General features: G+C 38.7%; 2 long non-coding RNA genes across 2 annotated transcripts; one reads left to right on the forward strand and one right to left on the reverse strand.

Annotated features, from left to right (window-relative positions):
• Positions 1-5977: 5977 nt before the first annotated feature.
• Positions 5978-22780, reverse strand: LOC137635317 (uncharacterized). Its single transcript, XR_011042642.1, has 3 exons — positions 22647-22780; positions 15699-15868; positions 5978-7917 (listed from the first exon to the last, which is right to left on the reverse strand). It is a non-coding gene; the product is annotated as an uncharacterized lncRNA (long non-coding RNA).
• A 12530-nt stretch (positions 22781-35310) lies between these two features.
• Positions 35311-54379, forward strand: LOC137635319 (uncharacterized). Its single transcript, XR_011042643.1, has 3 exons — positions 35311-35559; positions 48388-48743; positions 54097-54379. It is a non-coding gene; the product is annotated as an uncharacterized lncRNA (long non-coding RNA).
• Positions 54380-72089: the final 17710 nt, after the last annotated feature.

Consider the following 72089-nt stretch of genomic DNA (forward strand, 5'->3'; position numbering starts at 1 on the left):
ATGGATCTGAAAGAAAAAGGTCAGGAGTTGGGAAGGAAGGCTTCTGCTTCTAGCTCTAAGCAGAGGAAGACGCAGAAGGGGAGCGATCGCTCTTTAACTTTCCTTTTCCAACGGCTATTTGATTTCTCCCATTGAGAGGGTGGCCAATCCTGGCAAAATTCACAAGTAGAGATAAAGGAGCATTGCTTTCCCAAACACCCAGGAAGCAAAGGATGGGGATGTACCTCCATTCAACTCACAAAGGTGCCATAAGGACAGGTTCTCATTCACTTGAGAAAATCATAATCACAAATGTACTGAAAGTAAAGAAAAAGAACAAGACGAAGCATAGCATGGACAGAAGTCGAAGCAGCTTCAGATAGGAAAGGCGACCCTGATAGAGTTAGTGTCTAGCTCCAGCAATAAAAGCTGATGTTAAATATTTCAGTCGTTTACTAGATGTGCCCGGTGTTCGGCCCGCTACACCCAGTTTAATAGACAGCGAGTTAGTGCTTCCATATGCACACAAATCTTCCCCTGCCAAAGAGGGTATGTAGTCTTGATGAGCCACTAGACTTCAGAGAGAATTTTATGCATTTGAAAACTGCTTAATTAGGAGTATCATGATATCTCTATTTTGACTAGATGGTTCAGGTGGCACATATATTAGGATGCATGGGGATTGTTTGTGGAACTGCGGACACAGCATTACTCTAGCGCTATTGCTAATAAGTTAATAGGACATAACCTATTGACCTTTCTGTAAAAAATGATCTATTTTTTCCTGCAAGACAACACCTCTCTCCCCGTGGGGTAATAAGAAGGGTTGTGAATAAGTTTTTACTTCCTCAAAGACAATGTACTTGTAGGAAATATTTGTTACGCAGCCTTAAAATTGACTTTGTGTACTCTTTGGCATACACTGTTGTGTAGCACTTGGATATGCAAAACTTACTGGGTAGAGAAGTCTCCCTGATCTGCTATATCTAAAATAAAGAGCTGATTACACGAGCTTACACTCGGTATTTGCGTCTGATGATGCAGGATCAAATACATTTGGATCAGGGCTAGGAGAAAGGACATTACTTCCCTTTCTTTTTAAGCTTGAAAAGCTGCATAAAATAAAAAATATACATTATATTCATTAAATATAATACCTATATAAAGGCTGGGCTGGAACATGAATCCTTACAACCTCCTTCTACATTTATACATCCCTTTTACCCCCAAAGGACATACTGGTACATTTCACAAAACTCATCCCTTTACCCCCATGGACATACCGGTACGTCCTTGCAAAAAACTGCTATTCACATTTTTTTTTGCATATTTTTGATAATTTTTTGAGAAACTTCAGGCATTTTCCAAGAGAATGAGACCAACCAGACCTCTCTATGACGAAAATTAAGGCTGTTAGAGCAATTTAAAAAAAATATACTGCAAAATGTGCTTGGAAAAAATATAACCCCTGGGGGTTAAGGGTTGGAAAGTTCCAAATAGCCTGGGGGTAAAAGGGTTAACTTCCATACTGCGAACCTCAAATAGAATTCACATCACACCTTTTTCACCTGCCTATAAAAAGGATGGTGATCAAGCTCTGCACGGCTCACGAAGGTGCCGCACGGGCGACCTCAAGACCATCGCAAATTCCCACAAGCGCTTGTTTGACACATAAGAAAAAGTCACGATCTAAGAACAAAGCAAGCAGACATGCGATTGCTACGGCCACCAAAAGCGAAGTGACGCTAGCATCGCCTCGCCGATGCGTGGGCGGAAGCACGATGCAACCATACATTGTTGCCACGTCCACCAGTTCTCCTTTTATATGGTCGGAACAAAAGTGCGCCAAGAACTTACCCATTTAAACGACTAGTGTCTGTATTTGCGTAAGAACAAATAAGTTTTTAACATTATAAAACCTTATGATGGACATACGTCTGAAACAATGTTATACAGGTCTTCTACTTACAAATATCCAGATAAAAAAAAGAATTCAGCTGAAATTATGTAAATTAATTCAGTAAGCAAGACAATTTTGGCAATAGGAAACAGGACTATTTTCATACTTGTTAACCTTTCCAGCTGTAAATTATAGACGTGTGTTAGGTGAAACGTACCCTAAGCCAAAAATTTAACAAAATTAGACAAACAAATTCTTGGAACCAATTAAGTTTTTAACTTGAGGAGTTTCTATAGTTTGAAGATAATAAATACAAGAAAATGACTGGTTGAAATCAGTACAGATATAGTTCAGATTATATAAGGCATTTCTCAAACAGATTCAAAATCTTAAATCAACACTCAACCACACTAAAAACTTTCAAGTTTGTTACAAATTACATATTTAAGAACATAACAGCACAACCCAATTGAATTATAGAAAATGACTGGTTGAAATCAGTACAGATATAGTTCAGATTATATAAGGCATTTCTCAAACAGATTCAAAATCTTAAATCAACACTCAACCACACTAAAAACTTTCAAGTTTGTTACAAATTACATATTTAAGAACATAACAACATAACCCAATTAAATTAGAGTTAATCATCACATTTTGGCGAAACAAAGTCGATGGAAACTCATATTATAAAACAGTTACAAATAACATTTTTGTGAACATTTTGTGAGTGTCAAAACCGAAGTAACATCCTATTTTGAGATCTGAACACTTGCATCATTCTAACAAAAATGTTGCTCAAAAATAAATATTCAAATAAAAAAAATTTTGAATATCACAAAATCAAATTTAAAGCAACTAATAATATGCTTTGAAATAAGAGCCAAATTATAATAAAAAAGATTAAAGTTTTTATGATAAAAATGCAAATATTTTACATATTTTAAACGTGAAAAAAGTGACAATTTTACTTTCAAATGTGAAAAAACCAAGTTGAATTTTGGTTAGAAAAGACCACCTTTGTGATCATGACTGCTATACTTCAGTGGGTTGGTTTCCCCAAGACTGAATGTATGATAAAGAAATTGCTAATTCAAAACGCCAACTACTTTAGGTTTTAACCATAAAAGGGACTCTTAATTTTTTCTTCACCTAGTTAGGCATAAGTATCCACTAAAGGCTTCAAACACTACAGTATACAACCTATGTCTACATACATGCTCCTATTGTTTAATAATCATCAAAAGTGAAAAAATATAACAACCATCATTTTATAAAATAGCAGAAAAAATATCTGGGTGCAAGCATTCGGCTTCAAAACCTTTAGCAAAATATCTGGATGTTAACACAAAAGTCTCAAACATTAAGAGATAAGATAGCAGGCAAAAGATCTGGATGTTAACACAAAAGTCTCAAACTTTAAGAGATAAGATAGCAGGCAAAATATCTGGATGTTAACACAAAAGTCTCAAACTTTAAGAGATAAGATAGCAGGCAAAATATCTGGATGTTAACACAAAAGTCTCAAACTTTGAGAGATAAGATAGCAGGCAAAATATCTGGATGTTAACACAAAAGTCTCACACTTTAAGAGATAAGATAGCAGGCAAAATATCTGGATGTTAACACAAAAGTCTCACACTTTAAGAGATAAGATAGCAGGCAAAATATCTGGATGTTAACACAAAAGTCTCACACTTTAAGAGATAAGATAGCAGGCAAAATATCTGGATGTTAACACAAAAGTCTCAAACTTTGAGAGATAAGATAGCAGGCAAAATATCTGGATGTTAACACAAAAGTCTCAAACTTTGAGAGATAAGATAGCAGGCAAAATATCTGGTAATAAGAAGCCGAACTTCCAAATCCTTATACAAGTTAACCAATGGAAAAATTTTCAAAAATTTCTAATTGTTTAGGTATCTTCATTTCATTAATTTTAACACAAACATCACACACACATTCAGCAAAGGAACTTTTGAAATAGTATGACTATCTTTTCAGTTAACAATATTTAAAGATGAAAAAATATAACTATAAAGAAATTACTTTGGAAAAAGGAATTGAAAAAAAATGGATAAGAAAGTTTGAAGTAAAATGGAAGTGAAGTCATGTATGTAATGTTTTTAACAAGATTTTCATTTCACATAATTTAATTAATGATATAAAAAATGGTCATATGTTTAGTTATTTTCTTCCGAATAAGACTTTACAATAATTTTCTATGAAAACAAACCTCTATGATGCATAAAAATCTTATAGTCTAGAACTTAAGACAATCAACCAAATGTTTACTAATTTTGATCAAATGAGTTTCAACAGAAATATCCCAATATGTTTTAGTAATTTTTATTTTTCCTTAGTTAACAAACACCAGTCCTTTAATAAGTATAATTTAAGCAAATCTGAAAACTCGGCTGTGAAAAAATTATAACGAGGTGTCGGTAGATGCTAGCGGGTGAGAGAGAATCCCCGCCCACCACCTTTGACCTTCTCACCTAAGAATTGCAGGGCAGTTCAGGCAGGAATTATAACTTTAACAAATCAAGTTTGTGTACAGTACTTTCCAAAAGTATAAAAAAACCCTCATCCATTATTGGGAGACTTATCCTTAGGAGGGAGGAAGTTTCTATAACCAAACTTGTTGGTTTAAAATCCCTTGATGTCTTAACACTCACGCCTGTAGAGGTGCTAGTGTTGACTGCAATCCACCAGAGAAACCTTTCTTAGGTGATAAGCTAAGTTTCTGTTTATAGGGACAGTCAGGCATGAACTTATCCTTTTAGGACGCAACGTCTGAAATGCATAGCTTCAAAAGTATCGAGGATACATACTTCTATGCTGATCCCAAATCCAGATAAATGGCGAGAGTTGGCTGCAGGAGAGGCATCCGCCTGTAAAGCAACCGGATATACCCTGTTCATGTGAAGCCGGGGGCCTCGCCTGACCCAGCCGATAAATGGGCAAAGGTTACCACCTCAAGATAAGCGTGGTTGAAGGCGGAAGTCCAAAATTATAGAATTGAAACCATGACCAGAAGAAGTAGAGATGTGGCAGGTGTAATGGGGAGAATTAAAATTGTCATCTTGTGGGTGCTAGAGACAAGGTAGCAAAGAAACAAGGTAAGACAGATTGGTAGTAAAAGTAATATTATATATAGAGGAAGATGTGGAGTGGGTGTTATCCTTAGTAAGCAAACAGAAAAATTTGATTCAAGTGGAAAGAAAGAGTTGTCCATCCATATACCAAGGCACTTCCCCCAATTTTGGGGGGTAGCCGACACCAACAATGAAACAAAACAAAAAGGGGACCTCTACTCTCTATGTTCCTTGCCCCCTGTGGCCGCGGGGGCATATAAAAATTAAAATAGCGCCAACGTTATCCCTGCGTGTCGTAAGAGGCGACTAAAAGGGACGGGACGAGGGGGCTGGGAACCCCCTCTCCTGTATAAAATTCCTGCGAGACATCGACAAGAAAGAGTTGTAGAATAATGAAAGTAAAACTGTGCTCTAAGGAACATATCTAAACGTAGCCAGTGCATGAGGAGGAAATTAAGAATATATTTTGGAAGGAAATGACTGAAGTGGTAACATCAATAGACTTAGAAGAAAGACTGGTTATATGACGTAACCTGAATGGACACATTGGAAGTAGTCGGGGAAAATATTAGACTTCAGGGAGGTCATAGTATGGGGAATTTAAATGACCTAATAGTAGATTTTGCATTCTCTTTTATTATTATTATTACTAGCTAAGCTACAATCCTAGTTGGAAAAGCAAGATGCTATAAGCCCAAGGGCTCCAACAGGGAAAAATAGCCCACTGAGGAAAGGAAATAAGGAATTAAATAAACAATATAAGAAATAATGAACAATTAAAATAAAATACTTTAAAAACATTTGATATGGCAATAAACAACACCTTTTTTGCAAGTGCTGTCATGATTATAAAACATATAGTGATGGGAGACAGGAAACAGATTTTCTGCTGTGTAGAAGTAACCATTTGGCAGAAGTAAAGAACTGCAAAATCATAAAAGGTGAAAATTTCAGCCGTCAACCCATCAACATAGCTTAGTTATTTCAGATTATTGGATACAGAGAGAGAGAGAGAGAGAGAGAGAGAGAGAGAGAGAGAGAGAGAGAGAGAGAGAGAGAGAGAGAGAGAGAGATCTAAGGAAGCAGTCCTGCACGGCATAAGACTAGCAGACGATGTGAGCATCTGGTGGGTAGAAAATAGCACAATGTTATTGAGAACAGATGAAGAATTACTTGGGAAAACACCAGGTTGAGAATCACTCAATAAGATAGAATCAGTGGAGGAAGCCAGATATACGCAACGTAAAATATAAACAAAATGAGAAGCAAGGAGATATAACATTTATTTCTCTTCTTTTATTTCCATCTAAGCTGCCCTAATGGTGTTGCAAATTATTATAAAAAGCTCAATGCTTGGTAAACAATCAGTGCAGAGGATGAGGATCCACCTTAAGATCTGATTCTTCATCACAGGCATAAGTGCGCTCTGGGCACGATTACCAAGTTCAACCCTATATGAAAATTCTCTTGTTCGAAGGAATGATACACTCTTTTGTACATGATCGCACATATGAGGAAGTTATCAGAGGACTATTCTACTGAAGAGTGAGAATGCTTCGCAAAGCGTGTGAGTCTACAGTATTTTCTGTAGGTTTAACTCAATCTTTTTACGGAACGACTCCGGCGATCCAGCCTTGGAAGGATACATGTGTGCGTAATGCTGTCAACTAGTGACTGTTCTCATCGGGAACGGGTAGTGCCCTTTTCCCATATGTGTGAATGGCAGACCACTCGTTGGGCACAGGAGAAGCACTCTCTTTTCACCCTTGGGAGGTGGGTAGCCACCGGAGAGACTACTTCCGAAGGAAAGGTCGAAATGGCATTGGAAAGGGAAGGGGATGTAACCACTTCTTTTTCCGAGTTATCGTCATATCAAGGGGGTTACGGGACTACTGTAGGCGAGGACCTGTTGTCAAACTGCACCTAAGTAGTCTTGGCCAGGATAGAGGGGTCATATCAAGCAATGCTTCTGCTGCAACAGATGTAGCGGCAATGGGAGACTGGAACGTCCTAATGAGGCCTAAAGGCCACAGCATCTTCAGAGCCCAGGACATGGCCTCGACATTGTCAGGCTCGCTATGGGGTGAAGGACGGGGTTCACCTGATCCATGTAGGCATCAGGCAAAACCACCTCAAACACCACTAGGGGAAGATCTGGGTCATTCTGTATTGTAAATTAGGGTGAAAGAAGACCTAGCAAATTTATTTGGCCCAAAAGAAGACAGATGATAAAGAGACACGCTTTGCCTTCTTCCGACTCTTGCTGTATTCAACCAATTTGTAGTGAAGACCTGTCATTACACTCCTCTTAAGGGGAAGAGAGTGAGTAGAAATGCCCTGTAGGCAAGAACACAAGAATGGGGGTCAATTTAACTTCTGCTTGTGAAGGTGCTGCACTTTTGGCCCGCAACTCCAGGGCGAGACCATATGGCCACACATTGTTTCTTCATTTGGCAAACAGAAAAAAACAAGCTGTAAAGAGAAAAGATTAAAGCAGCCAACTTAGCATTGTTTCTTCATTTGGCAAACAGCAAAAACACGCTGTAAAGAGAAAAGATTAAAGCAGCCAACTTAGCAAGACAGTACTTCTATACTGCTCAGAGGCGAAAGTCAGAAGTGGCTTACTGTCTGTAACTAACGATACCTCGATACAATTTTTCAACAGCAGAGTTTCCAGCTTCACTGAAATAATACGCATATCAAAGGACGAGAGTTTGTATCCACTGAAGTGAAAACGTTAGGTGACTGAAAAAAATTATGGCAATGTCTACAGTACTTAAATTCTAAACACCAATACAAATGGAGTGTTGAAAGAACTTTGTAAAACAGAAGATTTTCTTGAAGACACACTTGAAGAACTCTTAGTACAGAATAGTAGCCTTCCTCAGCTATTCTATTCTTGATAGTTATTTCGTACCTGCAGCTTGTTTGAAGAGCTACCTGTAAAAAAAGAAAGGTTTTAAAAAGTGGCCGTATTTATTCATTCACAGTCAACTTCACTTATTATTAGCCAAACAGAACGATTCAAAATAAACAGGCTAACAAGTAATTCTTATAAAACAGAGTAAATGAGAGAGTAACCATAAAAAATTTATCAAAGACTAAGGAATCAATTAATTACTGAAACTTCATCCACTACAATCTACCCTGAAACTTATGGAATTACAAAACATGATAAACAGAGAAGCAACACTCATAAAAAGGTGTCCTACCCTGAGAAAGGATCACTCCAATACTAGTTGAATTACACTGGCTATTGAACCTAGAGAAATTTTTTAGATACTGTATGTGCAACAACCCATCAAGTTATCAGAGCCAGACAACCAAAAATCCAAAGGAATTTCTAAACATTGTACAGCCAATAAATTTTGTAGATACAAAAATAGTTACAAATGGTTTTAAATTATTGGATCCAAGATGTATATCTACTGTAGGTTCTAGAAATTTCAAACATAAAGCCCTAAAACTATACAACAAGCTCTCCACTAGACATTCGAAAGACAAGATACTAACCCTTTTACCCCCAATGGACGTACTGGTACGTCTCACAAAACTCATCCCTTTACCTCCCCATGGACGTACCGGTACGTCCTTGCAAAAAACTGCTATTTACATTTTTTTTCATATTTTTGTTAAGTTAATGAGAAACTTCAGGCATTTTCCAAAAGAATGAGACCAACCTGACCTCTCTATGACAAAAATTAAGGCTGTTAGAGCAATTTAAAAAAAATATATTGCAAAATGTGCTTGAAAAAAAAATGCCTAGGGGTTAAGGGTTGGAAAGTTCCAAATAGCTTGGGGGTAAAAGGGTTAAGGCTTTCAAGAAGAAACGGAAGACTTTCGTGCTTTCTAGGTGCTCTGATAACGTGGATTTGACAATTAAAATACAATACGCTGTGTGATACTCTAAATCCATAAGAATATATTCGACAAACAGATCTTGTAAGTCTTGTAGTGCGTAAGGTTCCCACGTATAAGCACCAGGAAAATAGAAATTAAATTAAAACAGAAGAAAAGTAAATGAATGAATGATCAGCAATTCAAAATTAAGACGTTTGAGATCACAATCCCATCATACTCAAAAAGATCAAGACAACCAAAAATGAAAATGAGAATTTTATTGCTGGACAATTCATGACTACAACACCTCAATAGGATTAAAATTGGATTAAAGAAACTTGGCCCATATGGAGTACAGAGGTAAGAGAGCAAGATGGGAGAAAGAAACGAGGAATATTTGTCCCTCAGAAGGTGAATTAACCCTTTTACCCCCAGGCTCTTTGGAAATTTCCAACCCTTAACCCCCAGGGGGTTATTTTTTCCCCAGCACATTTTGCAGTATATATTTTAAAAATTGCTCTAACAGTCTTAATTTTTGTCATAGAGAGGTCAGGTTGGTCTCATTCTCTTGCAAAATGCCTGAATTTTCTCAAAAAGTTATCAAAAATATGGAAAAAAAATTTTCATAGCATTTTTTTGCAAGGATGTACTGGTACGTCCATGGGGGTAAAGGGATGGCTTTTGTGAAACGTACCAGTACATCCTTTGGGGGTAAAAGGGTTAAGTGGGGCTAGAGACTAAACGCAACAGATCCCCCAAAATGGAATTAGTTAACAAGAGCCATCAAAAGCAAGTGAATTAACAGATTGGACGGCAGAAGATGATATTTACTCAGAGAACTAATTTCCCTCAGTCCACTATCACGATGTACTAGCTGCTGAAAGATGTACCATACCCACAACAAACAAGTATGTAAAATACTTTTAATAAACAACCAAATTGAATGGCTTGTTGATTGAGTTTAAGGTGCGATGCGATACATCTTAGCAATCCATGTTTAGCAACGGTAATATAAGCGGATGAGAAAACTTTGGGTGCGGAAGAAATGACCCCCTAATCTCGATGAAGTCACTGGCACCAGGGTGACAGATATGGTTTAAGGCAAGAAAACTGTCTCTTCGGCTACTACTCCTGATGCCTGGCGGATGATCTTACTGGAATTAGTATTGGACCGGCAGGGGTCACTTGTCTTAGGAAGATAGGCACTGCGCATCACGAGGAACCGGCTATCCTTTGATGAATCTAGCCAATGAATCCTCCGAGGCCCTTTGCGTCAATAGGCGTAGGAGGAGATGACGAGTTAAGTTATTATTTAGCCATGTATTGAGGATACAAGCAGATAATGCATGCTTGAAATACAGTAATTTAAAATAAAAGCATTATCAAAACTTGCAGTACTACAGTACTGACTGTTACTTGTGCATTGCAGTAAATACAGTACTATACAAAGTCTGTGTGTGCTTTAGCCAAACTTACATGTCCAAACCTAATGAAAAACTCTTATTTTCAAAAATTTCCATTACGTGTAGTTAACGGGCAGCATGGAAATGCAAAATGACAGAATGAGTAAGGAGCAAATGGTTTTGTGAAGGCGGAAATTTGAGAGAAAATTATGTAATAATGTAAAAAGTCATTATGACTGAATTAAAACATTTACACCTCCAAGAGCTGATCAGTTCAACTTCCCTTTCCTGCGAATGTCTTACTCAATTGGAGTAACTGTGTCACTACCTGTACCCACTGGGATATCTAAGGTACCATAACTCTGCAGACTGGCTTCCTGAAAACCAATGGTCTGACATGAACAATGCCCTCGTTTCAGGCTACAAATTTGTGTACGATTATATCAGTAGGTTTCCTGTAAATCCTACATTCAATGTAGAGTAGGTTTATTCAATCGTGGTCATATTGTAGTGAAAATTTTATTTACTATATTACTGTAATCTTTTCCATCCCTTTTACCAGAATTTTTTTCTGTAATGGCTTGCTTAAATAACCAATGGCAAACATGGATTGCTAAGATATACTGCCTAGTAGGAGATGAATGGAAAAGCATCGAACTAAAAGCTCAAGATAGAGACGACTGGCAAAACCTAACCTAGGCCCTTTGCGTCAATAGGCGTAGGAGGAGATGATGATGATGGTCAATGGCTTGCTACAAATTCATGGACTCCCCTGGTTACACATTGCTACTCACTACAGCAATTACGATGATTGACGCAACCATCATTTACAAATCACACAATTCTATAAATTCTCTCTAGTGCTTTTATTGCAATTTGCAATGCACCTATCAAGCACGAGTACAGTATCTGATAATGTAAGTCCTTGTACCAAAATACAATACCTTATAAATTATACTCTAAGTTTCCTATTTTACCACAAACAAACATTACAGTTGTCAAAGGGCATATGGTTGCATCAACTTAGGAATTATATTACATAACAGCATGTGAAAAATATGTACTGTACGGTTAACTTCGTGAATTTTGGTACACATCACGAGAGGTTATAGACACACCCAGTCAATTGGAAATGTAAAAACGTTATCTACAGAGGGAGGCTCCGATTCCTGAACTATAGGTCCCATGACATTTCTTATTCAACTATATCATACATCATCTTGGAATAAATATTCCAATACTATTACGTAAAAGATATTTCTGTCACGAATATTACTACCTATATGGTAGAGGTACCACTTACATCTCTAAGCTTGCCAGCATGTTTACCATAATTAAATTTAATAAAAATTAATGAAAATAGATTTTTAATTCAATAAAAATATCAATCACAATGCTATATACTGTAGTAAGTATAATTTTGGTAGTTATTTTCAGTTTCTATCTATTCCATACTGCCTTGCTATCAGAACTATAAGGGCTGTAGCAATCTGTTTTCCAAGAAGGGTTGCACCTTGAAATACCTTCAGCATTAATAATAAAAGACTATTATAGTCCTTAGTTTGCTGGTGTAGATTTGACAATACAAAGCCTCACTTTTCTTCCCTTGATTGCTACAGTGTTTTTTTTTCCAAGAAACCTTTCAAAGACAACATATTTAGCTGATAAATCTAGAGTGATTGAATATTTCCACAGTCCTGCATTTGGAGTATTCTTATTAAACGCATGGATGCGAGAATTGTTCCACACGCACCCAACGGTCATAGAAAGTACCGCTAACAGTGCCTTGAGTGAGCAACCTCCAAGATTGTTCTCTGTCCTCAGCATACCACACCATAGTGGGCCCAAAGTGAAACCAATATCTTTCATCTAAATCATTCCTATTCCTACCACTCGCTTTCTACTCTGGACTTTGTAACCATTACTTGAATATGTCTTCCCATATTACTATATATACTAGAGACCAGCCATCCCAAAACTCTGCCTCTACCTTAAACAGATAATGCATGGAAAAATCTGAGGCACTTTACTCAGTTACCTCAGATGCTTTATCAAAAGAAAAGTTCTTGAAATTTAATGTGGTCCCTCCACTTCAGGCAATGCAAGCTCTTGAGTGTTTATACCCTTGTGATGATAAAAGACCCGAGTAAGACTGCCAAGGCTCCTTTTTTTATATGAGGGTTGTAAAGAAAGTCCAACACCACAGAACGTACTTCCGTACGATCCCAAAAACTTCAATGCAATGTTCAGTTTCAAAAAGATCTTAGTTCTCCAGGATCATCCTGCATAATAATCTGTTAAGAAGGTATTTCTAGGTCCAGCACAGCCTATGAAATGAATTTGTTCTTGGCCATGAACTCGCAAAGAAAGGAGTAAACACCTTGAGTAGCAGAAAAGCCTTACCTAACCGTTGGACCAAGTAACTGACTTACTACCTTTGCAGATGCAAGGGCTACCAAGCATTGAATTCTGACCAGCAGATTGACAGTCTCCAACTCAAAGAAGCCTTCCTCGTAAATTTGTGGGCCACATACAAGTTCCACCAATCTTCTGAGGCCATTTGTTTCTCAATAATAAAGAGGTGTATGGTTCTCTATCCACTGAAACATTGCCCAGATTCAAGCCAACATGCTGTAGCGCTTACATTAACAATTCCCATTTGCCCTTGAAGCTTGGAACAGAAAAAATCTGGTCGTTTTGTCAAGATAAATGGAGTGCTAGACTTCCTCATATGCCCATTCTCTAAAATGTTCTTCACCTGTTTCAGGACTTGAGGCTTGTCTAAACTGCACTTGGAAGACTCAAGAACAATGTGCCAAGGTGGCAAATGTGTACTGGAGACTTACTGTAGTTGGTAGCCCTTTCGTCTGGCAAAACTCCAGGAACCTGTGGCTCCACAAGACTAGATATTCAAGAATGTACAATAATTACCAAGTACTGTAGAATAAGGTCTTGCTGAATAGCTGTCTCCCTGATCTGGGCTGAATAAATCTAGTTAACCTCTGATGAGTGAACTTCAAGTGGAGATGCCTAAGGAGCAGGGTGTCCAACAATCGTTCCACTTCTAAGAGAGAATAAGAAGGGAGAAGACACGAGGCCACGGTTCTAGTTAAGCCACAACCCTAGTTGGAAAAGCAAGATGCTATAAGCCCAAGGGCTCCAACAGGGAAAAATAGCCCAGTGAGGAAAGGAAATAAGTAAATAAATAAATGATAAGAACACATTAACAATAAATCATTCTAAAAATAGTAACGTCAAAACAGATATGTCATATATAAACTATAAAAAGACTTGTATCAGCCTGTTCAACATAAAAACATTAGCTGCAACTTTGAACTTTTGAAGTTCTACTGATTCAACCACCAGATTAGGAAGATCATTCCACAACTTGGTCACAGCTGGAATAAAACTTCTAGAATACAGTGTAGTATTGAGCCTCATGATGGAGAAGGCCTGGCTATTAGAATTAACAGCTTGCCTAGTATTACGAACAGGATGGAATTGTCCAGGAAGATCTGAATGTAAAGGATGGTTAGAGAAGAGGTAATTTGCTCTCTCCTTTCAGCATGCCATTCCCAAAGATTTAAGCCAGTTTCCAGCAATTCAGATACTCTTAAATAATTTGCTCTCTCCTTTCAGCATGCAATTCCCAAAGATTTAAGTCAGTTTCCAGCAATTCAGAAACTCTTAACAAGGTGTGAATCCCATTCTTATCATAATGTCGAGCTGCTCATTCTTCTGAAAGATTAGCTATCACAGTCGAGGGGTTAGGGCTGTCGACGGTATGACCCGCATTATATGGCCTAGGCGCGGAAGCAATATTCCCGATGGGTGGTGAGCATAGGCTGGGTCCAAGATTCGGTGGCAAGACTATTATGGACCACATAGCCTATCATTAACGTCAAATCTGAAGGGTCTTGCCCCTGAATCCCTTTGTCAGCCTTATCCCTGCTTTTCTTCCCAGCTCTCATAACTTTCTATCCAACTATGAAATGAATTTCCATAAAGTCCTGTACCTCAGAACTCAAAGTATGATTGTAAGTAGGTCAAGGGCAGTTGCTACTCAACATCTGGATCTCAACATAGATGTTACTTTAACCCTGTATGACTTAAAATCCTAGGTGTGATTCTCGACAACATATTTACTTTTGAAAAACACATTAGGTCCATCTCCTTCAATTGCAAAAAAAATTGGCTTATTGAGAAAGTCTTTCATGATTTTCGGTGATCAGTTTATTCTGAAGAAGTGTTTTAATTTTTTTAATTCTACCTTGTTTCGAGTATTGTTCTCCTGTTTGGTTTTCAGCTGCCGATTCTCATCTTAATTTGTTGGACAGGAACTTACAGTGTATTAAATTTCTTATTCCTGATCTAGATATCAATCCCTGGCACCAACCTTCAATTAGTTCGTTATGCATGTTGCATAAGATTTTTCATAATTCTGACTATCCTTTATATTCAGATCTTCTTGGACAGTACCACCATGTTCGTAATACTAAGTATGCAGTCAATTCTAATAGTTAGGCCTTCTCCATCATGAGGCTCAATACTACACAGTATTTTAGAAGTTTTATTCCACCTATGACCAAGCTATGGAATGATCTCCCTAATCGGGTAGTTGAATTGGAAGAACTTCAGAAGTTCAAACTTGAAGCAAATGTTTTTATATTGAACAGATTAACACAAGTCTCTTATTATAGTTTATATATGACAGATCTGTTTTAATGTTGTTACTCTTCTTAAAATATTTCATTTTAATTTTTTTTATATCTTTTCATAGTTTGTTCATTTCCTTATTTCCTTTCCTCACGAGGCTATTTTTCCTTGTTGGAGCCCTTGGGCTTAAAAGCACCCCGCTTTCCAACTAGGGTTGTAGCTTAGCTAATAATAATAATGATAACAGTAATAATAATAATAGCATGGCAGGTGAAAAATGAACAAGCCAGCACACTGTTTGGATAAGGAGAGCTTACATTTTTTTTTTTTTTTTTTTTTTTTTTTTTGAGTCAGGGCTGTCTTTTCCAGAGGACGATCAGCAACGAACTTAGGGAAGATTCACTGAAATACCAAATGCATATGAATCTAGAAACTCTGGTTCCATAGAAAAACACCACATGAATTTGCTTGATAATTTATCCGAGACTCAAGCACCAGCCCAAAACCGAAGTCCAGCAACTCGGTAACTTTGAGGCAGATATAGTTCAGTAGATAAACCTGGATAAAACTGAAGTAAGATACTAAAAGCACACATAAGGCCTCTTTAATTCTGGGAAGTAGAGACATACAAAACTGCCGCTATCATACAAACACCACAAACCGACCTAACCTAACCTAGTAGTTCCCAGGTCACAAACCCTAGCTGGGGGCAAGCCCCGGACCCCCTTCGTAGGTCTCTCTCCTACACAAAAAAAGTGATCTGAAGCATTTTAAATGATATCTTAACCACATTGTAATAATAAAAAAGTTACTCAGGATTACCTTAATATTCATAGTCACTGAAGTCTAAATCCTCGGGTTCTTGCGCCTTCAACCTCTTCCGGGGTGGAGGGTTAGGTGCAAGACTTAATTTGCGCGACTATAAAACAGTCCACCTGAACTAAGCTTTCGTTTCTGTGCGCTTATATCATCACGAATGTATCTGTGGATACCTGTGGGTAGAAAGATGAAATATACATTATAATGAGGAAAAATATTTATAAAAATAAAGTACAATAAAGATTTCTAATTCCATTTACTGTCCCAGAGTAAAACCAGAAGAATGTTCTACACACAATAATCTTGTATAATACAGTGCAGTGAATGTTCTGGGCCCAGTTCTGTATTAAGAAAACAACAACAAAAATATCTTTATACATATATGCATACAATAGATATATATTTCCATCTTATCATCTCCTACGCCTACTGATACAAAGGGCCTCATTAGATTTTACCAGTCGTCACTACCTTGAGTTTTAAAACCAATACTTCTCCATTCCCGATCTCCTGCCTCTCGTACCTGGTGGAGCCCAGTTAAACATTTGGCGGACTTATTCCCCAAACCATCTCCATCTACCCCTTATGTTTCCATCTAGCGTTTGAATATGAAACAGATTTATAAATTTGGGGCATTTGACGTTGAACTGGCGTCCGAAAGTTAATTCAGAATAGGTTTAACTGGGCGAATCTCCCGCTGGTTAGACTGAAGTATGACTAGGAGAGGTTGGATGGCAAGATTCAAAAGAACTAGATGGAACAAAAGTTAAGTAGAAGACTGAAAGGTTCCTCTAGCAATGCCTGCACTCCCACCTACGAGAGTACATGCCTGGTGATTGCCAGACTAGGGTTTGAGTCCCGCGCAAACTCGTTATTTCCTTTGGTCGCTGCAACCCCATCATCCTTGAGAGCTAAGGATGTGTGGTTTGCGGGAGCCTATAGGTCTACCTGCTGAGTCATCAGCAGCCATTCCCTGGCCATCCTTGGTTCTATCTTGGTGAAGAGGGGGCTTGGGCATTGATCATATGTAGTACGTATGCTCAGTCTCTAGGGCATTGTCCTGCTTGATAGGGCAATGTCACTGTCCCTTGCCTCTGCCATTCATGAGCAGCCTTTAAACCTTTACATGTAGATAACACTAATAAATAAAGGACAGTGATGGCCGTTCTATAGCCTAGTAGCTGCTTTGATCAAAGCTGTCAAGTTTTGAACCTAAGAAAATGTAGAAATTCATTGCCTACATCAGATATATAGAGCAACATTAGGCATGATTAAAAGGACTGTCCCTACAGTAAAAGCTTTTTACTCAACAGTCAGACATATAAAGTAATGTAGAACAAAGTGGCCAAAAAAAAAAAAAACTAATCTTTTTCGTGCATGTCATTATTATTATTATTATTATTATTATTATTACTTGCTAAGCTACAACACCAGTTGGAAAAGAAGGATGCTATAAGCCCAAGGGCTTCAACGGGGAAAATAGCTCAGTGAAGGAAATAAAGAAATAAACTAAGGGAAAAATATTGAAAAATAAAAAAATATATTAATAACAGTAACATAAAATTAGATCTTCCATTTATAGACTATATAAACTTGAATAAAACAGAGGAAAAGGAATAAGATAGAAAAGTGTGCCCCCGTGTACCCGCAAGCAAGAGAACTCAAGAGGTTTAGACATTTATAAGAGATATTTAACATCATTTAACGTACTGCAGAGACACACTTTAACTGATTTACTTCTCAAACTATACTAACATACACTTCCACATATGTCATTTACCAAACTTGAATAACACTAGGTTTAGGTTTAAAGGTTACTCATGAATGGCAGAGGCAAGGGACAGTGACATGGCCCTATCGAGCAAGACAATGCCCTAAAGACTGACCATATTACATATGATCAGCACCCAAGGCCCCTCTCCACCCAAGCAAAGACCAAGAAGTGCCAGGCAGTGGCTGCTGATAACTCAGCAGATAGATGTATAGGCTCCCCTAAACCCAGCATCCTTAGCTCACAAGAATGGTGAGGTTGCAGAGACCAAAGGAACTAACGAGTTTGAGCGGGACTCAAACCCCAGTCTGGCAATCACCAGGCAAGGACCCACCACCCGGCCACGGTTGATTTGTTTGATATCACTTACTTGAGGCATACAGATTCATACTAAGTACAGTAATACTTAAGTCGCAGATAATGACATAGCATAGCTTGACAAAGATTTCCTTAACTGTGATATTTTAAAGGCTAACTGAAAAGTTTAATGAGCATGAAATCGAGAAACAAGACTAGTCCATCTTTCAGAAGCAACCAGCATTATAACACACCTCTAAATAATGCCATTAAAAAGTTTATCAAATAATTGCTACTGTTTTCTACACAAATTGAGTACATTTCTTAATAAACCTCAACTTTTTTTTTTTTAAGGATAATTGGGCTTTGGATAAAACACTGAAAGAGCAAAGTGTATTGCCTAATGTCGGATAAACAAACTGGGGTTCTGAATGTACTTTACGTAAACAATAGCATATCATCACTATTAAAAGCTAAGCCACAACCATAGTTGGAAAAGCAGGGCGCTATAAGCCCAAGGGGCTCCAACAGGGAAAATAGCCCAGTGGGGAAAGGAAATAAGGAAACATAGAATAGTGTACTGTACCTGAGTGTATCCTCAAGCAAGAGAACTCTAACCCAAGACCATGGTACAGAGGCTATGGCACTACCCATGACTAGAAAACAATGGTTTGATTTTGGAGTGTCCTTCCGCTAGAGGAGCAGCTTACATTAGCTAAAATCTCTCCTACTCATACCAAGTGGAAAGTAGCCACCGAACAATTATAGTCCAGTAGCTAACCTGTGAGTGAAAAAGAATTTTACTGCAATATAATTGTTCAGTAGCCACTTTCCTCTTGGTAAGGGTAGAAGAGACTCTGTAGTTATGGCAAGCAGCTCTTCTGGGAGAAGGGCACTCCAAAATCAAATCACTGTTCTCTAGTCTTGGGTAGTGCCATAGCCTCTGTACCATGGTCTTCCACTGTCTTTGGTTAGAGAGTTCTCTTGCTTGACAGTACACTCAAGCACACTATTCTATCTAATTTCTTTCCTCTTGTTTTGTTAGTTTTTATAATTTATAAGGAGATATTTATTTCAATATTGTTACTCTTTAAAATATTTTTTTTCCTTTCCTCACTGGGCTATTTTCCCTGTTGGAGCTCCTGGGCTTATAGCATCCTGCTTTTCCAACTAGGGGTGTAGCTGAGCAAATAATAATAATAATAATAATAATAATAATAATAATAATAATAATAATCCAATACATTATCCTACATCAGGATAAACGCAGATGATGAAGGATCATAATAATCACAGCAGCATTCTTGGCCTCACTAAAGAGGGCAGGGGACACTACGTCAATGAATTCGTTCACAAAGCTTTGTTCACCATCCTTCGGTACCGGAACTCCAACAACGAAGGATCGGACAAGGGAAGTTCATGACTTGAAAAAGACACGATCCCTCTAAGCTTTCTTTTCCCTACAGCAGCTGAACTTCTCCCATTGCGAGGGCGACTACTCACTGCAAGAACCACAAGGCCAATTCGTAAGACATCTATGTCGACTCTGCTCATGAAGGAGCTACAAGGGTGACCTTCAAGGCCCGGAAAAGTTGTCAAAAACCCTTGCTTGACACTCTTACTAGTTACAAGAAAACATTGATAGAACACTGTGAGGTCAGTAACGGACGATTAAATGTTATCGTTACAAAGAGCAGAACTAGGCAGAGTGAACGCGCAGCCGTTAGTATCCTGACACCGAAGTGCATGGTGGGCCCAAGAGGCAGCCATACCAGACCCTAGATAATTCTTCAATCTGGTCGTAACAAACCTGTGTTCAGAACTAAGCCATATAAATGGAGAAGGTTTATATCCGCATGGCAACAAATTATCTTTCATATCCAGATATATAGTAACAGGTATAATCAAAAGGCCTGTTCCTACAGTAAAAACCTTTTTTTTTTAAATACTCAGATTCATAAGGTATTCTAGAGGTAAAAATAAGGTCAAATCCTTTTAACGCATGCCATTACATAGGCTTAGACCTTTAGACACTGCAAGGAGAAATTTTACCGACACGCCTACCCAGACGTCATTTACAAATCTTAACACTAGAGCAGTGATTTATTCAAGATCGCTTGCTTCAAGCATGCAGTTCCATATCAATACTTACAGACAATGACATTAGCTTGATTTTTCTTTTTAAACTGTGTCTGTTTTTAAATGACAGCTAATTCATGAGCAAGTTCCTGGATTAATGTTTTAAAAGAGCCATTTCCCCCGCCCAATCTCGTTTCAGTTCCGTCCGATACAAGAGGACGACTCTCCATGAGAGGTGTTCAATCTATACATTACATAATTTTTTTGTAATTTCATATGTTTCAGTATTCAAATATACAGTATTTATAGCTCCCTATATTCTAGGTAGTAGGTTGGCCATGGCACCAGCCACCCGTTGAGATACTACCACTAGAGAGTTATGGGGTCCTTTGACTGGCCAGACAGTATTACATTGGATCTTTATCTCTGGTTACGGTTCACTTTCCCTTTACCTACACATAAACCGAATAGTCTGGCATATAGTTTACAGATTCTCCTCTGTCCTCATACACCTGACAACACTGAGATTACCAAACAATTTTTTTTCTCGCGAGGGGTTAACTACTGCACTGTAATTGTTCAGTGGCTACTTTCCTCTTGGTAAGGGTAGAAGACTCTTTAGCTATGGTAAGCAGCTCTTCTAGGAGGACACTCCAAAATCAAACCATTGTTCTCTAGTCTTGGATAGTGCCATAGCCTCTGTACCATGGTCTTCCACTGCCTAGGGTTAGAGTTCTCTTGCTTGAGGGTACACTCGGGCACGCTATTCTATCTGATTTCTCTTTCTCTTTTTTTGTTAAAGTTTGTATAGTTTATATAGGAAATAGTTATCTTAATGTTGTTGCTATTCTTAAAATATTTTATTTTTCCTTTTATCCTTTCCTCACTGAGCTATTTTTCCTGTTGGGGCCCCTGAGCTTACAGTATCCTGCTTTTCCAACTAGGGTTGTAGCTTAGCAAGTAATAATAATAATAATAATACACAGACATATAAAGGTTTAAAGGTCGCTCATGAATGGCAGAGGAAAGGGACAGTGACGTTGTCCTATCAAGCAGGACAATGCCCTAGACGGACCATATTCGTATGATCAGCAACCAAGACCCTCTCCACCCAAGCAAGGATCAGGGAGGGCTAGGCAATAGCTGCTGATGACACAGCAGATAGACCTGGAGGCTCCCCCAAACCACCATCCTTACCTCACAAGGACGGCAAGGTCGCAGCGACCAAAGGAACTAACGAGTTTGAGCGGGACTCGAACCCCAGTCTGGCAATCACCAGGAAAGGACGCTACCACCGGGCCACCACAATTAAAATTTCAACAAAATACGACTTACAAATAGCTTCTTTGAACCTAATAAGTTTGAAAATTGATGACTTTGTGTATATACCTTAATTCTCATCAAACAAATTAATGGAGACAGTGGAAATTGTCAAGAAATAACATTAAAAAAGATTGTCGTATATAAATACATCAAAATGTTGTGTTTTATAACTATAATTATACCTAATATATAAACTATGAAGACTTATTTGACCATCTTCCAGATTTTGTTTCAAAATTATTGGAATCCCCCAGATTTACTGGAATTCCCTAGGTAAATACTGGAATCCCCTACAATATCACAGCAAACCCTTAGAAATCGATAAATAATAGTCGTTATTATTAAAATACGTTATTTTTATGTTTTCAGCATTTCTATTTTTTATAAATTTGCAGGTAGAACCTTGGTTAGGAGTTGTGACCTGGGAAGGGGGTCTGGGGCTTATCCCAAACTAGGGGTTGTGACCTGGAAAGGGGGTCTGGGGGCTTATCCCAAACTAGGGGTTGTGACCTGGGAAGGTTTGTGACATGGAAAAGGGGTCCGGGGACTTGCCCCCGACTAGGGGTTGTGACCTGGGAAGGGGGTCCGGGGGCTTGCCCCCACTAGAGGTTGTGACCTGGGAAGGTTTGTGACCTGGAAAGGGGGTCGAGGGGCTTGCCCATGGCTAGGGGTTATGACCTGGGAAGATTTGTGACCTGGAAAGGGGGTCCGGGGGCTTGCCCCCCACTAGGGGTTGTGACCTGGGAAGGTTTGTGACCTGGGAAGGGGGTCCGGGGGCTTGTCCAAGGCTTGGGGTTGTGACCTGGGAACTACTAGGTTAGGTTAGGTGGGTTTGTTAGGTTCTGTACCCTTTTATATATTGTGTAAAGGGTATATAGAAAATATGCTTTAAAATACATTTTTATTCAATGAATTTATTAAAAAATAATGTATTTTAATAAAAACAACTATTATTTATCGATTTCTAAGGACTTGCTGTGATATTGTAGGGGTCATAGATAAATATATCAAAATGTTTGGGTTTTACAACTATAATTTAATCAAATGTTCTGTACATTTCTATAATTTCACCAAATATATACACTATGAAGACTTATTTGACCATCTTTCAGATTTTGTTTCAAATTATCGAAGAATAATTTATACTTTCAGACAACTGGTGGTAAAATTAATATACCAAAGAGGAAATAAAGTTAAATTTAAATCAATGTTTCTATTCCCGAAGGACAGCTATGGCTTCACCCCCCCCCCCCCCCCCCCCCCGACACACAGGGCACGCCTACCTTATACCTAACTTGACTCTTTTCGTCCAAGCTAATCTATATGAATAATTAACCGTGAAATCTAATTAACAATGGCTAAATAACTTATGACTTTTGCACTGACTTGACAAACATCTTTGACCAATTGAGGCAAATTTAAATAAGAGGCGGCAGCTTCGAGCTGTCACAATTTCTTACAAAGATTTTGAAATAACTTACGTTATGTTATCTTTAGCAGGGATGTAAGTGACACAATATGTTGTATCCTTTAAAATGGAGACACTATGGGTCCTAGATCCTACGTGTCTAATTCCTAAGGGCGTCTGGAGAGGTAACCACATGTGACAGGAGACGGGCTGGAAGGCATTGTTGCCAGATGGTTTAGTGCAAAAATCCCCAAAACTCACGATAAAAAATGCCCATTTCCATAAATATATTTTTCTTCTGATTATGTAGGCTTTACTCATACAGAAATTACTCACCATACTTCATATAGAATGCAATTAACTAATTGCAACAATATAAAGATATACTAACAAAAATCCCCAAAACTCATGATTAAAAATACCCATTTCCACAAATATATCTATCTTCTGATCATGTAGGCTTTGCTCATAGAGAAATTACTCATCATACTTCATATAGAATGCAATTAACTAATTGCAACAATATAAAGATATACTAGTTTTCGTTTCTTCTTCATAGAAATTTGTACAAAATACTCAAATCTATGGATAAATTCTCATATCTGGTAACACTGCTGGAAGGGCGATGTTTTCCATTTTATCACTATTATTATTAATATTATTAATATTAGCTAAGCTACAACTTTAAAATAGATCTTCCATATAGTTTTTAGAACAAGATGGAGAAAGATATAATGGAAAAGAGGGATAAAAATCCCATAATTTTGTGTAACAGAATTTTGATTTTTTCCTTTTTTGTTTTTTCATGAAGAAAATCAAGAAAAAAATCATCAAAAAAAAGAAAAAGGAAAATCGAAAATCTGTCAGAATTATTCGAATTATAAAGAAGTTTTGATGGTATGATTTTTAATACAATTATTGTCATATTTGAGGAGAAATATGTACGTATTTTTATATATAATTCTGATTTTTGCTAATAAATCAAAAAGCTTTTGATCAAATGACTTGAAACTTTTCCATGATGAAGTTATAATATACGTCTAAAACATATATAGAAATTGTGTATTTTGAATCATTAGAAAAAAATGCAGAACGAAAATTTTTTATCAAAATGAACTTCAAAGCCTAGGTGTTCATAATACTGTAGTTATCATTGATGTAATAAATAAAATGTGGTTTTTTTATGCACAACGAATCAAATAGATCGTATAGGAATAGAGCCGATACATTTCTACTCGCCAACCGATGACAAGCAACTGCTAGTAGCAGTTGCTTCTACTTGCTACTTGCTCGTCATATTCTGTAATTGGATTGCTACGTTAGACGTAAGTTGAAAACCTAATTAAAAACTTAATGATGGAATGATGGTTTGAGAATAACACTAATGAGATAATTAATATCAAAATGAAAGAGTGTAACTATTTGCGAGTTTAATAATAAAGAAATTCTATTGCAAATCATGAACTCGGTTGAGGCACCTTCAGGCCAGCTGTCATGGTGCTGCCATTCGACGCTACCAGACGTACGATATTCCGAAAAAAAAAATATGCTTTGATTAAATACTTGATTTAATTGCCTGGCCTAAAGAAGCTTGGCTTAATTGCCTGGCTTCATAATGCTTTTATTAAATGAGGTAGTGGTGAGGAGGGTCGTGGAAACCTTGCTGGCTTCTGTTTTTCTCAAAAGTGGAAGTTGTGTGTGTGTATATATATATATATATATATATATATATATATATATATATATATATATATATATATATATATATATATATATATATATATATATATATATATATGTGTGTGTGTGTGTGTGTGTGTATATATATATATATATATATATATATATATATATATATATATATATATATATATATATATAATTGTGCATGTAAATAAGAAACAAAATAAGATAGAATAAGGTGTCCGAGTGTAAATTCAAGCAAGAGAACTCTAACCCAAGACAGTGGAAAACCAAGGTAGGCTACATTGTATTATTATCTTTGACTAAATGAAAACTTTAATTTCTGGTGTTGTCAGTAACCAATCAAAATATATTTGAAATTTAAACTTATGTTCAAAGGATTTTTAGGTGTTTATAACTTGCTCTTTAAAGAATTACAAAGGCAGGACAACCCCTTAGAGACTGGCCATATATACACATGATCAGCACTCAAGCCCCTCCACCCATGCTAGGACCAGAGAAGGCCAGACAATGGCTGCTAATGACTCGGCAGGTAGACCCATAGGCTTCCTCAAACCATCCCATCCATAGCTCTCAAAGATGGTGATATATACTAAGTTTAAACAGCTCGTTGGGCCAGATGTTTTAGTATATATAAGAGAGACATTAGTCTCTGCAAGTTTTAGAGTTCCTGGTAAAGAAATCCAGCTAAATTTTACTCCTAAATTTCCTGGTATTTATTAGAAAATACTATCACCAGTAATTCACACTAATTTAACTGTATAGTTAATTTAATTATGAAATTATACTAATTTACTTGGAATATCACTACACTAGCTGGGAGAATTTTTAGATCATAAGTTAATCTACGTGTTTCATCTGTTTAATGTTTGCCTAGAATCCTAGATTATATACTACAGCTTCACACACACACACACACACACACACACACACACACACACACACACACACACACACACACACACACATATATATATATATCTATGATCGTACCCAAAACAGATCATTCCTTTAAATAATTACATTATACTTTATTTGTAACACGAACTAAAGTCATGTGGTTTATTCACCATCTAAGGTCATTATGACAATAGTATATATTGAATGTCCAATATTAGTGTTTTCAGCACCTAGCTCAAACCAGCTAAGAAAATCATTGTCATTCAACCAATGTTTAAATTGATGACATCACTAAAACGTATTTTCTCAATAAAAACACAGATTTAGTCATTAAAATGTATCCTTTTGCTAGATTAGGTTATATAAACATCTTATAAGGCCTATCTCTATATATTTTGCTGATATATATCTTTAATTTCCCATAAAATAATAAATCTTCAGCCACGCCTCTCCCAACTAGACATCGTAGCCAGACACAGTCTATTATTCTTTCGAATTTGACGTATTTATTTAACTTACGGCTTTAATAAGAGCCTTTATTTGTTTATTTAAAGAAGTACTAACTTTTATAAGGTTATTTTTGTAAAATATAATTATCTGAGTCCCAATTCATCTGATATACGTATATGTATTTCCTCCCTCCTAGGTCTGACACGTAATTTCATTCATAAAAATACAGTTCTATGACGTCACATATAACCAACAATCACAGCAGAGGACGAATCAGCCAATGAGACAATAGATATTTCCCGTTAAATACACACACATACATAAGGCGAGAGGGTTCCTCTGGTTTTTGGGCTGTTGTTGGTGAACAAATAAATAGTGGTAAAGCTTTCTGAACTTTTAATGGAATAAAGTAACTGGTTTCTAGAACAGCTCATAAATCGAAGGAACTCTCTCTTTGCGGGATATTCCAGCCCTCTGATTGGCTGTATCTTCTGAGCTGTGATTGGTTATTAACTTTGTTTACAAATGTCCACATAAAAGTTAAACATCGTAGCCAAAACCTAGTTAATTATTTCTTAAAAAAAGACATATTTATTCAGCTTAGAAAATTGAACAAGATTTATTGTCTATTTTATTATGAAATCAATTCTATCATAAGCTTGTTTTTATGAAAAATATAATTTATAAGACCTAATTCATCTGCAATATGCATAGATATTTCCCTCCTACCGAGTCGAATTCATTCATAAAATACTATTGCCTGACGTCACATACAACCACCAATCATAACAGAGGACGTAACAGCCAATAAGAGGCCAGACATTTTCCCGCTCAAAATGCATAAAGCGAGAGGGTTCCTCCAACTTATGAGCTGCTGTTGACCAGAAAGTCAGCTTCACGTGAGTCATTTCGCTCAAACGCTCTAGTTAATGAGGTTTTTTTCATCCTATTTAAGCGTTTTAATGCAAATTTACTGAAATTTGAGCAGGTTTCTCCAACAGCAACTCACAAGTCCCAGGAACTCTTGGTGGTACATTCTAGTGTTCTGATTGGCTGTATCTTCCCCAGTTCTGATTGGTTATTGCCTTGTTTACTACGGTTTCACGCACAAACGAACACACGCATCTAACATCGTAGCCAAAAAAATAGTCAATTATTCCTTCGAATATGACTTATTTATCTAACTTACGGCCTCTAATAAGATTCCTCATTTATTTTATTTTAAAATTAATAGTATTATTAAGATTATTTTTTGTAAAATATAATTTTTCAACCTCTAAATAATCTAAAATACGTATAGCTTTTTTCTTTGGCTTTACGCACAAACGAACACACACACATATATCATCGTAGCCAGAAAGTTAGTCAACTATTCCTTCAAATATGACTTATTTATCTAATTTACGACCTTTAATAAGATTATTTTTTATTTTATTTTAAAATTAATATTATTAATAAGATAATGTTTGTAAATTTTAATTTTTTAAGCTCTCTTAAATCTAAAATACGTATAGGTTTCTCACCCCTAAGTCTTATACGTAACATTCATTCATAAATACGATTGTCTGACGTCACATACAACCGGCCAATGAGACAACAGATATTTCCCGGTATAAATGCATAAGGTGAGAATATTTTGTAATACCATATACGCAAAAAACCGTTATTATTAAACTCTTTTTGTTTAGTTAAAAGACATTTAATTAAAGTATTCTTACATTTATAATGCATACACCCTTCTCCTTTCTGTATTTAAGTAAATACGAGTGTCATGGATAATGACGTCATCAATCAAGAACCAATAACAATAGCTATGATTAATGACGTCATTATTTAGGAACTAATAAAGAGCTCGAAAGTTAATGACGTCATTATGAAAGCAACCAATCACAGCACATATCCTTCCCACGAGACGAGCTTAACACTGTGGCTTATGAAATGCTATTGGGATATTCCCTCGTCCGACCCTCATTTCATGAAGATTTTACTTGGTAGGGATCATTGGTTTTATGCAATGCTGCCATTTGAAGAAATTTTGGTGAAGCAATTTTGTCTAGAGATGCTTTTCGTAGTAAATAAAATAACTCGTTTTGTTTTTTGGACAAGAATGAAAATAGCAATCTGCTGACTCATGGAACCTATTTCAAATATCTTAGAATATAATAATGTATTAAGGAAAGCAAATACATTAATGTATACTGTACTATGAATATATATGTCTTTTATATGATTGTGTGTATATACGTATCAACAAAACTGTTTCCTATTGCACTGAAATAACTAAACTCTTATATATGGCTTATAAATCGATTTTAATGTTCTATTGGTCATATATACATAATATATTTCACATTTAATCGAAATAATAATGATTTTGGTTGATTTTATATTGTTTTACCTTATGTATGGAGATTGAATAATAAGCTTCGCTATGGAATTATGCCAGCCAAAACTAAAACTAGGTCTGACACGTAATTTCATTCATAAAAATAAAGTTCTATGACGTCACATATAACCAACAATCACAGCAGAGGACGAATCAGCCAATGAGACAATAGATATTTCCCGATAATATACACGAGACGAGAGGGTTCCTCTACTCTGTGGACTGCTGTTGACAAACAAATAAATAGTGGTAAAGCTTTTTGAACTTTTAATGGAATAAGTGACTTGGTTTTCTCGAACAGCTCATAAATCGCAGGAACTCTCTCTCTCTCTCTCTCTTGGCGGGATATTCCAGCCCTCTGATTGGCTGTATCTTCTGAGCTGTGATTGGTTGTTACCTGTGTTTACAAATTCCCACATACAAGTTAAACATCGTAGCCAAAACCTAGTTAATTATTTCTTCAAAAAAGACATATTTATTCAGCTTAAGCAATTGAACGAGTTTCATTATCTATTTTATTATTAAATCAATTCAATCATAAGTTTGGTTTTATGAAAAATATAATTTATAAGACCCAATTCATCTGTAATACGTATAGATATTTCACTCCCACCGAGTCGAATTCATTCATAAAATACTATATCCTGACGCCACATACAACCACCAATCACAGCAGAGGACGTATCAACCAATGAGAGGCCAGACATTTTCCCGCTCAAAATGCATAAGGCGAGAGGGTTCCTCCAACTTATGAGCTGCTGTTGACCAGAAAGTCAGCTTCACGTGAGTCATTTCGCTCAAACGCTCTAGTTAATGAGGTTTTTTTCATCCTATTTAAGCGTTTTAATGCAAATTTACTGAAATTTGAGCAGGTTTCTCCAACAGCAACTCACAAGTCCCAGGAACTCTTGGTGGTACATTCTAGTGTTCTGATTGGCTGTATCTTCCCCAGTTCTGATTGGTTATTGCCTTGTTTACTACGGTTTCACGCACAAACGAACACACGCATCTAACATCGTAGCCAAAAAATTAGTCAATTATTCCTTTGAATATGACTTATTTACTTAACTTAAATTCTCTAATAAGATTCTTTATTTATTCTATTTTGAAATTAACAGTATTTATAAGATTATTTTTTGTAAGATTTATTTTTTAAGCTCTAATTAATCTAAAATACATATAGTTTTTTTTACAGCTTCACGCACAAACGAACACACATATATATCATCGTAGCCAGAAAGTTAGTCAACTATTCCTTCGAATATGACTTATTTATATCACTTACGACCTTTGATAAGATTCCTTGTTTATTTGATTTTAAAGTTAATAGTATTACTAAGACTATCTTTTGTAAAATTAGTTTTTTCAAGCTCTAATTAATCTAAAATACGTATAGGTTTCTCACCCCTAAGTCTTATACGTAACATTCATTCATAAATACGAGTGTCTGACGTCACATACAACCAGCCAATGAGACAACAGATATTTCCCGGTATAAATGCATAAGGTGAGAATATTTTGTAATACCATATACGCAAAAAACAGTTATTATTAAACTCTTTTTGTTTAGTTAAAAGACATTTAATTAAAGTATTCTTACATTTATAATGCATACACCCTTTTCCTTTCTGTATTTAAGTAAATACGAGTGTCATGGATAATGACGTCATCAATCAAGAACCAATAACAATAGCTATGAATAATGACGTCATTATTCAAAAACTAATAAAGAGCTCGAAAGTTAATGACGTCATTGTCAAAGCAACCAATCACAGCACATATCCTTCCCACTAGACGAGCTTAACATTGTGGCTTATGAAATGCTATTGGGATATTCCCTCGTCCGACCCTCATTTCATGAAGATATATATTTTACTTGGTAGGGATCAATGGTTTTATGCAATGCTGCCATTTGAAGAAATTTTGGTGAAGCAATTTTGTCTAGAGATGCTTTTCGTAGTAAATAAAATAACTCGTTTTGTTTTTTGGACAAGAATGAAAATAGCAATCTGCTGACTTATGGAACCTATTTCAAATATCTTAGAATATAATAATGTATTAAGGAAAGCAAATACATTAATGTATACTGTACTATGAATATATATGTCTTTTATATGATTGTGTGTATATACGTATCAACACAACTGTTTCCTATTGCACTGAAATAACTAAACTCTTATATATGGCTTATAAATCGATTTTAATGTTCTATTGGTCATATATACATAATATATTTCACATTTAATCGAAATAATAATGATTTTGGTTGATTTTATATTGTTCTACCTTATGTATGGAGATTGAATAATAAGCTTCGCTATGGAATTATGCCAGCCAAAACTAAAACTAGGTCTGACACGTAATTTCATTCATAAAAATAAAGTTCTATGACGTCACATATAACCAACAATCACAGCAGAGGACGAATCAGCCAATGAGACAATAGATATTTCCCGATAATATACACGAGACGAGAGGGTTCCTCTACTCTGTGGACTGCTGTTGACAAACAAATAAATAGTGGTAAAGCTTTTTGAACTTTTAATGGAATAAGTGACTTGGTTTTCTCGAACAGCTCATAAATCGCAGGAACTCTCTCTTGGCGGGATTATCCAGCCCTCTGATTGGCTGTATCTTCTGAGCTGTGATTGGTTGTTACCTGTGTTTACAAATTCCCACATACAAGTTAAACATCGTAGCCAAAACCTAATTAATTATTTCTTCAAAAAAGACATATTTATTCAGCTTAAGCAATTGAACGAGTTTCATTATCTATTTTATTATTAAATTAATTTAATCATAAGTTAGGTTTTATGAAAAATATAATTTATAAGACCCAATTCATCTGTAATACGTATAGATATTTCACTCCCACCGAGTCGAATTCATTCATAAAATACTATATATCCTGACGCCACATACAACCACCAATCACAGCAGAGGACGTATCAACCAATGAGAGGCCAGACATTTTCCCGCTCAAAATGCATAAGGCGAGAGGGTTCCTCCAACTTATGAGCTGCTGTTGACCAGAAAGTCAGCTTATATGAGTCATTTCGCTCAAACGCTCTAGTTAATGAGGTTTTTTTCATCCTATTTAAGCGTTTTAATGCAAATTTACTGAAATTTGAGCAGGTTTCTCCAACAGCAACTCATAAGTCCCAGGAACTCTTGGTGGTACATTCTAGTGTTCTGATTGGCTGTATCTTCCCCAGTTCTGATTGGTTATTGCCTTGTTTACTACGGTTTCACGCACAAACGAACACACCTACATAACATCGTAGCCAAACGAACAGTCAATTACTCCTTCAAATATGACTCATTTATCTAACTTAAGGCCTCTAATAAGATTCCTCATTTATTTTATTTCAAAATTAATAGTATTATTAAGATTATTTTTGTAAAATATATTTTTTCAACCTCTAAATAATCTAAAATACGTATAGCTTTTTTCTTTGGCTTTACGCACAAACGAACACACACACATATATCATCGTAGCCAGAAAGTTAGTCAACTATTCCTTCAAATATGACTTATTTATCTAATTTACGACCTTTAATAAGATTATTTTTTGTTTCATTTTAAAATTAATATTATTAATAAGATAATGTTTGTAAAGTTTAATTTTTTAAGCTCTTTTAAATCTAAAATACGTATAGGTTTTCACCCCTAAGTCTTATACGTAACATTCATTCATAAATACGATTGTCTGACGTCACATACAACCGGCCAATGAGACAACAGATATTTCCCGGTATAAATGCATAAGGCGAGAATATTTTGTAATACCATATACGCAAAAAACAGTAATTATTAAACTCCTTTTGTTCAATTAAAAGACATTCAATCAAAGTATTCTTACATTTATAATGCATATACCCTTCTCCTTTCTGTATTTAAGTAAATACAACGAGTGTTAAGGATAATGACGTCATCAATCGAGAACCAATAAAAATCTCTATGATTAATGACGTCATTATTCAAGAACTAATAAAGAGCTCGTAAGGTAATGACGTCATTATCCAAGCAACCAATCACAGCACATATCCTTCCCACTAGACGAGCTTAACACTGTGGCTTATGAAATGCTATTGGGATATTCCTTTATCAGACCCTCATTTCATGAAGATATATTTTACTTGGTAGGGATCATTGGTTTTATGCAATGCTGCCATTTGAAGAAATTTTGGTGAAGCAATTTTGTCTAGAGATGCTTTTCGTAGTAAATAAAATAACTCGTTTTGTTTTTTGGACAAGAATGAAAATAGCAATCTGCTGACTCATGGAACCTATTTCAAATATCTTAGAATATAATAATGTATTAAGGAAAGCAAATACATTAATGTATACTGTACTATGAATATATATGTCTTTTATATGATTGTGTGTATATACGTATCAACAAAACTGTTTCCTATTGCACTGAAATAACTAAACTCTTATATATGGCTTATAAATCGATTTTAATGTTCTATTGGTCATATATACATAATATATTTCACATTTAATCGAAATAATAATGATTTTGGTTGATTTTATATTGTTTTACCTTATGTATGGAGATTGAATAATAAGCTTCGCTATGGAATTATGCCAGCCAAAACTAAAACTAGGTCTGACACGTAATTTCATTCATAAAAATAAAGTTCTATGACGTCACATATAACCAACAATCACAGCAGAGGACGAATCAGCCAATGAGACAATAGATATTTCCCGATAACATACACGAGACGAGAGGGTTCCTCTACTCTGTGGACTGCTGTTGACAAACAAATAAATAGTGGTAAAGCTTTTTGAACTTTTAATGGAATAAGTGACTTGGTTTTCTCGAACAGCTCATAAATCGCAGGAACTCTCTCTCTCTCTCTCTCTTGGCGGGATATTCCAGCCCTCTGATTGGCTGTATCTTCTGAGCTGTGATTGGTTGTTACCTGTGTTTACAAATTTCCACATACAAGTTAAACATCGTAGCCAAAACCTAATTAATTATTTCTTCAAAAAAGACATATTTATTCAGCTTAAGCAATTGAACGAGTTTCATTATCTATTTTATTATTAAATCAATTCAATCATAAGTTTGGTTTTATGAAAAATATAATTTATAAGACCCAATTCATCTGTAATACGTATAGATATTTCACTCCCACCGAGTCGAATTCATTCATAAAATACTATTGCCTGACGTCACATACAACTACCAATCACAGCAGAGGACGTATCAGCCAATGAGAGGCCAGACATTTTCCCGCTCAAAATGCATAAGGCGAGAGGGTTCCTCCAACTTATGAGCTGCTGTTGACCAGAAAGTCAGCTTCACGTGAGTCATTTCGCTCAAACGCTCTAGTTAATGAGGTTTTTTTCATCCTATTTAAGCGTTTTAATGCAAATTTACTGAAATTTGAGCAGGTTTCTCCAACAGCAACTCATAAGTCCCAGGAACTCTTGGTGGTACATTCTAGTGTTCTGATTGGCTGTATCTTCCCCAGTTCTGATTGGTTATTGCCTTGTTTACTACGGTTTCACGCACAAACGAACACACGCATCTGACATCGTAGCCAAAAAAATTGTCAATTATTCCTTCGAATATGACTTATTTATCTAACTTACGGCCTCTAATAAGATTCCTCATTTATTTTATTTTAAAATTAATAGTATTATTAAGATTATTTTTTGTAAAATATAATTTTTCAACCTCTAAATAATCTAAAATACGTATAGCTTTTTTCTTTGGCTTTACGCACAAACGAACACACACACATATATCATCGTAGCCAGAAAGTTAGTCAACTATTCCTTCAAATATGACTTATTTATCTAATTTACGACCTTTAATAAGATTATTTTTTGTTTCATTTTAAAATTAATATTATTAATAAGATAATGTTTGTAAAGTTTAATTTTTTAAGCTCTATTAAATCTAAAATACGTATAGGTTTTTCACCCCTAAGTCTTATACGTAACATTCATTCATAAATACGATTGTCTGACGTCACATACAACCGGCCAATGAGACAACAGATATTTCCCGGTATAAATGCATAAGGCGAGAATATTTTGTAATACCATATACGCAAAAAACAGTAGTTATTAAACTCTATTTGTTTAATTAAAAGACATTCAATCAAAGTATTCTTACATTTATAATGCATACACCCTTCTCCTTTCTGTATTTAAGTAAATACGAGTGTCAAGGATAATGACGTCATCAATCAAGAACCAATAACAATAGCTATGAATAATGACGTCATTATTCAAGAACTAATAAAGAGCTCGAAAGTTAATGACGTCATTGTCAAAGCAACCAATCACAGCACATATCCTTCCCACTAGACGAGCTTAACATTGTGGCTTATGAAATGCTATTGGGATATTCCTTTATCAGACCCTTATTTCATGAAAGATATATTTTACTTGGTAAGGATTAATGGTTTTATGCAATGCTGCCATTTGAAGAAATTCTGGTGAAGCAATTTTGTCTCGAGACGCTTTTCGTAGTAAATAAAATAACTCGTTTTGTTTTTTGGACAAGAATGAAAATAGCAATCTGCTGACTCATGGAACCTATTTCAAATATCTTAGAATATAATAATGTATTATGGAAAGCAAATACATTAATGTATACTGTACTATGAATATATATGTCTTTTATATGATTGTGTGTATATACGTATCAACACAACTGTTTCCTATTGCACTGAAATAACTAAACTCTTATATATGGATTATAAATCGTATTTTAATGTTCTATTGGTCATTTATACATAATATATTGCATATTTAATCGAAATAAATAATGATTTTGGTTGATTTTATATTGTTTTACCTTATGTATGGAGATTGAACAATAAGCTTCGTTATAGAATTATGCCAGCCAGAACTAAAAAAATAGTAATGTCCTGTATATGGGAATAATATAATATAGCATACATTTATCAAAATGTTATAATAATGTAATAATTGTAATATAATATATTTTAATTAGTATCTAAAATAACCAATTTTATCATATTAAGGTAATAAAGTAATTATAATATACTGTAAACTGCAATACAATACACAAAATGGCCGTTGTTGGCTGGCCCAAATAATGCCAGCATATGTATTAACATTTTATATTTCGTACTGTATTTTCAAATAACGAGGCACAAAACAAATTAAAATAGAACTAAAATTTATATATAATACTTTTAAAAAGTATGAAAACTCTCATAAATCATAAATAAGTATTTAAAAAATGAAAAATAAATTAAAAAATTGGAACCATTTCACTTTTCTTCCCGGTATTCCCTCCCGGGATGAATGTAAACAAAACAACGTTTAATCCGTATTCGAAAAAAAAGTATATTTTAACCAACAGTGTCTATTTTACGGAAGAAATTTATACGTAAGATTGATGTTCATGTTTTTTAAAAGTTTATAAAACATATATTAAGTTTATAAACTTAATATCGTGGATTTTAGTTGAATCCTGGACCCAAAGGTCTTGTCCCGATTACGATCAATTAAGCTTCGGCCCCAAAAAGGAATTATTAACAATTTGCTGTGAGTAAAACATTTTAGTCTTTTCTCTATAAATATATAATTTATATTGAACATTCAATCGTACTTTCGCAGAGCGAAGCTATTAGTTCAGGCTTGATTGAAAATAGGGAAGTAGGTAATAACCATCAGTTTGCATGGCATACCTTAAGTTACAGGTCAACTCACCGGCCTATAGGAGTCATTGCTATTAGGTGTAAGTTTAACCCCATAGCAGACCTGGTAAAATTATATTTCACAAAGTGTTTATTTGCCTTGAAAATGTCTAATTTTCGAAAATAACGGACGTTTTTCTATGAGAAACATGTTTTTTTTAGTAGATAAGTTTGTCCCGTCCATAACTATAATATAACCTCTGATCAAAGGGCCAGACTGTGTCAGTAATGAAAATGGTAATTATTAGGGTATTTGTATGATAGCGGCCACCTGTATATAAAGGGGTTCGCAGGGTGGCGTCAGCCCCCCCCCCCCCTTAGGTAAGTAGGTAAGGACACGGCCAGGGGGGAAAGTTTAGGTTAGTTGATGTCCAGGTAATTTTGTATTGTATTATAGGGTGAGATTTCGAACAGAAAATATATGTATTCCTATAGTAAATAAACGTGATTTAACCGAATTTGATGTTCAATTCAATCGGAAACAAACAGATCAACCAATTCAGATAATTTTAATCTGCCGAATTGGTTGATGTTATTACGGATGTACTGAAGGTGAAAACGGGTTAGATGACGTTATTTCCTACAGGAAAACATATATTTTCTGTTAAAATGGTTGAATATAATCACTGATGTCATATATGATGTGTTAAAATATTTAAATATAAGCATTTCTTCAAAGGTGTCACTTCTCTTAAACGAATGTACTGCGAACGATAACATTAGCAACGTTACCAATAATACACAGTGTTACCAACGTTGACGCATAGTACACAGAGTTACCAGCGGCACGATGACATTACTAACGATAGCAATGTTAGATATTTCCATATGTATTTTAAATAATTTCTCCATATAAGTTTTACTTAATATATAAATAGTACAAAAAGGCCACAGAACCTAACAAACCCACCTAACCTATCCTAGTAGTATGACAGGTCACACACCTCAGGTATTTACTGAAAACGGTAAAATTCTCCACTTACCTTTACGAAGAAGACGCCGAAACTTGCGGGTCACGGGAGTCTTCCATGGGGGTAGACGACTTTTTCCCAAAAATGTACCTTTATAGGAAGTAACGGTATAACCACAACGACGTTTCTTTTTGGTTTTAGGTATGGTGGATTAGATATTGCAATAAAACACGTGAATATCTTTCCTGTAAGATAGGGGGGAACGACACTTGGGGCACTGCAAGCGTTGAGGAATTACATTGTGTGTTTTCAGGAAAATATCAACATTGGCCGAAGAATCATAAAAATCACCATGGAATTTAGCAAATGCTTTTAGCTATGGAATACTGCAGCCGTTACAAGTATCTATAATTTCCTCCATCGTAAAATACGAAAAAATGAATCTCACTCGAAATGACGGACACCTGACTAGTTCAAAGGTTACAGAAAAGAGCTTTGTGGAAGAGGAATGAACAGTCCACTTGAAGAGACAAAGGAAGGGGGTAGGGAAATATCAGTTGTCAACCCCCTTGTGTAAACATTGAATACGTATCGGTTCCTGATTGGTTAACAGAAAAATAAGGGAGTCTAGAGGGTAAACATAAATGAACTGGGTAGGAAAACTAGTCCAGGGAAAGTATTTATGTGAAACTGGGGAGTGAAAAGGAAATAAAAACAATATAGGAAGGTAAAATGGAATGAATGATAAATAATATTGAAAGGAAATATAAAATGAGATGGTTTTACCATGAATGAACTGGATAGGGATACTAGTCCAGAGGAAGAATTTATGTGAAACTGGGTAGTGAAAAGGAAATAACAAAAGAAATAAACCCAATTTAGGAAGATAAAATAGAATGAATGATAAATAATATTGAATGGGAATATAAAATGAGATGATTTTAAAAGGAATAGGATAATAAAACGAGTAATAAAATGGGGAAAAGCTTCTGCGCAGGGCGAAACTGGAATGCACAAACGAACGAACGTACGGGTGCCAATGTTAGCATGGAATGTTAACATTTGATCTACATCAGACGTTGGCAGCACTGGTTACTGTATTTTTTCATGACACAGTCTTTGCAACGGTGTCTCCAAAGTTTATCCAGATATACTGTTTTGTATTTTCCTCCGATTATTATAATTTCAAGAAGGTAATGTATAGAGAAGAAGAGGCTTGTTTTACGTTTATATATTGATTCCCCAGTATGTTTTCCCCACCCAAAACCCCGAGTTCCCACTGGGGGTCCCCCATTATCGGAGGATATAGATGTACAGTATATATATTTCTGAAACTATTCATTTGCGACGGGAACGAGTGTCATTTTCGAAGAGAGCGTAATTTTTTATATGAGAAAAAGTAGTTGTTTTCCTAGGTTACATTGCCCTGTAATACACTACAATGAAACCGATGTCCATTTTTAATCCACTTGGGAGGAATTGGCCGCTGAAATAACAAAGGCTCCTAATTATTTACTGTAGCGCAATGTTCCTAACTGGTTATGCAACCTGTCAAAAATGACGGCTTAATATTTAGGTAGGTAATGCATACGCATGCACCCCTCTTATCACCAGGGTATGGCTTCTTCCTCTCCTATTACCAGAGGGACAGGGAGAGGTTAGCGCCACTGGTATGCGTATATATAAACAAGAGAGGCAGCCATCTTTATTCTTGTCAGAAACTGGTCTCGGAGTGTATTATTATTATTATTATTATTACTTGCTAAGCTACAACCCTAGTTGGAAAAGCAGGATGCTATAAGCCCAGGGGCTCCAACAGGGAAAATAGCCCAGTGAGGAAAAGAAACAAGGAAAAAGTAAATATAAACTAAATAAACTTTAACAAAACAAGTGGAAAGGAAATTAGATAGAATAGTGTGCCCAAGTGTACCCTCAAGCAAGAGAACTCTAACCCAAGACAGTGGAAGACCATGGTACAGAGGCTATGGCACTACCCAGGACTAGAGAACAATGATTTGATTTTGGAGTGTCCTTCTCCTAGAAGAGCTGCTTACCATAGCTAAAGAGTCTCTTCTACCCTTATCAAGAGGAAAGTGGCCACTGAACAATTACAGTGCAGTAGTTAACGCCTTTGGTGAATAAGAATTGTTTGGTAATCTCAGTGTTGTCAGGTGTATGAGGACAGAGGAGAATTTGGAAAGAATAGGCCAGACTATTCGGTGTGCATGGGCAAAGGGAAAGTGAACCGTAACCAGTGAGAATGACCAAATGTAGTACTGTCTGGCCAGTCAAAGCGACCCCATAACTCGCTAGCGGTATGTATGATAGCGGCCATCTGTATATTATATTATGGCTAACTTAGAATACAGCAGTGTGAGTAGGGTCGCAGAGGGGGCGTTAGCCCCCTGTTAGGTAAGTAGGTAAGGACACGTCTTGTAGGTTAGGTTAGGGGGTAAAGTTTAGGTTAGTTGATGTCCATTTTTAATCCACACAGGATGAACTGGCCTCTGATATGCAAAGTCTCCCTGGTCTCCTGACTTGGGGAGTACAAATAAAGAAATTAACTGTCTGTAAATCAATATATAGTTTAGGGAATGAAATATTCATATAACAACGGAATATATTCTCTATTGAATTACAGATATAAAACTTTTGGGTATTGACAAGATGTTTATGGGTGTTTACAGCTTTTATTATTCTCAGATTAAGTGAATTGAGGTCCCTAAAATGATGAGGAACTGCCTGAAATAGTTTTTTTTTTATAGTAAACCTTTGTGTTTGTTCCTTAACATAACGCAAACTTTCTACTGTTGATGATATTAACCCTTTTACCCATAGGGTATTTGGAACTTTCCAACCCTTAACCCCAGGGTTTTTTTTTCTTTTTTTCAAGCTCATTTTGCTATATATATTTTTTGAATTGCTCTAACAGCCTTAATTTTTGTCATAGAGAGGTCAGGTTGGTCTCATTCTTTTGGAAAATGCCTGAAGTTTCTCAAAAAGTTTTCAAAAATATGCAAAAATAATTTAAATAGCAATTTTTTGCAAGGACGTACCAGTACGTCCATGGGGGTAAAGGGATGAGTTTTGTGAAATGTACCATTATGTCCTTTGGGGGTAAAAGGGTTATGAGCAAAGCTTGAATGTCTGTTTAGGCTTTAAGTGAGGTAGTTGTAGGAGCCACCCACCCGCCAAGCAGTGTAAGCTTCTTCACTTTGTTTCTGCCCGTTGGAGAGTACGAACATAGAAGGTCCTTTATACAAACTTTCGAGATGCAAGCGCAAATTCAGCTGATATAATTAATCCCAGATATTGTATCAAAAGCTCATAGTGAAATATTGTAATAAAACAAATATTATATAATTTTGTTCTCTGGTCTTGGGTAGTGCTATAGCCTCTGTACCATGGTCTTCCACTGTCTTGGATTAGAGATCTCTTGCTTGAGGGTACACTCGGGCACAGTTCTATCTTATTTCTCTTTCTCTTGTTTTGTTAAAGTTTTTTTTTAGTTTATATAGGAAATATTTATTTTAATGTTGTTACTGTTCTTTTATAGCATATCCTGCTTTTCCAACTAGGGTTGTAGCTTAGCAGGTAATAATGATAATAATAATTATCGGATGTCATGTTGGGACAAGAGATACACGGTGGTGGAGGCACGTGGTTTATTGCGTCCAAAGGTACAGACTGTTCCCAGTTGCTCTCTGCAACCGGCACACTCACTTGGCGCCTGCCTGCCATGGGAAAATATATCGTACTTATGCAGGTACCCCATCATCCCCCCATGAGATTAATACATGGGTATACATGGAGAGGCAATGATAAAAAATAATACATGGATATACATGAATTAAATTGGATGCATATGCAAGAATAAGGAGACAAATTCATAGCTGTCGATAGTGTAAAATGCAGTGTGTAGGTAATACATCTTCGTAAAATGATATGAGGAGCGGATGCAATAGAAATATAAGCAGATGCTGTTGTAATGTACGTGATTACATGAAAGAAGGTATGTGATAGTTAACGATGTCACATGTAGTCATTCATCCACGCTGGCCTTCTGGTGCACCGTGATGGGCATGGCTCCCGTACTGATTGTGGGCTGGGCTTAGGGTGACTGACCGGTGGCTGCTCGGGCGTAGGCGGAGCTGGATGCGTAGCTGGTGTGGCCCGCCCTGGCTGGGGCCCCGATGATGTGAGTCGCAGGTGCTTCCTGTTACGGAGGGAGAGGCGCCCGCTGCCGTCAAGTCTGACTAGGTATTGTCGGTATGGGAGCGTTTCCGCCACAGTAATGGTACGGTCCCACAGCTTAGTAGCCTGATATTGCACTCTCACTTGGGAGCCCGGGTTGATAACTGGAAGCTTTCTGGAGGGTCCGTTCTCGGTGAGGGCAGCACCGCTGTCAGCCATCTGACGTTCTCTTTGCCGGAGGGTTGCCCCCGCAGTGTTTGTCTACTGTGAGGTGCCAGCTGGCCGTAGGTACGCCGTCTCAGAGCTGCCTGCCCGCTGCCATCTGGACGAGTGACTTATTTATTCCGCGGTGGGGGATGTTGAGGTACTGTAACATAGCCATAGAAACTTGTCCGTGTCGAGGCTTCCACCGCTGCCCGTGTTGGCCATTATTATCCGCTTCCCGACCTTGACTGCGGCCTCTGCCCTGCTAATGGACTGCGGGTACCGGGCGGATGATAGCCACACGGACATGCCTCATAACTTGAAAAATTCCCCCATTTCCTTGCTTGCCAGATTTGTGCCACCGCCCATGGAGATTTGCTCCCCCCCCTCGTGGCGAAGTAGCGACGTAGCTGGGTCTTGATGTGAAAGGAGGAGGTACCGTGGGAGAAGTGGACCAGCTCCAGCCAACCTGTCGGCGTAGGTCATGTACGAATGTCCGTCGTGCTGGAACATATCCGCTACCGTCATCTGGTGGGATGGTGTGTGTACGTCGCATTCTTCGCACGAGGATCGGTGATACTGTAGGTCCCCCTCGAGTCCAGGCCAGTACACCGTCTGGCGCGCTCATCGTTGCATCGAGTCCAGTCCTTGGTGCCCTGCGTGTAGGTTGGCTGCCACCTGCTGACGGAGAGGTTCCTGGATAGCTAGGCGGACGTTGCCCTGTTCGAATGTGTATGTCACTAAGTCTTGGATAACGGCCAGCCTCTCCCTGACACCGTAGAAGGGCCGAAGGCATGCAACTTCCTGGGACTTCCTGTTGGCCCAGTCCCCGGCCACGACCCTGGGCATGAACAGCTGATACACGGGGTCGCTGACAGCGGCGTGCCTGATACTCGCCTTGTCTACGACGCAGCTGTTGTGCTCTACTGCTGCCAAGACGGCGGCCGCTATGGCGTCGTTGTGGTCTTTGTTGAGGTCCACGTTGTGGGCGCTGGGATCGGCTTTCAAGGCGGGGTATCGTGACAGGAAGTCTGCTGCACTGTTACGCTTCCCTAGCAGACACTTACCTGAATCGGTACTGTAGGGTTCTCTCCTTCAGCCTTAAGAGACGGGGGTTGGAGATTTCCGTGAGGGCCCGATCTCCTGGCAACTTGGTTAATGGGCGGTGGTCCGTCACAACGGTGAAGTTGGGGCACCCCAGCAAGAACAGCCTCGCCTTCTGGAGACACCAGGCTACCGCGAGGGCCTCCCCCTCCACGGTAGCGTAGCCAGCTTCGGTGGCGGTGAGATGGCGGCTGCCGCATAGTGCCATGCGCCACCCGCCCGTGCAGCAAAAGGGCGGGGTGGCGGAGCTGCCGGCGCAATACTGCTGAAGGATTACAAACCCTATGCTCTCTTTGCTCCAGTCGGTGATCGCTGCTGTGGGGTGGCTCCTGTCTTAGTAGGCCAACCCGTCCTTTGCTAATTGGCAGATCAAGTCCCGGGCGTGATGGAATTTGGTGCGGAGTGCCTCGTCCCAGTACACTAACTTCCCGGTTGGTTTCTTGAGGAGCTCCCTGAATGGGTTCATGATGGGGGCTGTTGCGAGGAAGGGCGCCAGCTGGTTGACGAATCCGTACCAAGCCCTTATGTCGGTGATAGAGGGATGACGTGGCATCGGGAAGTTCTTGATTGCCGCCAAACGTTCCTCTGTTGGCTTGTAGGCCTCCCAGCCCAAGTTGAAGCCCACAAAGTCAACTTCTCTTCTTGCGAACTGGAATTTCTCTGGCTTCAGGGTGACACCCTTAGCTGCGCATGTTTCAAGGAAGTTGTAGGCGTGCCAGAAAGCTCCTTCGATGCTGTCATCGTAGAGCAGAATGTCGTCTACGCACTTATATTTCCTCTGGATGTCCTGGATGGCGTCGTCGAATCATCGAGTATACGCATCGCCGGCGGAGCAATGCCCCATGGGTGTACGACGGTAACGAAATCTCCCACAGGGGTTAATGAATGGGGTTAGGTCGCGACTTTCTTCGTTTAGCTCCACCTGGTGGTATCCCCAGTACGCGTCCACCACGGTCTTGAATGTGTGCTTAGGTACCCCGGACACCATGTCGAATGGGGTGGGGGTGTGGTGTGTCTCACGCAGGCAGGATGCGTTGAGGTGCTGGTAGTCGACTATACGGCGTGGCTGTCCTGTCTTCTTCGGGCACACCATTCGGTTGGCTGCCCGGCAGGTACCGGCTCTTTGACGCCACGGGCGACATCCTCTTCGAGCTGGGCCTTCACTTCCTCTTCCCAGTGTTTTGGCACCAATGCTGGGGTGTGGCATGCGTAAGGTGTGGCTCCTGGGAGCAGGTGGCTGTGGTGTGGTTCCCTCTGCATCACTGGCAGTGGCTTCCTGGCTGTGTTAAATGTCGTTGTGGCGAAATGTTGCAGGAGCCAGGCTTCCAACCTGGCTGCATGTTCCTCCTTGGGCGGAAGGGGCACCTCAGCGGGTCGGGGTGGTACCTGGGCGTCCCGTTTGGCCGTGCCATCGAACAGGCTCACGTGTGCTACTGCGGAGTAGGGGTGGGGGAACTCCTTGGGTACCAGCATCAAATCCCTGCAGGCGTCCAGCGACAGGAAGAGGTGCTGTGCTGACTGCACGAAGTACACGTCCTGCTCCGTGGTGCGGCCTTGCAAGGTGACGTGGCACACAGCAGATCCAAGGCACTTCAGGGGGAGGTTTGCCACATCCCCCAAGCCGGCATGGGGTGTAGGGGCTGTTGGGCGAACTTGGAGGTGCGACAGCAGAGAGGGGCCCGCCACACATACATGTGCCCCGGTGTCCGCCACGGCGGCGACAGGCACTCGTACTCCTGTGTCAGTGTGGACGACTGTCACCTCCACTACTGGTTGGCAGGCTAGGTTGGCGCCCGCAGCAAGCACAGCGCTAGACACAGCAGTAGACAAGTCTGTCGGGGATCCTGTTGATTTTGCATGTGATTTTCTGCAGCATTTGTAGTAGTGGCCCTGCTTGCGGCACCCGCTGCATATGGCGGACTTAGCGGGGCATGAGGCTCTGCCAGAGGCGTGGCGGCCGCCGCAGTTCCCGCAGGGAGGGGGTGGGGACCCTTACCTATGCCAGCGACGGTTACATTCGGATGATCTGCCTCGGGTGTCTCGCTGCCAGCCGCGCAAGCAGTTTCCCTCTAATTGCATTGGCGCGCAGCGGCGTCGACGCGGGCCGCCTCGTAAGCATAGCACCTGGCCCTAAGGGCACTAACGCTATTGATGTCGTTGCTACATTGATACACATGTCGAATCATAGCCTCATCACTTAGGCCCACCATTACACTGACACTGAGGGCACTGGAAATCGGTGGCCTTTTGGGAACACTTTAAAAAATAATCATTAACACTTTCTCCTGGGCCTTGTACTTTTTGCATTGAAAAACTCCGACCATAACACAGCACGGTTTGTAGAGCGTAACACAATATCACAAATATAATCCATGGCTTCGGTAGCGGTGAGGTTGCTCCATTCCTGTGAGGTGAATCTGGCATCCAGCGCTCGTTGCAGAGGGGGCGTGAAGTATAGTCTGATGTGGTGGACGACCTCGTGGGGCGGTAGTCTGCACAATTCGATCCAGCATTCCATCGACCTCCTCCAGGACCTGAATGTGGCGGGCTTCAGCTCAATTTCACACTTCTCCGGGGCTGCAGACGCAGGGACACGCGGTGCAGGGGTAGCATGTGTCGTAAGCCATTCGCAGAGGGCGTTGATCATTTGTTGCTATGCCACCATGGCCTGCCTGGCTTCTTGCAGGGCAGGGACGAGCCCACGGGGGACGACGGGACGTGCGGCCCGTGGGGTGGACTGCGCTGAGCGGCGCTGGAAGGGCATGCTGAGGGTCACGGAGGTCCTTGAGAATCACTGCGCCATATTGGATGTCAAGGCGGGACAAGAGATACACGGTGGTGGAGGCATGTGGTTTATTGCGTCCTAAGGTACAGACTGTTCCCAGTTGCTCTCTGCAACCGGCACACTCACTTGGCGCCTGCCCGCCATGGGAAAACATATCGTACTTTTGCAGGTACTCCATCAGTTTATGTAGGAAATATTTATTTTAATGTTGCTACTGTTCTTTAGATATTCTACTTTTCCTTGTTTCCTTTCCTCACTGGGTTACTTTCCCTGTTGGAGCCCCTGGGCTTATAGCATATCCTGCTTTTCCAACTAGGGTTGTAGCTTAGCAAGTAATAATTGATAATAATAATTTAACGCAGTAAGTAATACGACATTTGCTATATGAAACGGGACTATTTGTCGAATTTTCCAGCTGAAAATTGTTGGCATATGAGTTAGGTTCAAATAGCTTCTTGGAACCTATTAAGTTTGTAAGTTGCGGACTTTCTGTACTTCTTGATTTTCTTATCTCGCTATTTTCATCTTTTGCTTTTTCTTTAAGATTGAATAAATTATCTTGCAGACAGTCCTTTACGAGGATTATTAACGGAAGAAGCCAAGTATACACAGTGATTCATGATATATGTACTTGTTTTCTGTGCTACCTGTTGTCATCCAACATAGTTGTTCCTGTTGGGTGGCATGTTTGTCGTTATTCTATCCCTCGAGAGTGTGGCTATTCTAGGAGTCCCACTGTTAAGTGTAATGGAAGAGACGCTGGCATTATTCATTCCTTTAGTGTTTCCCGATCCGGGATGGCACTAAGGACGTATCACATGGCAGGGCTGTTGTGTTCTCTTCCCAGTGACTGGGCCGTCATTTGCCTGCATGTCTCCAGAGAAGAAAAACTTCAATTCTCCCTTGTCTCGTCTTCTCTGAATTTTTGCGACGATCATCCCGATCGGGAACCATGTAATCAAGATCTACATAATCAGAACCACATGATTAGGAAGTTATGCTCGTTCTTCAGTGTATCATTGTCTTTGAGTCACGAGGTAACTAGTTCATCTGTTTTGGTTACCGGTTCATTTTCAGCGCTCTGATTGGACCGAAGAGCAGAAAGGTGTCACTGAAGCACAGGACGACGGATTTGTCAGAGTATTTTGAGACTTTGTCAGATTCCTCTGCATGTTTTCACCTCAGTAGCAGTGCTGTACTAAAAGCCAATCCCTGGGAATGGTTTTCGGTAGGAGGTACATTAGCTCAATCTCTTCTGCTACCAGTGATTGGTCGTACACAAGACTGAGCTCGAACACTGCTGGTCAGGACATGGGCCAGCTGTCCCTTTCATGCCTTAGGACGTTCCCGAGATGTTTTGGTGACGGCATGCTCCTCGACCTAGATCTACCTAAGCTCAGAAACTGAACAGTGGCTAAGTTTTCCCTGACGGCAAGATTTTCCAACTCGAACCACATTAAGCGATGGAACAGGTGATTTCGTAATTGAATCTTAGCACTTATAAAAGCGCTGAGAAGCCACATATGCTCGCACCGTTGTCGGCTAGGATTCTCTTTAACCGAGGACAGGTATTCTATTGTCCCATTTCGTGTCCGGCGAGTTTCTTAGAGGAAATAGATTTTTCGATGAAGCTTCTAAATAATATCATCCAAGAAGACCCATCGATAAGACCTACAATTTCTCTTCCAGTGGGAGAGACAGTGTAGTACTGAAAACCTTACCCTAGGATAAGAGATACTGTACTAGTATGTTCTTGCTTCGTTCGTCAGGTAATGCAGTAGGATACGTATCGGGAACATAATCATCCCCAAGTAGACGAATCGATCGGCACACGCTACATGCTCTCGGGTCCGACGAGAACAAGCACACACTACCAGTAGGAATAAAGGCTGCCGTCTTTCTTGCCTTCAGCACCGGCAGGGTGAAGAAAAAGATTTCCAGGAGCACCATTTTCTCTCATCGGAAAGCCATCAGACGGGCGCATCGTGCATCTACGGAGGGAGCAGAGGTAACTTTCCAAAAAACCCACAAAATCCAAAGTCTAGGTTCTTCATCAGCCTTCAGGAAGAATCTTTCAGCGGCTGGAGTCTGGAAATGACAGACGATCTTCACCATTTGCTATCTTAAGGTGTGTGCACACAGGTTCGTGAATACTTTTACCCTCCTTCCGGAGGTAGCTGCTTAGCAAGTCTGTAGCGAACATAACTCTCTCACAAGACAAGAAGAATCTCGTTTAAGGTAGCAGTCTCACGTAAGTCTAGGAGGAGAGGTATAAATGTCTAGCCCTTTTTCCTCTTTTCTTTCCCTTCACTTGGAGAGTAGCGGTCATGCTGTTACTTGTCGGATCGGACTATGATGCAGGTAAACCTCCCAATGGAGCAACTTACGGGGGGGAGAGTATGGATAGATGGATACGCAAATCCGTTTCTCTCATCCATACTGTGCGTTAACAGACACCATATCCATATGGATAGAATTTTTTTCATAACCTTTTGTCAAGTTTTGGCAGAAACCTGGCTTATCACCTGGGACATCTTTTCCTCAGGTTGTTATGAGGGCGGCAGGGGTTAAACTTTGGCTCCCTTTACCTATGTAAATGCTTTGACATCCCGGGAATCGAACCAACCAGTTTGGTTATAGGGACTTCTTGTCTCCTCGTTATAAGTCTCCGGTTAAAGGACGAAGATTTGTATTTGTGAAGGAACAAATCACTCTTCCCAAATAGACACACCTGAGTCCTTTAACTTTCTTCCTCAACTGCCCTACAAGTTCTAGGTTAAGGTCAAAGTGGCTTCTCTGTAGCCTGTCTGGTGGACAGAGCTTACCCGCCTCCTTACAGTGACTACCCACGTCACTTTATAAATATTGAGAGTCAAGTTCCATCTCCTATTAAAGGACCCAAGTTTGTATAGTTAGGAAAAATACAAATTACGAAAAGAATATCTTGATTTTGATTTTGTTTCTGATGTTATAAAGGCAAACATTGGTTAATTAACCCTTTTACCCCCAAAGGACGTACTGGTACGTTTCACAAAACTCATCCCTTTAACCCCATGGACGTACCGGTACGTCCTTGCAAAAAAATGCTATAAATTTTTTTTTTTCATATTTTTGATAATCTTTTGAAAAAATTCAGGCATTTTCCAAGAGAATGAGACCAACCTGACCTCTCTATGACAAAAATTAAGGCTTTTAGAGCAATTTTTAAAAAATATACTGCAAAATGTGCTGGGGAAAAAATAACCCCTTGGGGGTTAAGGGTTGGAAATTTCCAAAGAGCCTTGGGGTAAAAGGGTTAACTGAAAGTTGAGTATTGAATAATGAATAATTACTTAGAATATTATTCTTTGATAAAAATTAGGTACAGTATTTGCCTCAGAGCACTGCTTAGTATGCTTGCAAGATACTTTAAACACTAATATCTCAACATTATTAGTAGTACTGATTTACGTGTTATTTTTCTTTTGTCTCATTTCAGGTCTCGACGGAAATGAAGCTTTGCGTCAGCAGTATGCAGGAAGTGTCGAAAAATGTAAAGGAAAGGAAATGTCCAGGAGAGAAATTACCAAGGCTCATAGGGCTTAACACTCGATCCTTGAAAAGCACTATGAAGCAGATCGGAACATTCCGATGAAGGAGAAATTTGAAGAGAGAAAGCTGGAACTAAGCAGATGTCGGAAGTTTTAGATCAACAGTATTGTTATGGTAGAGTAGCGCCTCAAGCTCTAGAAATCCTTCCAGTTTAAGCTTGTTTACTTTGAAGAAGATAAGGAAAAGGGACCAGAAAGACTTAGGGAGAGATGGCAAGTTCCACTCTACATTTCTGTAGTAAAGGTAAGAGATTTGAATACCTACGACCAGTAAACTAATAATTCTTTATGTTAAGTATTTATTTCTAGACTGTCAAGTTTCTTAAAAGTGATAATAATGATGAATTCTGTTAGGTCTATTAATTTGTTTTATAGGGTAGTTTATGCAGGAAATCTGCTTTTACAAACATAGTAGGGCCTAGTCAGCATATCTGTTAAACTGAGGCACAGCAGTATCTAGAATTGTAAACGTATTGCCTTAGTTTAACGAACGGTTATTTGCTGGCTGGATATGCTCTCAGATGATGTTTGTGATATTAAGTAATGTAAAAATCTGGCTAAATAATTTTTAAAACTATTTGTTCTTACATGAATACAAAGCATTGTCCCTTAATAGAAAGAATGATTTCAGCTGGAAAGCATCTGGTAAAACTTTTGATAAGGTGATAGTTGTCTCTGGCAAGCGTAAGGTGAGCCCCTCCCTTATTAAAGGCAACTGAGCACTCGCTTTGGTATCGGTTTGTACCGCACGTGTATCGCACACACTCGTACACTGGAAAGGTATTTCTGTTTTTTTGTATATTGTCGTTATCGCTTTCCCCTTGCACTGATAACCTGTTCATGCCTGTGTGTTCTTGAATCATTGTGTTTGAATTATTATGTCGTTCTTGACTGGAACCGGTTGTATGTATACTCTTGATTTGTCCAAATAAAGTTACTGTAGTTGCATTTGATTCATCTCTCAGTCACCTCCTAATGGCTCGCTTGCACATTGGTGACTAGCGGAGCGACCTCTCCCTCCTGCCCCCCCCCCTCAACTGCTATGCCTTACTGTTTTTAGATGCTGCCCACCGAACCTGCCTTTTTGGCACATGCTGCCTCAGTGAAACTACCGCCCTTCACTAGCAGAAAAGCGTTCACCTGGTTCCAGCGTGCTGAAGTCCAGTTTTGTATCAAGGGCGTCATGCACCAAAGCATATTACGTTCTCGCGGCGATCCCTGGGACACTTTCCCGGAAATCTCCAATTGTCTGTGCGAGCAGCACAGCCAGTAACGTACGAAGACCTCAAATCATACCTCCTTCAGCAGTACTGTACTCGCCATCACCGGCCGCCTGCATAGCAAAATTTTTTCAGCTCTCAACAACCATTGGGGGACCAAAAGGCTTCGCTCGCCCTCAGGGAAATGACCAGTATTGGTCGCCTCCAACCTGCCTTAGACGGCTCTCCCCGTGAAGTGAATCCACTTCGTGCCCTTTAGTTACTGCGCCTACCTGAACTTGTACGTGCTGCCATCCCCGAGATCGAAATTTTGCCCATGAATGACCTGATGACCAACGTCGACTCCCTTATGGACAGCAAGTTCGCCACCTTCCAGACCTTTTTTTAACGTCGGAGTGGCGACAAAGCTGCCCACCCCCCAAATATACCACCAACGACCTCTCCATCCACTCACTGATACACATCGGCCGTAGTTATGCTACTACCTCTCCAAATTTGGGGCTGCTGCAAAGAAATGTGCAAATGGTTGTCAATGGCCAAAAAACATGTAAGTAGGCCATCATTGCGGCAGTGGCCTCCCCTGTCCCTAATCTTTTCTTTTTATGTGATGCCGGTACGGGCGTGCGATTTTTGGTAGACCATAGGTGCTTGCCGTTCGCTTCTGCCAAGGGCACAATGTAGTTTGTCTAAGTCTGCTGACATCCACCTGGTAGCTGCCAACGGATCTGCGATATCCACCCAAGGGTAGTCAACGCGGATTCGTACTCCTCGACGCCTGTCCAACCATACCAAGACGACGGGGCCCCCAGTGTTTGCCAGATTCAGACGTCTGGCACCAGATCGTTAGACAGCCGCTAAACAAACGTTCGCTGTAATGGAAGAAATGGGCCTTTACTAAAAGGCCTCCAGTCCATGGTCGTCACCCTTACACATCGTCCTGAAGAAAGATGGCTCTTTGCGTCCGTGTGGGGATTACAGGCGCCTGAACATGCAGCCAGAACCGATTTACTACCCCCTCCCAAACATTGCCGACGTGACCTCTTACTAGTACAAAGCGAAGGTTTTCTCCATGTTTGACCTCCTTAAGGGGTATTATCAGGTGCCCATGAACCCAGAAGACATCCCTAAAACTGCCATCACCACCCCCTTTGGTACATACACCTTCAATTACTTCTGTTTTGGCCTTTGTAATGCTGGGGCCACTTTTCATCTTCTCATGGACAGCATCTTAGGGGACCTCCCCTTCAGTGAATGTTACATGGATGGCATATATGTGTTCTCTTACTCCAAAGAGGAACACTGCCGTCATCTACTTATCGTGTTCGACTGCCTACAGCAGAACGGCCATGTAATTTGGTACGACAAGTGTACCTTTGGTGCCATCGAAGTATTGTTCTTAGGGCACTACATCTCCCCTGAACGAGTCCACCCCTCCCCGAGAAGGTAGCAGCAGTTCAGAATTTCCCTACGTCCTCAACCGTCAAAGCACTGCAAGAATTCTTGGGCATGATCGACTATTATCACAGTTTCCTGCCAGCCATCGCCCCCACTCTTTCCCCCTTTTATGCCTCCTCTAGGGCAAGCCAAAAGACCTGAAGTGGGGTCATCTTCAAGAAGCGGCCTTCTGCAACGCAAAAAATGTCCTATTAGCCGCTGCTGCTCTCACTTTTCCTATGCCACATGCACCTCTCCTTCTCTCCATCGATGCCAGCGATGTCGCTAATAGGTCAGCCCTTGATCAGGTGGTCAGTGGCTCGCCATACCCATTGGCCTTCTTTAGTAGAAAACCGTCCAAGGCGTAATCTGGCTACTCTGCCTTCGACCGTGAATTTCTGGCGGTGTTCTTGGCTGTCTGTCACTTTGGCCACTCTAATTGAATGTTCAATTCTACACAGCTTTATGGAAGTTTTATTCCTGCTGTGACCAGATAGTGGAATGACCTCCCTAATCAGGCAGTTGAATCGGTGACACTTCAGAAGTTCAAACTTGTATCGAATGTTTTGGTCTTGAAAAGGCTGACATGAGTGTCTCTTCATATGACACTTATTTTAATGCTACTGATCTTAAGATATTTTACATTCTTTATTCATTACTTTTCATATAGTTTATGTTCTTATTTCCTTTTCCTCGTTGAGCTATTTTTCCTTCTTGGAACCCCTGGGGTTACATCATCTTAGTTTTCCATCTAGGGTTGTAGCTTAACCCTTTAACCCCCAGGCTATTTGGAAATTTCCAACCGTTAACCCCCATGGGATTATTTTTTTTCAAGCACATTTTGCAGTATAATTTTTTTAAATTGCTCTAACAGCCTTAATTTTTGTCATAGAGAGGTCAGGTTGGTCTGATTCTCTTGGAAAATGCCTGAAGTTTCTCAAAAAATCAAAAAAAATATGCAAAAAAAAAAAATTAGCATTTTTTTGCAAGGACGTACCAGTACGTCCATGGGGGTAAAGGGATGAGTTTTGTGAAACGTACCAGTACGTCCTTTTGGGGGTAAAAGGGTTAATAATAATAATAATAATTATAATAAAATATTAAATTTCCATATCTGCTGTAATAGAGTTGGTTAATATCATTAGCTGTTTCATTTCTTATGATGGAGAAGGTCCAGTTTCACACCAGCGGTGCTCAAGGAACCAAATACTGTACATACTCAGATATTAGAAAACTGAATTTTGGTGCAGTTCTAGTGTGTGGGTATGAATGCTACCCTAATTTAGTCTAATATAAAGCAATTGGTTTGTAGTTGAAAGATTTATATATTAACCCTTTTACCCCCAAAGGATGTACTGGTACGTTTCACAAAAGCCATCCCTTTACCCCCATGGACGTACCGGTACGTCCTTGCAAAAAAATGCTATAAAAATTTTTTTTCATGTTTTTTTTTTAATTGTTTGAGAAAATTCAGGTATTTTCCAAGAAAATGAGACCAACCTGACCTCTCTATGACAAAAATTAAGGCTGTTAGAGCAATTTAAAAAAAATATACTGCAAAATGTGCTGGGAAAAAAATAACCCCTTGGTGGTTAAGGGTTGGAAATTTCCAAATAGCCTGGGGGTAAAAGGGTTAATGTCATTAGCTGTTTCATTTCTAATGATGGCGAGGGTAATTTTCACACCAGCGGTGCTCAAGGAACCAAATACTGTACATACTTGGATATTAGGAGACTGAACTCTGGTGCAGTTCCAGTTTGTGGGTATGAATGCTACCCTAATTTAGTCTAATGTAAAGCAATTGGTTTGTAGTGAAAAAATTATATATTAAGAATAATAAGATTATAAAAAATTTTTTTTTTTTAGCCCATGACTGTTATAAAAAGCTCTTTCTGAGTGGGGATACCTTAATGTTGTGAAAGGGTTTGCGTATCACCATGACGTGCAAAGCTGTGCTATAGTCCATTTCTTTTAGCGATGCATATTTGCACCGACACGCGGCGGTGCCCTTTTAGCTCGGAAAAGTTTCCGGATCGCTGATTGGTTAGAATTATCTTGTCCAACCAATCAGCGATCTGGAAACTTTTCCGAGCTAAAAGGGCACCGCTGCGAGTCGGTGCAAATATGCATCGCTAAAAGAAATGGACTATAGTCAACTAGTCAAAGCTACCTATGGTAGATTGGTTTGCTGTGAGCAATCAGATGCAAATCTCCCACCATCACCAATCCCTTCTGGCCAGCCTGGTGGTGAAAAACTGGCCAAATCCCAGACGTGAATTGACATGACTGAAGCCTATGTCTTGCAGTGGACTAGAATTGGCTGCATTTTTTGTTGTTGTTGTTGTAGCTGTATAAAAAGCAAATGAACCGTAACAGTCAAGCAGATTACATGTCACTGTTTACTTTGCCAAGAGTTTTTATTTCTGTTTTTCACATTATTGAGAAATTTATTAATGCACAGTTTTTATTACGGTGTTTTGAAATGACGAGCTATTAACCCTTTTACCCCCAGGCTCTTTGGAAATTTCCAACCCTTAACCCCTAAGGGGTTATTTTTTCCCCAGCACATTTTGCAGTATATTTTTTTTTAAATTACTCTAACAGCCTTAGTTTTTGTTATAGAGAGGTAAGGTTAGTCTCATTCTCTTGGAAAATGCCTGAATTTTCTCAAAAAAATTATCAAAAATATGAAAAAAGAAATTTTTATAGCATTTTTTTTGCAAGGACGTACCGGTACGTCCATGGGGGTAAAGGGATGAGTTTTGTGAAACGTACCAGTACGTCCTTTGGGGGTAAAAGGGTTAAGTGATATGTTTCACCTCAATATGCTTCATACTGTAACCTATTCAAGTTAGTATAGGAATTTATGGAATGATTAGATTATTTCGATTACTTTCAAACGGTTAATGAAAAAAATTCTAAAATTGTCATTTTCTTTTACAGATTTGACTATAACACAACCACCAAATTCAAGTCTCCAGAAAGGGCAGGAATCTCGTCAAAAGTTTCTCCTCCTCGGAAGGAAGACCCATTTGATGGACGTTTCGAATTTCACCGTTACTTCAAACTCCTACGCTCCTACAGTCTCTTCAAACTTGAATATCTTTTAGAAGACAATTATGGATAAATGCATTTTGGAAGAAGTATCCACAGAACAGGAATTCATCTGCAATGGTCACATGATTTATAAGATTAGCGTCCCTAGCAGTACCAGCCGAACTCGGTTGAGTCCCTTGTCAGGCTGGGAGGAACGTAGAGAGGAGACGTCCCCTTTTGTTTTTTCTTTTGTTTGATGTCGGCTAACCCCCAAAATTGGGGGAAGTGCCTTAGTTACCGATGAAAAATTAGTCTCCTTAGAGTATATTCAACACAAAGCACCTATTCATGCATTCCATATTAAGTAGTCATCCTGGCACTCTGTTCCTCAGGTGTATTAGAATTTTATGCGATTTTTAGGGCTTAGTAGGTATTTTCATAACGTTGTTAATAGGCAGAATACATTTAAGGATTTATGAAAATTTCCATTTAAAAATATTCCTTTTTAAATTTTAAGAATTAAACCAGTCTTAGAAGAAATCCATTTCATCTGAAAGGAGATTTTGTAGAAAATAGATAATGGTTTTTAGTCTCTTCAGCTGTGATAAATGACTTTTGTAAAAATATTTTCACCTGTATAAATAGATAATGTTTTTTCTCTTTTGCTAAAATACTTTTAAATGTATTTTGCCTGTTAATAATTCTAATAGGGTTTGATATTGTACATATACTGCAGAAGTGGTAACACCTCGCTCATTTGAAAAGGTCCCTAAACTTATTTTAAAGTCATGGCCACTGTATCACAGTTATTGGCAACATTGATTTATTAATTTTCTCACTGTTTTCCATACTGTATTTGCTAATGTATGTGTTCACCTATTTTAGTGAAGGTTTTTTGTAAGAGGATGATATCACCTGTGAGGTGTATAGACCAATTGGTAAGGGACCTCTGATAGTGGTTTTAACACGCCCCAGTTACTATACCGATACTATAAGGGTGAGCGAGCTGGGTATATTCCTGCCATTCCATGCAACTTTTTTCTCTGGTATATTTAGCAGTATTTATACCTTAGAAATATGGTATAAGGAGCATTTCACGGAGCGACACAGGTTGAGCCCAGAAATAGATTTTTCCTTCGTCAAAATCCCTTCTATAAGAAGATTGACTATCCATCATAGGTTTATATAAAAAAGTCAAAGTATTCCTCAAGTGATAATTGAATATCTATTTTTGGGTGTCTTTTATTATTATTATTATTATTATTACTTACTAAGCTACAACCCTAGTTGGAAAAGCAGTATGCTATAAGCCCAGGGGCTCCAACAGGGAAAATAGCTCAGTGCGGAAAGGAAAAAAGGAAAATAAAATATTCTAAGAAGAGTAACAACAATAAATATCTCCTATATAAACTATAAAAACTTTAACAAAACAAGAGGAAGAGAAATAAGATAGGAGAGTGTGCTCGAGTGTACCCTCAAGCAAGAGAACTCTAACCCAAGACAGTGAAAGGCCATGGTACAGAGGCTATGGCACTACCCAAGACTAGAGAACAGTGGTTTGATTTTGGAGTGTCCTTCTCCTAGAAGAGCTGCTTACCATAGCTAAAGAGTCTCTTCTACCCTTACCAAGAGGAAAGTGGCACTGAACAATTACAGTGCAGTAACCCCTTGGGTGATGAAGAATTGTTTGGTAATCTGTGTTGTCAGGTGTATGAGGATAGAGGAGAATATGTAAAGAATATGCCAGACTATTCAGTGTGTATGTAGGCAAAGGGAAAATGAACCGTAACCAGAGAGGAGGATCCAATGTAGTACTGTCTGGCCAGTCAAAAGACCCCATAACTCTCTAGCCCATCATTAATGTCTGCTAAAACGTAGAGAGTAGAGGTCCCCTTTTTGTTTTGTTTCTTGTTGTTGTCGGCTACCCCCCAAAATTGGGGGAAGTGCCTTTGGTATATGTATGTAAAACACATTGCAGTCAAAATATCTCTTAGTTTCAGCACAGGTGGTGTTAAGGTACCACCCAGTCTCTAAGCAGCTTGCAATTGTAAAATCGGTTCTAAACACGTTTAAACTAACTAATCAGCACAGAATATATCGGTATAGTTTTTCTCAGAGTATATGCCGATAGTTTAGACACCAGAATTTCTTTGCGTACAAATCTTGTTCTCTTTGATAACGTCTCACAGGATTTTTTTATACAGGAGAGGGGATTCCCAGCCCCCTCGTCCCGTCCCTTTTAGTCGCCTCTTACGACACGCAGGGATAACGTTGGCGCTATTCTAATTGTTTTTATCCCCCCGCGGCCACAGGGTGCATAGAGAGTAGTCCCCTTTTCGTTTTGTTTCTTTGTTGATGTCGGCTACCCCCCAAAATTGGGGGAAGTGCCTTGGTGTATGGATGGACAAATCTTGTTAAGCAAGTTTATATATATTACACAACAGAAATATTATTTGATAATAGCTTGGAAGTCATTCTGATTTATATGATGTGACAGTTTGTAAGTACAGTTATTACATAGCGGTGGTAAGTGTTTCTTCCTCTGGTTTTTAATCTGGCTTCACAGATTGCCAGTACAGGTCCTTAACTTACAAACTTGATTGGTTCCAAAAAGGCTGTTTATCATGTCAGCAAATAGTCGTGTTCTTAGGAAATAGATGTCAGGTTACTGCAAATGTCTTTTTCCTTACTGTATCAAAGGATATTTTGTTTTATTACAGTAATTTCTGTATCTTATTTGTATTAGTTTCAATTAGATTTGTTTGTAACTCCAAAATGTTTGTAAATCGAGGGTTTTTAAGTCGACTTTTTGTCAGTTTGGTACCTTCTCTATCAGGACAAGTCAGAGCACTGCAGTTGTTCAGTACCTTCTTTGTAGAGACTTTAACCCCTTTACCTCCAGGCTATTTGGAACTTTCCAACCCTTAACCCCCAGGCGTTTTTTTTTTTCAAGCACATTTTGCAATATATATTTTTTAAATTGCTCTAACAGCCTTAATTTTTGTCATAGAGAGGTCAGGTTGGTCTTATTCTTTTAGAAAATGCCTGAAGTTTCTCCTAAAGTTATCAAAAATATGCCAAAAAAAATGTAAATAGCAGTTTTTTGCAAGGACGTACCAGTACGTCCATGGGGGTAAAGGGATGAGTTTTGTGAAATGTACCAGTACGTCCATTAGGGGTAAAAGGGTTAAGATCCCCACTGGAATAGAGCCCTAGTCAGATTCCTCCAAAGAGTTCAATCAGTTGAGAAGTGTGCATAGAAGAAAAGGCTTGTAATCAAGATTTCTTTGAAGGTCTTTCATGATTAGTTCATTGGGAGAGAGGTTTGAACGTTGTTGGATGAATTTCTAAGTTTCTAAGTTTCTCGTAAGTTTGTACGTATTCCTGGAAGGAGAACACATTCGTACTTATCTCCCTAAGCAGAAATGAGGGGATTCTTTATTACAGATTACAGTAGTACCTCAGTGTATGAGTTTTAATTCTTCTTCCAAGAGTAAGCTCGTATGTAAAATAATCATATTTTAAAGCATTTTTCCTATAATAAATAAAGAAAATTCACTCATGTATTCCATAAATACACATAAACACTCATTTTTATAGTTGTAATGGAATTGTATGAACAAATTATAACCCATAACATTATAAAGGTTAACATTAAGTGAAATCTTTGCCTTGTAAACCAATACAATGCCTGTAAACTAATTTAAATCTTTGTGCTTGTATACAAATTTGCTTTTACTGTATACTGAATTACTCGTAAACCGAGGTACTACTGTAGCTTCTTTTATCTGTATGATTGTAGGGAGGTGTAGAATCTAAGAAGATCTTCACTATTCGATTTTTAAGCTCATTATATAATATTTCCCATATCTGAAGTACTCTGATGAACAACAAACATGTTTGTGAAGTAAATTTTTATTTCTGTTAGCCCGATGAAATATTGATATACTCATTTAATAGTTATAGAATTTGCATATCTTTAAACCGAGTGCTTCCTTGTCGAATGAGATATTTTCCATGAGAACGTAGCTTCATCTTTAGAAGTTTTGAAGGGGACTTACTAAACTTTTAAAAACTGCATCATAGAGGGATCTCATGCTTGAAATGTTTATCCTTTTATAGTATTTTATACCCAGAGGATAGATTATCTTCAAAGGGGATTTATTGAAGAGTTGTGGGATCCGACAGATTACTAGTACCACCAAATCAAAAGTTATTTCCAACAAGTTTTTTTTTTTTCCGCTAGTAATCCTCTAGCTATTAGGTCAGCCGGACTCTTTGATCAACAACTGATGTCAGTTATAGTTGAGTCAGTGTAACATACAAACCCAGGTTTATTATTAAAATCAAGAGCCATTTCAACAAATCTCACCTATCAAGCACTTAGTAATAACTTGGGATGTTTTTGGTTATGATCGCCCCACTTTGTGTGGGATACAGGCTCTTTGGCTGGCAGCCCATAAAACGTGGGATACATTTAAGGAATTGTGTGGCATTGGCAGTTTGTGAGTACAGTTTTCCAGAGTTTTTTTATTGCATTGATGATACAATGTTTTTTTTCTCTGGTTTTTAATCTGACCTCACAAACTGCCAATGCCACACAATTCCTTAAATTCAGGGTGCTGTAAACTTTTCCAGTATAGTACCTTTCTTGCTGAAGTACAGTTGATAGTCAGGAAGGCTTTGTAAGTGTTTAACATTTTATTCTTAGTGAGAAAGGCTGCAAAAGTATTATTACTAGCCAAGCTACAACCCTAGTTGGGAAAGCAAAATACTATAAACCCAAGGGCTCCAACAGAAAAATATGTAAAACATATGTAGTAGTGGTAAGATCACCATTCCCCTTAATTAGTATACAGACCCTAATCAACTTTGGCTATTGAAAAGGAAATGTTCTTCTGGAACTCTTAGTTATACTTAGGTTTTATCAGGGAGTCTCTTAAGATTTTGTCTCAAGTAACCAGTCGAGAGTCTGAGTTGTCGGCATCAGAGCAGGACTTTCCTCTAATAAGATTTTCATCGATTGAAGTTAATTTTGACAATGTTAAAACTAAACATTTACAGTATATGTGTTTATGTAGATTATTCTTAAGTCTTTTTTGAAGGTTTTTACATCAGTTATGGGCTTAAAACATGTACTCAAGCATGTTTATTGTTAAATTGAAAAGAGATACAGGGAGATATCAGTCAACTCTTCACATACTGTCTTGGCTGTATGATACTTATGCAGTGAGGAAAGGAAACAACGAAAAATGAAATATTTTAAGAACAGTAATAACATTAACATAAATATTGCCTACATAAACTATAAAAGCTTTAACAAAACAAGAGGAAGAGAAATAAGATAGAATAGTGTGCCCGAATGTACTCTCAAGCAAGAGAACCCTGAGAAAGAATGATACTCAGAGTAGTGCAAAGAAGTGTAGGGGTCATTAAGCCTATTAGAAATATAAAAAGAAACAGGTTTGTTTAAAAAAAGATGTACAGTAATCTTGATTGAACGTCGCATGTTGCCTCTCGCTCAAAGTTCTCTGTTTTTCTATAGTGTGAAATGCCCTTTATTCAAAATGCAAAATGTTGAAGCATAGGCCTTTATTATTTGAGGTGGCACAATTTCCATCACATGTTAGATAAGGTTTGTGTTCATGAAACAACAGAATTTTTCATTTAAGATACAGTTACTTTTATCTTGGTTTTATGATTGATTATATAATGTTGCTTTGTATTTGCCTATGATAAGAACAGGTTCAATCAAATATCCAATAGATATGTTCACATGCACTTTAATTAAATTTTGTTGATATTAATATAACAATGTAGAAATGAATAGCAGACATTTTGATAAATTTATGACCTCGGCCACTCCTGCAGTATAGTACAATTTAGTTAATATAGTATATATTTTGTGTAGGTTGAAAAGGTTGTATAATTTCATGCTGACTGTGATATAATTATTGTTAAAGAGAACTTCTTTATATTTTAATAACTTTTTAAAACTTCTTTTGACATAAGTCTGGTATTTTATTGTTTCAAAGGGAGACCCCTTAAGGTTGTCATTGCTTATAGGATAAGTTTTTTATCTTGAATTTAAAGATATTATTACGCATCGTTAGGCCAATTATTTGATGTCTTTACAATTATTTTGGTTTTGTGGATGTTTGAAATTCCTAAGCGAATACTTGCAACAGGTGATTGGTTCCTACAAAACTAGCTGACATACAGCTATAAAAACTCTTAACAAGGGGTAAGCAACTGCCCGTTTGTTAACCAATGGTAGCGGGGAGAAGCACCGTCTCCTTGCTCACTCATACATTTCTTACTCTGATCTCAGCTGTGGTCGAAGATAGTTTCCTTCTTCCACGTAAACTGACTTTAGCTAAACGTTAAAATCTTTCCAGTTTGTCTTTTCAGGTGTAGCTTTTATTGATGGTGTAACTTTCACATTTGACCAGGGACATTGATGTCCCAGGAGGACCCTCCTGCACGCAGGCTTCCCATTGCCTTGAATGTAGGGAAAGACTCAAGGAAGGGGCACGCAAGCTTTTGGCTCGTCCTTCACCATTAACTCACCTGTGGCAACAGCGGCTGGGACACTGGCTTCGTTAGAATGCCTGGTCTGCAACAGTTGTCTTTATAAGTGGTCACTTCAGTGGCAACTGAAGACCTTATGGTTTCAAAACAAGGATCCCAGAGCAAAAGGAAGAATCGAGTTGGTGTGTCTCAGACACGAAGCTTTTCAGTGATGTAGATCGTTTTCCTCCTCCGCCCGAATTGATGCTCCTCATAGGAGAATCAAGAGACGGGTGTGGTACACTCTTATTGCACCCTGTAGTCTCTGAACTATAGTCCGAGTTAGCCCACACAAATGCTACATAAACCTCATGGAGTTGAGGACAACCTTCCTTGTCCTTCAAAATTTTTAACAGCTCCTTTCAAGCCACTCGGTAGTGTTGATGAGTGACAACACTGCTATAGTGGCATATCTAAACAAACAAGGAGGTACTATTTCATGTTAACTTTGCCAGCTGACTTTAGAAGTATTGCGATGAACAGAAGACAGCTCGATATCCCCGTCAGCCGAGTTTAACGTCGTGGCAGACAAATTGAGCAGACAGGCTCAGATTGTAGCTTCCATCGGATAGTGAAAAAAGTTATGACTTTTTGGGGTTTGCTGACAATAGACCTGTTAGCAGCGTCCCTGAACCGGAAGCTTCCGGTTTACTGCTCTCCAGTACCTGATCTGCAGGTGGTCTTTCAAGATGCCTTTCAACATCTGTGGGATTACCTTAGATGATTATGCGTTCCCCCATGCTTCATATTTAGGAGAATCCTCAACAGGGTGAGATTTTCAAGTAACCTATCTATGACATTAATAGCACCGATGTGGCTCCATGCAGAATGGTTTCGGGACCTTCTGCTTCTGACAGAAGTGCCGGGGGAGCTCCCTCCTATACCCGACTGTGATAGGTTGGAGATTAAACCTTCTTAATAATCCAAGACTTTATTAGTATAATTCAAATATACAGTAGAGCCATGAATATAAGCTAATACTACAAACTCCAAAGGAATACTGCCCTTTTGTTCAACAGTAAGGTTTAACTTTATGTAAGATAATTATCATAACAGCTATTTACATGAATAAATAGTCAGGTAGTAAAGGGTACTAAACTGCTTAACGAACAACAACTCGTTACATCTCCCCTTCTTCCAAAAGAAGTTTGCATGTACAGTAAATTAGTTTAATAAATCAATGAAATAACTATATATAAATACCAATGCTGAAAAAAGTCATTAATATAAAAATAAACTTTAATGTACATGTACTATCAATAATCATCTATGCCATAACGCTTAGGTTTACTCTTGAAGCGCGTTGAACGTCTATTTTGGATTTCAGACTCCACTGCTTAACCCTTTTACCCCCAAAGGACGTACTGGTACGTTTCACAAAAGCCATCCCTTTACCCCCATGGACGTACTGGTACGTCCTTGCAAAAAAATGCTATAAAATTTTTTTTTCATATTTTTGATAATTTTTTGAGAAAATTCAGGTATTTTCCAAGATAATGAGACCAACCTGACCTCTCTATGACAAAAATTAAGGCTGTTAGAGCAATTTAAAAAAATATATACTGCAAAATGTGCTGGGAAAAAAATAACCCCCTGGGGGTTAAGGGTTGGAAATTTCCAAATAGCCTGGGGGTAAAAGGGTTAAGAACATCGTCCTCCAAATAGGCTTCTTTAACGACAAGTGCCTCACAGGCATCCTCGCTTCTCAGCTTAGGTTTACTCTTTTCTTTCTATTGTGGACTGCAGCTCCGTATCAAATTCTGCTCCTGTAAGATCTGTTCCAGATCATTATCGTCCAATTGCTCGTCAGGATCAACCTCGGTGTTCTCCAAGTCATCCGAACATCTCTCTCCAGTAGCCAATAACTGCCGTCGATTTCTTCTATACTCTCTATTTCCCACCTTGACTTTGTAAGATCTAGGAGTGACTTCTCCCATGCAAAGCGCAGGAGTCCATATCTTACTACCTGTCAGTCTGAGGCGTACCACCTCTCCTGCGGGTATAGGATTCAATGCACGTGTCCCTCTGTTATAGTAATGGGTCTGCTTGTCCTTTTTTTTCCAAGATAACTAAAGAATCTTGCTGTGTAGGATATCTAGGCTTAAGTAATGATGACATGCAGGGCATGATAGTTTTACAATGTCTACCCATAAGTCTTTGGGCTGGGCTAGTCAACATGCCTTCTGTTGCCGTGTTATTCCAGTTAAGTAAAGCCAAAAACTCTGATTCTCCAGTCAGTTTACACCTTGTGAACGTTTTCTTTACTATTTTCACGGCATTCTCAGCCTTTCCATTTGATTGTGCATACCTTGGACTAGAAGTAATGTGTTCAAAAGACCATGTCTTTGCAAAAGAACGGAATTCTGGTGTGATAAACTGTGGCCCATTATCTGTTACTAACTGGTCCGGTATTCCTTGACGAGAAAATATAATTTGTAGTTCTCTAACGATGGCAGTCGATGTCGTATTATTTACTCTTGATACTTCAAGAAAACTGCTAAAATAATCAGCTACTATGAGTACTGTATTCGATTATCAGTATGACATAGATCAGCTCCTACTTTTGACCATGGACGAAGGGCAAACTCATGACTTTTCATCGGTTCTTTAGGAGGAAGGTCTCTAATTGACAAACAAGCATCACACTGTTGAACCAATGCTTTCAGATCCAAGGACATTCCTGGCCAGAACAGTGCTTCTCTCATCCTTCTTTAGACAACCCTCCACTCCAATGTGTCCTTGATGTGCAATATCCAACATTTGTTTCCTGAGACTCTTAGGAACGATTAAACGATTTCCTTTGAACACTAAACCATCTTCAGTATGCAGTTCATCTCTATAATTATAAAAAGCTCTAGCACACTTAGGAGCTTTATTTCTAGCATCTGGCCATCCTTCTCTGATCATTTTTGCAACTGCTTGAAGATTACTGTCACTTCCACTGTGAGCTTTTATCTCTTGCAATCTGCCATCTGTGATCATCAAGGTATCTCCGATCAGTGTTGTAGCCTCATTTTTCGCAGTTTGAAGGTAATTTACAAATATAGAATTTTCAGAGCAATTAGGCAAGAATGCACTGCTTAATGTGTCAGCAATGTACATGTGTTTTCCTTTGACATACTTAACCTCCAAAACATAATACTGCAGATGTAGCAACATCCTCTGAAGCCTAGCTGGGGCTGCTGCTAACGGTTTCTTGAAAATTAACTCCAGTGGTTGGTGGTCAGAATGCACCGTGACCTCGTCCCGTCCATATACGTAATGGTGAAACCTCTCACATGCAAAAACAATAGCTAGACATTCCTTTTCAATTTGTGCATAACGCTGCTCTGCCTCTAACAAACTTCTGGATGCAAAAGCCACGGGCTGGCCTTTCTGCAAAAGGGCTGCTCCAACTCCATACTGGGATGCATCACACTGAATAGTAACCTCTGAAATTAGACTATAATAATATTGAACAGGTATTTTACTGGCTGCTTTGAAAGCTTTTTCTTGAACATCCTGCCACACAAATTCAGAGTTCTTGTGCAGAAAATCCCTCAGAGGAGCGGTCAGTTCAGCTAATTTTGGCAGAAATTTAGCTAGGTACTGCACCATTCCAAGAAATCTTCATACCCCTGCAACATCTTTAGGTGCTGGCATCTCCACTAAAGCTTTCACTTTCTCAGGTCCTGGTTTTAATCCTTTGTCTGTTGCTACATGACCCATAAATGAAACTCCTGTTTGTCTCAATTGGAGTTTATCAGTTCCCAGTAGCCCGTTTCGCTCTTCACAGCGCCTGATAAAGGACTGAAGATTTCTATCATGATCATTTGTAGCCTCTATGTCAGTAGCTCCTTTTCCATACACCAAAAAGTTGTCTGCAAGTCCCTCAATCAGCTGATGCATACAACGCTGAAAAACTTCCGGTGCCGAGCATATTCCAAATGGCATTCTCAGCCAGCGGTAACGTCCAAATGGAGTATTAAAAGTTGTTAAGTACGAGCTCTTCTCCTCCAAAGGCACATGCCAAAACCCGTGTTTCACATCCAAGACTGTGAACACACGAGCTCCTGCAAGACGAGAGGCAATGTCTTCCAGTGTTGGTAATTGATGGTGCTCACGAAGCACTGCCTTATTTAGATCCCTTGGATCAATGCAAATTTGTATTTCTTTATTTTTTTAGGTATTAATAAAGAGGAGACTCACTCCGTTGGTTGCTGTACCTTAGCAATTATGTTTTCACTTTCAAGCTTATCTAGTTCCTTTTGCAGGACGGAACGTACTGCCGCAGGTACCCTTCTAGGAGCATGCTGCACTGGGTTAACAGACTGATTAACTCTGATTTTATAACTGTAATCAAGCTCACCGGCAACACCTCTGCAAACTTGTGGATGCCGTTCAATCAGAGGTTCCTTTGTGATAGCAGAAGAGCAGGCTAAACTGACGTGCAAGGCATTGTCACATATGGGATTAATCTGGTCAATATCCTTTATTTCCAGAATATTAAGCGCCACACATGCTTGGTAACCCAAAATTGAATGAAATCGCTGACCCTGCAATAACTCACCTCAAATTACGAACTCCCCGCCAAACACGAATACACACACTGCTAAAGGAACAAATGTCTTTTTGCCCATTAACATACAAAGTGGTTGATGACAGCCCGACCCCCAGTTGCAGCTTGGTACACATGGAGTGGCAGCACATTACAATGTGCTCCGCAGTCTATCTGGAATCTTATGTAGCGCAGAACTTTAAGTGTAGCAGTTTGTTCCTTAGTCATCTTGATACTAGCTACCGTTTTCACTGTGAATATACATGACGAGTCGTTTTCTTCTAAATCAGCCTCCCTCATGCTATTAAGCGATTTCAAATTCGTTTGTTGCACCACTCGTGCTGGACATTTAAACTTATAAAGTGGTCAAGTTTTTTAAATTTATGGACCGCTTACCCCAAGCTGGACAAACTTCCTTTACTTTCCTGTGACTTTTACCATAGAACCTACAATCAGTAATCCAGTCCGTTTTTTCCAATTTCCGATGAACATCCGTGGCTTCATTCTTCCAACTGGATCCCTCAGCTTTGCAGACACAGTAATAACCTTGCTTTCTAATACTCTGTTGATCTCCTCTTGCTGTGCTTTATATACCTCGCTAACTCGACAAATCTCTAAGGTTCTCTCCAAAGTTTCCTTTCCCGTAGAAGACGATCTCTGACCTTATCATCCGAAATGCCAAACATAATCCTGTTTCTCAATATTTCTTCTTGTGTTATATTCGCAAAATTACAATCAAACGCTATATGACGCAGCGCCATTACATACTGATCCAAAGATTCTCCATCTATCTGTGCCCAATTATTGAAACGGTAACGTTTAAATGCAGTGTTTTTGCTTGGGTGAAAATATCTTTCAAATGCTGCCAGCACTGCATTCTGATCTTTCCGATCTTCATCGGAAAGTTGAAATGTGCTGAAAACTTTATGAGCCTCAGGCCCAATAACTGTAACACAGAGACTTGCACTTCGGGAGTCTTTTTACTTAACTCTGTTGCGACAGCATAGCACTTCCCCACCTTTCTCGCCATTCCCTCCACCTTTCTGCTGCATTCCTATCATCCACATTGAAACTGGCGGGTGGAGGAAGACTGTGAAACGAAGACATCCTGGTATTTCTGCACGTATGGGTCCATTAAAATACCGCTGCCACCATTTGATAGGTGTGAGAGTAAACCTTCTTCACAATAATCCAAGACTTTATTAGTATAAGTCAAATATACAGTAGAGCCATGAACATAAGCTAATCCTGCAAACTCCACAGGAATACTTCCCTTAGGTTTAACAGTAAGGTTTAACTTTATGTAAGATAATTATCATAACAGCTATATACATAAATAAATAGTTAGGTAGTAAAGGATGCTAAACTGCTTAACGAGCAACAACCTGTTAGCAGCGTCCCTGAACCGGAAGCTCCCGGTTTACTGCTCTCCAGTACCGGATCCGCAGGCGGTCTTTCAAGATGCCTTTCAACATCTGTTGGATCACCTAGATGATTATGCGTTCCCCCATGCTTCATATTTAGGAGAATCCTCAACAGGGTGAGATTTTCGAGTAACCTTTCTATGACATTAATAGCGCCGATGTGGCTCCATGCAGAATGGTTTCGGGACCTTCTTCTGCTTCTGACAGAAGTACCGAGGGAGCTCAGTCGTCTACCCGACCTCCTACACCAGCCTCATGCCCAGATTTAAAATCAGATTCCGAGATCCCTATGTCTTCATGCCTGAAGGTTATCCAGCATATCCTCTCGGAGAGAGGCTTTTCGACACCAGTGGCGAAATGGATTTATGGATGTCTCAGTAAGTTCTCGATCTCGGTTTACCATGCTAAGTGGGCGATCTTCTATGGTTGGTGTTGTAGATTGGGTCTTCAATCCATCGTCTTTTCTTCCTTCTCCTGCTTCTTTTACGTTTTCAGTAAAAAACAAATTCTTCAATACCGCTGGTGTAAAGAGTTTTGAAAAACTCTACCCCTAATAGTTGAGTATTTACTGTACCTTCAGGAGAAAAAACTCTGCTCTGTCTCAGCAGGGAAAGGCTACCACTCAACCTTGAGCCAGGTCTTTAGACTGAATGGGCTAGATTTCGTTTTATATGGAGTTTCGAACAAGTTTGTCCTCAGTTGGAAGTGAGACCTCTGGAACGGGGTGAAATTCCTTCATCCCCTGAAAGGCGTACCAAATGAGTCTTTACGTCAGGCTTCAGACCGTGACTTCACCTCGAAAATGGTCTTCCTTCTCGCCTTAGCCTAAGCCAAGGGGATAAACGAATTGCATGGTTTCTCATAAGACGTCGCCCATTTAAGGGAATGGGGGACAGGAGACGTTCAGTTTCGTCCGTGAGTTCATGGCGAAGACTCAAAATCCGTTGATTTCAAACCTAGGTTAAATTCTTTCTAGATTTCAAGTCTTCAAGAAGTAACTAATGGACCCGTCACAATTGCTGTTGTGTCCTGTAAAGGCTCTAAGCTTAGCATTACCTCAAACGAACTGGAAGAGCTTGTCCGCAGGTCAGACACCTGTTTGATAGCTCGGCCAAGTTCAAGAGAATGGTGACAATGAATGCCGTTTCCTCTTCGATTAGGCAAGTCATTGACCAAGCCATTATTCCTCTATCTAGAGCTCATGATGTCAGGGGCATCAGCATGTCCCTGGTGTTTGAAAAGACCCCTTCTGTGATGCAGGTTCTACAAGCATGGGTGTGGAATAGACAAACTACTTTCACTGTGCATTATCTGCAAGATGTGACCCACAGGTCCCTAGACACATTCTCGATAGGCTCTGTGGTAGCTGCCGTAACTCCCTTATAGGATCATCAGCATTCATTTGAGTACAGTAGTTGCAGTGTTAGTCTAGGATAAATGTAAAAGGAATGACTGGCCTTTCTTTTCTTCATCTTCCCTTCTCTTGGGGCATAGCATCCTGATACTGTGTCGGCTAGAATGCCTACGACTGTAGGTAGGCCCCTTTCTGACTTGTACCTAGAATATATTTCATATATTCAAGTCATGTCCCCAATCTCTTGGAGAAGTTGAAATTGAAAAGTCAGCTGTCAGTATGTACAAACACAAATCCATTATTATACATAGCCTTAACAGTTACACTTGTGTTTTAACCCTTTTACCCCCAAGCTATTTGGAACTTTTCAACCCTTAACCCCCAGGCATTTTTTTGTTTCAAGCACATTTTGCAATATATATTTTTCAAATTGTTCTAACAGCCTCAATTTTTGTCATAGAGAGGTCAGGTTGGTCTAATTCTTTTGGAAAGTACCTGAAGTTTCTCATAAAGCTATCAAAAATATGCAAATAAACGTAAATAGCAGTTTTTTGCAAGGACGTACCAGTACGTCCATGGGGGTAAAGGGATGAGTTTTGTGAAACGTACAAGTACGTCCATTGGGGGTAAAAGGGTTAACACTCGTACCCACTTCGCTTGAAACGTGAACCCATTGGTTTCAGGCCGCTGGTTAACGAGATGTGGATATACTGTACATCCCTCGCATTATCATGCATGGATGTTGCGATACTGGGAATGTTTTTAGACTTGCACCCACTGTAGTGTGAGTTTCATTTTGTAAAAAATGTAAGGGTTTATATGCAGTGTAGGAACAAATCACAAATTTGGAAGTAATTTTTATTTTTCCTAACTGCAAAACTGTACTTATATACACATACACTTACTCGCCATCACCTAACCCCAGAGGAAAGTCTCGACTGCCATCAAAGCGTAAAAGGTATGAGTGAGTGGGGGCTGGTGCTTCTCCCCGCTACCACTGGTTAACAACCTGGCGGATGTTTCCACCTTGTTAAAAGTTTTTATAACCGTACATCAGCTAACGCTGATTTCTTCTCCTATTGTAAAGAACCACTTGTATATATAGTTAGGAAAAATACAAATTACTTATAAATTTCTGATATTTAGGTGATTAGAAATGAGTTAGTTTTATAGGTAATTAAAAGTTAATTTGATTTTGTAAATTACAGTACAGTATAGGCAATGAAGTTGAAAAAACACAATTAACTTTTGCTTAGACTGAGTGAGTAGAAGTTTAGATAAAGTGACAGTATTTAGTCAAAAAGGTTAAGAAATAATCATTGACGTCTGTAGAACATCTAGAAGGTGAACTGTAGGTATAAATTAAGCTTGTTTTTCCTGTCTTGTGCTGGGTTAAGAGCATATTTCTTGTATTATTAAAGAATCCTCATAGTTCCAGACTTATGTCTAAAAGAATTTAATTTTTTTTAATCATGCAACTCGAATGTATTCTGTAACCTTGTGACTTTATTGTATTCTTGAATCTAAAGTTGAAGTTCTCTTCCAGATTTAGATTGTATGTATTCAGAAAAAAAACAAATAAAGGCCATGTGCCATCACCTGAAGGGGCTGACCTCTGGAACAGGCCTAGCAATATGTGTCTCCCCTGCAGCCTCGCCACCAGAAGCCGCACATGTAGAAGCCCTGGACGGTCCCTGGGTCCCTCGTGTTGAGTGTTGTGGTGACACAAGGAATTTGTTTTGAAATCTACGTGCTGTACTCTTTGTTTACTGTAAGTAGTTTCTCACTGGCCCATCTTCCATTTGGTTAATGTGTTGACTCAATATGTATTTTAAAGAGCTTGATACAGTACTTAGCCAAGAAATATTTGTAACTTAAAACTCTGTTGTTGTCATTTTTTTCTTATTGATAGAGTTACAATACTAGCCTGTCTTGAATTCTCAAAGGTGTTTAAAAATATCACAGAAATAAAGATAATTTTTGTTATTGAATGTCTTGAAAGAAATCTTGAGTTGCAGTTGTAACTTATGACTGACGAGGTAGCAAATGGATTTATAGTTTTTAAATTCTTGAAGTGACCTAAGGTCTTTGACCAGTTTGATATGCCATTTGAAGAAAGGTTCCCAATTAGAATGATTCCTTCCTGGTTCCATTGTAACTGATGTAAAGTAGTACCGTGGTTGGATAAGTTTACCGTGGAAGTGAAAAAGTTTCCTTTTCATCTTATGTTTTATAGGATATTCATTTTTATTTGTGTAATCTGACTCTTAAAGTGATTGCATAAACTTGATTATAAGTTCAGTTATTTTGAATAGAATGTCCAGAGAACAAAATAATCGGCTGTAGCTCTAACATCCGCTTTGAAACTTGAATGCTTTAATAAACAAAATAAAAGATGCATAATTTGTTAAAATATGATTGCAATTTGATAATCACTTTTTTTTTTCGGGTAACTGTCTATCCCTGTATTTATGATTTAGAATTGATTACCAAGAAAAACATCTCTATATTTTTACAATGTTATCTCTATTAATTTGATGTGAAGAGGAACAATTTAATGTAAGTTTGATTAGGCTTATGAAGTTGGTGATATTGATTTTTGTGATATTAGTAGTAACCTGTCTGTATTTTATAGTTGAAGACATTGAAAGTCACAGATGTGAATGGCCAGAAATCATTAATTGTAGGGATTTTTAGTTTATGTACAGTAACTTGTCCCACGAAGGACACGGAAGAGTTTCGGAACATGTCTTTGTATATTGGGATGGTAGAAACTATTTAGAAAGGAGTCCAGTATCACCCTATACATGACGAAGCACAGTTGCAATGCAACGTGTTGTGTTTCTGGAATGTGTTTTTGATTGAAGAAAAGTGCAACATGCACACGGCTGCGTCATTTCGCCCTGATTTGATGCAGTAATCTTTCATTTCATTAATTTTTTGTACAGGTAAATTTATTAACTGCATACCAAAAGGTGAAGCAAATATGTTTGGCCATGCCAGGTTAAATTCTTGTGAAAAAAGGTACTATTGAATATGAAACTGAACCTGTATTGTCCTAATAGATTGCCAAATGTGTCACACGTATTTATTACGATGTGGTCGTTAATATTTATTGAGGTTTTTTGTAAACAGGACATGATTCAAATGTCTCTGATATTAATGGAGGGACTTTTTTCAAAAGCTAAAGTTAAGGCGTAATTCTTAAAGTCATTCATGGTAAAATTTCATGAATGCTTTGGTTTCAACCAAGTTTGGTCAAGGAAGAAGATATAGCTTCTTTTTTACTTTATTCTTCTATATTTCTTGGTTTTAGGTGGTCTGATTTTGTCAGGTTCTGCTTAAGTTTGGCCTAAGTTAAGCAGTATGGGTTTTGAACCATGTTGTTGTATGACTGTTGAAATAAGAAAGTTTTCAGTTTCCTCTTGAAAGCCTTAATGTCTTCAATCATCCGAATGTTTCGTGGGAGCTTATTATATAGTCTCGGGGCCGCATAATTAAAGGCTCTGGAGCCTAAAGTAGACGTAAATCTAGGTTCCAACAGTTTGAAGCCATCTGTAACTATTCTCGTGTCGACACGATTTGGCTGTGCAATATGTAGCAATGCTCTTAAGTATTTTGGACGCCCGGTTCTGATAACTTGGTGGGTTATTGTACATAAAGAACTATGGTTTAAAGGTTGCTCTTAAATGGCAAAGGCAGTTCTCAAGAGACTGACCATATATGCATATGATTAGTGCCAAAGCCCCCTCTTCATCAAAGTTAGACCAGGGAGAGCCAGCCAAGGAGTCCTATAGGGTTCCCAAAACTCCACCATCCCTATCTCACAGGGATGGTGAGGTTACAAACACTGGAAGGAACTATTGGGCTTGTATGCTGTACTTGAACCTTCGTCCAACGGATCGCCCGGCAGGGACGTTTCCAATAGGCAGTTACAGAGATAAATATGGTGTAGATTTTCACACTGAATATGATTTCTGTGATAAAAATCTTTTTAAGCAATTTTGGTTTTCAC

The sequence above is a fragment of the Palaemon carinicauda genome, unplaced genomic scaffold (assembly GCF_036898095.1).
Source record: "Palaemon carinicauda isolate YSFRI2023 unplaced genomic scaffold, ASM3689809v2 scaffold113, whole genome shotgun sequence".
In the NCBI taxonomy this organism is placed as follows: Eukaryota; Metazoa; Arthropoda; class Malacostraca; order Decapoda; family Palaemonidae; genus Palaemon; species Palaemon carinicauda.